This window comes from Acipenser ruthenus, chromosome 4, assembly GCF_902713425.1.
Source record: "Acipenser ruthenus chromosome 4, fAciRut3.2 maternal haplotype, whole genome shotgun sequence".
NCBI lineage: Eukaryota > Metazoa > Chordata > Actinopteri > Acipenseriformes > Acipenseridae > Acipenser > Acipenser ruthenus.
In genome coordinates this window covers 49,273,064-49,345,152 of record NC_081192.1, presented here as the reverse complement: position 1 = coordinate 49,345,152, position 72,089 = coordinate 49,273,064, and the positions used below count along the sequence as shown (strand labels likewise).

Sequence of the window (72,089 nt, the reverse complement as noted above, 5' to 3'; positions counted from 1 at the left end):
GGCCAGCCCTCGGTAGGGTCCAAGTCGATCCTGGTGCAGCACCACTTTCTGCCCGTGATTAGGAAACTACACCTGGTAGATGACTTTTCCTAGTGGCTCCAGCACCTGGCATGGTCCCACCCAAACACTGTCCAACTTGAGGCAGTGACCGTGCTTGCGCTGCGGGTTGTATACCCAGACCAACTCGCCGGCTCAAAACAGCCTTCCTTTTGCCCGAGAGTCATAGTTGCGCTTCTGGCGGCGGCCTGCCATCTGAAGCTGATCCCGGGCAAACTAGTGGGCGAGGTTGAGCTGGTCTTGGAGCCTCCGGGAATCACCTCAGAGTTGGGTGGTCGGCCAAACACCACCCAGGATGTCGACTCCTATCCACTCCATGGGCCCGCCGACTGGGAACTGCTGGAGGGGGGCTCGTGACTGATCTGCCGGTCCTTTCTTGGCTGTGCAGTCGTCGCAGCGGCAGCAGTAGTCTGCCACATCATGGAGGCATCGCCCCCAGTAAAAGCCCTGCCAAAGTCGCTGCAAGGTTTTGGTGATTCCGAAGAGGCCAGTTCCAGGAGTGCCGTGAAGTCCCTTCAACACAGTGTCCTGAAGGTCCCTGGGCACCACCACCTGCCAGCAGCCTTTCTGTCCAGCTGGGGCTTCCCAGCAACGCTGCAGGACTCCCTCCCGCATGGCCAAGTGGGACCACTGTGCCCAGAGTCCCTTCACAACCGGAGACAGCCGTGCAATGGCTTCCCAGGACGAACGCTGCTGCCGTTCCACCCACTCCAGGACAGTGAGGAGGTTGGGGTCTCGCTCCTGCAGCTGTCGGCACTCTGCTGCTTCGGTAGTGGTCAACTGCCTGTAAGCAACCAGCGGGGTGGTGCCACTCGGTCCGGGGGACTGCTCCGAGGGTTCCGGATCCCCTCCATGCTGCTCCGCTTGCAGCTCCTGCTCCCGGTCCTCCTTCATCTGGCAGTGGTCACAACCTTCCTCCGCATACGGCCGCTGCGACCCCAGAAACACCCTCACCTGTCGCTGGTTGGTGCGAATGCCTTGACCCCCAACCTGGTGTCCGAGGAAGGTGACCTCCTTCAACACTTATCCGGATTGAGCTTCAGTCCTGCTGCCTCCAGGAGTTGCAGCACCTGTTGGAGGGATGCGAGGGCTTCTGTTGGAGGGATGCGAGGGCTTCTGGTGTAAGCTGGGGCCATACACCAGCAGGTCGTCCAGATAGACTAGAAAGCACTGTTAGGGGATACCGGCTACGGTTCACTCCGCTCAAATGTGGCCGGAGCATTGCAGAGCCCAAACAGTAGCCACTTAATAAGTCCAGAGACTAGAACCATGATGACCCGGGGAATGAATCCTTCCAAGTCACCTTGTTCAAACGTAGTCAATGCAGAACCTCCACTCTCCATTCTTTTTAGGCACCATGACTACCTGGGCGATCCAGCGGCTCTCAGAAGGCTCCACTGGTCCCGCCTCCAGCATTCCCCGCAAGAATTTATCCACCTCAGGCTGGTGAGCCAGCGGCACCTGGCGGGGTCGCATCTTTATCCCCCGTGTCGATCGTGTGCTGGACAAAGTGGGTTTAGCCGGCCTTCTCAGCCTTCGTGGCGAAACTGTGGCAGTACCTCAGCAACAGCTCACTCGCAATTCTGTCGCCCGATTGTGGTTGCTGCATCGAGAGCCTTTTCCTCAGTTCTTTGTGGCTGAGGAGTAACCATCAGCTGCTGTCCCAGCGACCCCAATGGTGTGGTAATGGTGGCGGCCTGGGAAGGGGGGGGCAGGCCCATTGAGCCCATCCAGCTCAGGGTTTCCTCTTACTCCGGTTGGTGGACACAGGGGTGGGGTCCAGCTGGCCTTGTTTGGCCGCAGGACGACGCACAGACAGGGGCCTGTGTTTCTGAGGAGCCTTTGGAGCTGGCGTTGGTGTCTCTAAACCGGCCAGGACAATGACCGGCTCACCGGGGATTCGCAGCACCCCTCCCAGAGGTCGAGTTGACCGCTGATGCGACGGAGGAAATAGAGCCCAAGAATGCATGCATCCTGGACTGGGGCAATCCACACCGGGTGCTTTAGCACGTGACCCCTGATGAGGATGGTCATTATTCCTTTTCCTCCCATTGGTGACAGCTTCCCTGTCACTGTCCTTAACTTAACACCGGAGAAGTCGCCGGCGGCTGGCTTCCGGGTCTTGGGCCACGACCGCCCTGATAAGCGCGATGAACTCTGGAAGCCATGACATTCACGCCGCACTGGGGCCGGACTCACCCGGGTCGATCTGCACCTCCCGGACCAGGGGATGGCTGCTCCCTGTGGGGCCCTGACGGTCAGACGTCCAGACCATGTCCCTCTCGGAGGCTCTGGGGGTGTAGTAGGCACCCTTGACTCTGCAGCTGTCCAGGCCCCAGGACCTCCACGAATTGGTCCCGAGCCAGCTCCTCCTGCACCAAGGATGGCATGTGCACAAAAGCCCAGCAAGTCAGACCCTCAATCGCTGCAGCCAGTTCGTGGAGGGGTTCCCCTACCTTCTGGGTCCAATCCCAGAGCTCGTTACGCAGCAACCCTGACTGTTGGCTGCGGCCGAACCGATGCCCGAGAGCCTCACTCAAGGTTTCAAAAATCCGACTAGGGGCTAGGGTGAGCAGACAGGGTAGGGCGCCCTCTGCTAACCCCCCGGTGAGTTGAAGAGCCTTCTCCTCCATGATCCACTCTTCCAAACGGGCCACCAGGTTGAACTGGGCAAGGAAGATGTCCTAGTCAACCTTCCCATTGAACTGCAGGGTCTTTACGCCACTCCTCATGCCGCCTCGGGGTAGCCCCCTCCGCCGTCGCTTCTGCCTCCTCGTCCTGAGACTCCCGTTCAGCCGCCGATCTCCATGCCATCAGCGTTCCTTCTTGATCACCCACGACATCCCACCCTGACACCAATGTAGCGGTGTCAAGAAGGACGCAAGGCAAGGTTTCAAGGCTAAACTTTTTATGTGTTTTAGCTTCAATTATTGCTTAACAAAGCTGCTCTCAGCCATAGCTCATGCTTCTACTAGTCGGCTCTTTCTCTCTCTAGCTCTTTCTCTCTTTAGCTCTTTTTCTTCGTTCTGTTCTCCTTCTTTCAGTCCGACCCTGGTATCCAGCACCCACTCCCTTATATAGGGGAGCTGAAGGGAGGCAGCGCCCGCTCCAGCCAATCCGGAGCTAGATACCTCAGCTGGCTGGAAAGTCCCAGGCTGGAAAGTCCCAGGCTAGCAGCTGTGGGGAAATTCCCCAGCCTAGGGATCCATAGAACCTTCTAAAAGGGAAGGGTCGGGGCCTCAGCCTGACTGTGGATAACCTTGCTCGTGGAAAAGTACAGGCTGGGTTCTCCCGTTCACTCCAGCACGCTGACCACACACCCTATCCGCGGGGCACCCACTTCCTGGTTGATGATGATCAGTCAGCACACTGGCCCTGCCCCTATATATATATATATACACACACACACAAAACACATATACACACATTAGGGCTGCTACGATTAAATCGAAAATAGATTTTTCGATCGATTCTATTCCTCATTATATACATCGATTTAAATACTGCATAATCGATTCAATAATGACATTTCTGAACACGCATAGTTAATAACATTATTTAAGTTATCAACGAAACTGCACCGAACGCCCTGCCATGCTATTTACAGTATTTCTGCCACAGACAAGCAGTGGGCGTGCTCTTCTTCTCCTGCTCGGGTTAACTAGCATCCGATTTGCTGGTCCCATCCTACCAGAGAACCAGTTTCAAAATGAACTGTTATATAATGACTATTCTACACTATTCAATAACATTAAAAAAAAATTAATAAACGACCAGTGTGTTAAATGCAATTCTGGAGTAACGATCAGCTTGACCTATAGCGGGTCTGCATGTTGTGGTCAGTAAATCAATTTATTATTATTATTATTATTATTATTATTATTATTATTATTATTATTATGATGATGATGTTTTGGGCAGGGATTTCTGCATTGTTTCACAGATAGTGAAGGTTATGTGGTACAGTATTGACAAGAAGCAATGCATGATGCTGCAGCTGTCACTGAATAAAAAAGGTTTTCATACCCCTCGCATTCAATTGTTGTGCAATCATCGATATTTATTCGAATGATTATATTTTGTGTGTCCAATTAATCGATTGAGGCTTAACTGACAGCCCTAATATATATATAGTATATATATATATATATATAGTAGCATTGCATTTGAAATAAAAGCAGGCAGGACAATTCAAGCCAGAGGTTTATTTAACACTGACAAGTAAACAAATACGGACCATTGTTTGCCGTGGGGACCACGCCAAGGTAAAATGAAATAATCAAAACTTATCTCCCTGTCCCTCTCACTCAGGCAATCTCTGGCTCTGTCTGTCATTCTGTCTGTTTGTCACTCTGTCTGTCACTCACTCTCCAACTCACTCCGTGCACTCAGGCATGCACTCCTATTTATCTTGCCTAACCGCGCCCTCCATCACCAATCCGGGGCATGCCATTTGGACCCCAATCTCCTGGCAGCATTCTGGGGGTGCAAATGCATGTCGAGTACCGGTGAGCTTGGACTGACTGGAAACCAACACTGCCCCCCCCACCCCCCCCCCCACAGCAAAACAGTATGACATGCAACACACAAAGGAGAAACAAACGGGACAGTCAACAAGTCCTTTTGCAGCGCAAATGCCTGGGCTGTTATAATTAATATATATATATATATATATATTAATTATAACAGCAGGGAGGGGGTTAATACCCTCCCAGTTTGTTTAATTGTTCAATTTATTTTATTGTTAATTATCCCCTGCACCTGGAAGTAATTGTAAATTAGAACCAGGTGCAGGGTATTTAAGAGGTGCAGTCAGTCTGCAGTTGATGGCTGAGTAGAAGGAAGCAGGAAGTGTACCCGGCTGCAGAGCCGTCACTGAAAGGTACTGTGTGTTCCTTTTGTGTAATGTAAAGAAAACTGTGTGCTTTGTTTTCAGCCGGTAAACAGCTTCGCTGTCCGGCTTATTTAGGGTAGGTTCCTGCTCATGTTTACTTACGGCTCGTAAGAGGTAGGTGTTTGTTTTCATTTTCGTTTTGTTTTTGTTTTTAAAAATAGCGCGTCAGTGCATAAATTCCATTTTCTGTGTCCTGGGTCTGTGTATTATAGGGGCAAACGAACGACCGTGAGTGCGGCCGGGTTACTATATATATATATATATATATATATATATAGTAAACGTGAAAAAGTGTTTGCCCCCTGTCTGATTTTCTGCATTTGGTCAGATTTTTTTGTGGGTTGTAGTAGTATATAGAGGGAGTCTGAGAGAAAAAATGACACCAAAGTTTGGTGCTTCTTTCATTTGTTTGGTGTGCAAGGTAAGCAAACATGCAGTCTTCAGGTGTGAAAAAATTTAACTCAATCCAATTAAATGGATAATTAGGGTCAGCTGTTTGAGTACTTTGGTTAACAACCAGGCCTGATTTGGGCCAGCCCTGCCCAATATAAATCTGACTAACTTTGGCCCTTACCATCAGAGTGAAGTTGTCAGCACACAGGTTCTAGAGGCACATCATGCCACGAACAAAAGAAATTCCTGAAGACCTCCGGAAAAAAGTTGTTGATGCCTATCAGTCTGGAAAGGGTTACAAAGCCATTTCTAAGGCTCTGGGGCTCCACCGAACCTCAGTCAGAGGTTCATATTGTCCAAATGGAGAAAGTTTGGGACAGTAGTGAATCTTCTCAGGAGTGGCTGTCCTGCCAAAATCTCTCCAAGAGCAAGGCGTAAAATCGTCCAGAAGTCACAAAGAACCCTAGAACAACATCCAGGGATCTGCAGGCCTCTCTCGCCTCGGCTAAGGTCAGTGTTCATGACTCCACCATCAGAAAGATACTGGGCAAAAATGGGATTCATGGCAGAGTAGCAAGGCGGAAACCATTGCTCACTAAGAAGAACATGAATGCTCGTCTCAAGTTTGCCAAAAAGCACCTGGATGATCCGCAAGAGTTCTGGAACAATGTTCTATGGACAGATGAGTCAAAAGTGGAACTTTTTGGCTGACATGGGCCCCGTTATGTCTGGCGAAAACCAAACGCTGCATTCCACTGTAAGAACGTCATATGAACGGTCAAGCATGGTGGTGGTAGTGTCATGGTTTGGGGATGCTTTGCTGCATCAGGACCTGGACCATCGAAAACCCACAAATGTCACTGAGTTGAAGCAGTTCTGCATGGAGGAGTGGGCCAAAATTCCTCCACGGCGCTGTGAGAGACTAATCAGTGACTACAGGAAGCGTTTGGTTGCAGTTATTGCTGCTAAAGGTGGCGTAACCAGTTATTGAGTCTAAGGGGGCGATTACTTTTTCACACAGGGGCATTGGGTGTTGCATAACTTTCTTTAATAAATAAATATGTATCAATTTTTTTTGTTATTTTTTCACTCAGGGTCCCTTTTACCTAATATTAAGTTTTGGCTGAAGATCTGATAACATTCAGTGTCAAAAATATGCAAAAATGCAGAAAATTAGACAGGGGGGGAATACTTTTTCACGGCACTGTATATTTTCAAGCAACTCTGGTTTCCTATTTGGGCAACCACAAGAAATCAGTATTAAAATCAACATCTGCCCTGGCAATAGAAATAATAGAAATATAAGCAGCCATAACCCTTTGGTGTTAGTTACTATTACTTCCTATGAAGACTGCACTAGAAAGTTATAGCAGTACATTTTACAGGAATTCTGGGGGGAGGCAGCCCCTGTAGAACTATGTGTTTTAGGCACTAGTTTCTCTCCATTCACAAAGCTATACCACATATTGTTGGATTGTACCATCTATGGCCCAGACTGTATCAGCAAAGATATATTAACACAGGCCATGTGGCTTGCTAGCAAAGACTAGGGTGCCAGAGTTATTTTCTGCCATGTCCTGTAATAAAAGTGAACCCTATCTGGAATATAGACGCTCAGCTTGATTATCCAAAGATACATACAGCAACCTCTGCACTTCTTAGTACGACTGCTTTAAATAAATGGATTACAAAAGGTGTCTGTGGCACTATTTAATAATCTAGTATGTGCAGTGGCTACGGTATTTGCTTGGTATGTGGATTGACAGTAATGGTAATCATAATAATAATAATAAAAAAAAAAAAAAAAACTCCATGCAATTTTTCTCGTTTTTGTCCACTATATTACCTCATCTCAATCTAGTAGTCTAAATATCTGATGCTCTTTACAGTTCTGTCAAATATATGCCCTCTTTCTTTTCCTGACATGTGGCAAATGAGCTGTATACTCAACCAAAAACAAAAAAAACAAAAAAACAACATGGGTCATACAAAGGCAGCCCTTCAAATCACATCATGTGGAGAAACGTCTTTCATCCATCATCATTGATAGTTGGTTGACAGGTTCTTGATAGACTAAATACTCTGAACATATGCATAGCTTCACCAAAGCAAACTATTTTCTACTTGTGAATCCACCTTTGCACACCTTAACACTATCTTTGAAAGCTTCTCTGCTGTGTGAACAGTGCAGCTGTCAATGCTGATAAGTTGAGAGGACCAAATTGACTTGGTTTCTGCATTTAGCTTTAATTACGTTCAGAAGTTGTTGTTTTTTTATGCCAATTGTCAGCACAACGGAATCCTGGTCCAGGCCGTGTTTTTTTGTTTCTAAAATGAAACTTTTATATTGCAAAGCCGAAGCTCTAGCATTATGACACATTTCCAATCCAGCCTTTTTTTTTCAGGGTGAACATGTAAAAACAAGGAAGACATTTTAGGATCATCAGGAAAGAAAATAATATATTAATAAGGCTCAGTGCTGTATAACAAATCTGCAGTAAGTCTCAATAAATGCAAACATATGTTTATGAATTTTCATTTAATATGCACCAAATTTAAGAAAAGTGGCTGCTTCATCTGGCAAAAGGCAAGTGGAAAAGGGGGGATAATAAACATAGACTTAAAAGAAAACTGGTGAATCCAGCAGTCAAGGCATTATGAGAAAGAGTAGCCTTATATACATTTACATTGTAAACTGAAATGATCATAGATCCACTGTTACTATATCCTTTCCCATCCACAGACACTCTGATATGCATTAACTGGTAATAACCAAGATCAATTGCTTGCTGCTCTCTTTAGAAAGGATGGATTTATGACTGGAGGCTGTTCTATGAAGCCACCGCAAAACCATTTTTTTACTTCCATATTGTCAGACAGGTATCATGTATTGCACTAGGATTAATGGACATTAGAGTTTTATTTAGCCCTCATAATGTCCTTGGTCACAGAAATGACTGCCAGAGCTGAAGCTTACTCAAACCACACCGACAGCCACCACCCCACTAACTAGCATCCCCCAAACAGCTACAGCATAAATAAACCTCAAGTAATCTTAATAGAAAAATAAGTGGTACTAAAGTGGCATTGAAATGGTTCCATATAAGGTGCCAGGTAATAACCGTGTGGCTATAATTAAATGAGCCTTTGGTAGAGTAGTAGCATTTTCATATCACAATTGTATGGATGGTATACTGGTAATCAGTTGCACTAACATGGTAACAAATAATAAAACATAAAATAAGCATATTGCTACATTCCTCTGTCAATCCCCCCAACTTGCAATAGATAGCAGTAAGGCTCTGTGACAGGATGGACCGAGGTTTGAGACTCAGAGACAGTTTTAAGTTCAAAAATAAAGTTTTTAATAAACAAAAATACAAAATAAATAGGCACAAGGGCCAAACAAAAAGGTTTCAAACACAAAATACAACCACAAAACAAAAACTTACAAAATAAAGCTTCCAAAATAAGGCTGGGCGTTGCCTTCACTGGAACAGAAAAAACCAGCACAAACAAAACACACTCCTTCCAGAACTCTCTCTACCACTCTCCAACTCTCTCCCAGCCAGGGCCTCTCCCCTGGCTTTTATCCCCTGTGGCTGGAGCCCAATTATTCAATAATTACTGATTAGTCAATTAGGGCTCCAGCCACATTCTCACATGTTTTTCTGGCAGGGAGGAATTTTAACCCCCTCCCTGCCAGTCCCAACATTGATCATAAAGACGGGCAGTACCCCGTCACATATCCCCCCCCTTGTGCCAAGCACAACATGGCCTAAATGGCCACCTCCCCCCTCAGTCTCAGTCCCGGAAGAGGGGGAAGCACAGTGTCCATGGGGGTGGCCATGGTGGGACGTCCGGCACCACCCAATTCTTCGTGGCCAGCAGCTCCCTCTTCCGGGGCTCCGGCCACACACCATCTTGCCGCGAAAGTGCAGCTGGGGGAGCTGGTCTCCTGACCTCCCTCCCCCTCTTCATGGTCAGCAACTCCCCTCCGTGGGGCTCCGGCCACAGTGTAGCGACCCCAGGCGAAGCAGGATCCCTGGCAACCCCAGGCGACGGCAGCAGCAGCGGACCCTCGGGAGGCGACGGCAGCAGCAGCGGACCCTCGGGAGGCGACGGCAGCAGCAGCGGACCCTCGGGAGGCGGAGGCGGGAACGGCGGCCCGGCTCCCTCTGGTGGCGGAGGCGGGAACGCCGGCCCGGCTCCCTCTGGTGGCGGAGGCGGGAACGGCGGCCCGGCTCCCTCTGGTGGCGGAGGCGGGAACGGCGGCCCGGCTCCCTCTGCTGGCGGAGGCGGGAACGGCGGCCCGGCTCCCTCTGCTGGCGGAGGCGGGAACGGCGGCCCGGCTCCCTCTGCTGGCGGAGGCGGGAACGGCGGCCCGGCTCCCTCTGCTGGCGGAGGCGGGAACGGCGGCCCGGCTCCCTCTGCTGGCGGAGGCGGGAACGGCGGCCCGGCTCCCTCTGCTGGCGGAGGCGGGAACGGCGGCCCGGCTCCCTCTGCTGGCGGAGGCGGGAACGGCGGCTCGTCTCCCTCTGCTGGCGGAGGCGGGAACGGCGGCCCCTCTCCCTCTAGTGGCGGAGGCGGAAACAGCAACTCGTCTCCCTCTGCTGGCGGAGGCGGGAACAGCAACTCGTCTCCCTCTGCTGGCGGAGGCGGAAACGGCAGCTCGTCTCCCTCTGCTGGCGGAGGCGGGAACAGCAACTCGTCTCCCTCTGCTGGCGGAGGCGGGAACAGCAACTCGTCTCCCTCTGCTGGCGGAGGCGGGAACAGCAACTCGTCTCCCTCTGCTGGCGGTGGAGGGAGAAACAGCTCCGGTTGTTCCCCATCTGCTGGCGGTGGAGGGATAGACAGCTCCGACTGTTGCCCCTCTGCTGGCGGTGGAGGTGGGAACAGCCTATATTCTTCCCCTGCGGGTCCCTTCAGCCCTGGGCCTGTGGGCTTCCCCTTCTCGGGCCGTGGACGCACCGACTCCTCCCGCTCGGGCCGTGGACGCACCGACTCCTCCCGCTCGGGCCGTGGACGCACCGACTCCTCCCGCTCGGGCCGTGGACGCACCGACTCCTCCCGCTCGGGCCGTGGACGCACCGACTCCTCCCGCTCGGGCCGTGGACGCACCGACTCCTCCCGCTCGGGCCGTGGACGCACCGACTCCTCCCGCTCGGGCTCCTCCCTCTCGGGCTGTGGACGTTCGGGCTCCTCCCTCTCGGGCTGTGGACGTTCGGGCTCCTCCCTCTCGGGCTGTGGACGTTCGGGCTCCTCCCTCTCGGGCTGTGGACGTTCGGGCTCCTCCCTCTCGGGCTGTGGACGTTCGGGCTCCTCCCTCTCGGGCTGTGGACGTTCGGGCTCCTCCCTCTCGGGCTGTGGACGTTCGGGCTCCTCCCTCTCGGGCTGTGGACGTTCGGGCTCCCCCTCTCTGGGCGAAGGCAGCGGCTCCCCCTCTCTGGGCGACGGCAGCGGCCCCCATTCTGGCTCTCGGGACGGCAGCTCCTCCCCTTCTGGCTCTCGGGACGGCGGCTCCTCCCCTTCTGGCTCTCGGGACGGCGGCTCACCCCTCTCTGGCTCTCGGGACGGCAGCTCCTCCCCTTCTGGCTCTCGGGACGGCAGCTCCTCCCCTTCTGGCTCTCGGGACGGCAGCTCCTCCCCTTCTGGCTCTCGGGACGGCGGCTCACCCCTCTCTGGCTCTCGGGACGACGGCTCCATCCCTTCTGGCTCTCGGGACAGCGGCTCCATCCCTTCTGGCTCTCGGGACAGCGGCTCCTCCCCTTCTGGCTCTCGGGACAGCGGCTCCTCCCCTTCTGGCTCTCGGGACAGCGGCTCCTCCCCTTCTGGCTCTCGGGACAGCGGCTCCTCCCCTTCTGGCTCTCGGGACAGCGGCTCACCCCTCTCTGGCTCTCGGGACAAAGGCTCACCCCTCTCTGGATCTCGGGACGATGGCTCACCCCTCTCTGGCTCTCGGGACGATGGCTCACCCCTCTCTGGCTCTCGGGACGATGGCTCACCCCTCTCTGGCTCTCGGGACGACAGCTCCACCTTCTTTATTGGAATGATTGGGGCGTCTCCCATATCTACCGCCAGGTAATTAATGACCATCAGGGCCAGCTCTGCGAAGGACGCCGGGTGATGCTGTTCCTCCCACTTTTCCCACCTCCCCCCATCTCGACGCCACAGCGTGTTGACAACTATGGGGAGGTCGTGGGAGAGGTCTGCCTCAGGGTGCATCAACCAGTCCCATATTTCCTGGGATGGTGGTGAAGGCGGTGATGTAGGAAGTGGTGGGGTGGCTGCCGATGACGGGGTTTGCAGCTGCTCCTGGTCCCGATTGTGGGGGCATCCTGCCCAGTTGTGGCCATCCACCTCACAGTACCCACACCAGTCAGCTGGTAGCCCGTCTGGACAGGACCTCCACTGATGATCCTCCTTCCCGCACCAGGAGCACCAGGGGAAAAGACTGGCTGGGTCCTCCAGCTGGGGTGGCTGTCGTTGCAGCAGCCTACATTTCTTCGGCTGCTGCTTCTCCTGCCTTTGCCGCTGTCTGCTCTTCTTCCCCATTTAAATCAAGTTTCCAAAAAAAAAAAACTCCCAAAATTCAAGAAAAAAAAAAAAAAATTACTGCTCTGAGCCTCCAGGTGGCGCTATCCCACTTCTGACACCAAATGTGACAGGATGGACCGAGGTTTGAGACTCAGAGACAGTTTTAAGTTCAAAAATAAAGTTTTTAATAAACAAAAATACAAAATAAATAGGCACAAGGGCCAAACAAAAAGGTTTCAAACACAAAATACAACCACAAAACAAAAACTTACAAAATAAAGCTTCCAGGCTGGGCGTTGCCTTCACTGGAACAGAAAAAACCAGCACAAACAAAACACACTCCTTCCAGAACTCTCTCTACCACTCTCCAACTCTCTCCCAGCCAGGGCCTCTCCCCTGGCTTTTATCCCCTGTGGCTGGAGCCCAATTATTCAATAATTACTGATTAGTCAATTAGGGCTCCAGCCACATTCTCACATGTTTTTCTGGCAGGGAGGAATTTTAACCCCCTCCCTGCCAGTCCCAACATTGATCATAAAGACGGGCAGTACCCCGTCACAGGCTCCTATAGCAAAACAATTTGTCTGTCACACCACAATACGCTTTGCAGACCAATGCAAAACACATTGTTAAAATGAACAGTGGGTAACACAAACGATAGCATTGGTCTGGGTTTGGAGATCTCAGGTGATATAATTAAATCTCAAAGATCCATTATATGTGAACAACAAATGGAAATCACAATGTTATACCTAACAGAGGCTGTAAACAACATCCATCTAAGTGAATAGATGTGATGCTAGTAGCCCCGAAGCAATGACAACAGCTAACAAATAAAAAACCTCTGTTTCTAGAATTGAGCTTGTAAAAGTTGCTGGACAGCCATGTAGGAACTCAGTCAGGCAAGCAGACAACACTGCAATAGCACTGCAATTAGAGGTAGGCCGAAACAGATCTGGGACATCTAGGTATCAGCTACACTAGCCAATACTTCTAAATAATAGTCCTAACATTGACAGAGTTCTCACTCACCAAAACAATTGCCACCAAATGCATACACTTAGATTTCAAGTTCAGGTGTTAGTTGTGACTGATTTTTGTGATTTCTGTAAATCTAAGCATTTGTGTGGTTTAGAATGTTGGTGTTTGTTACAGATTTTTTAATTGCTGATTTTTCAGTGATGTATTACCTGTTCAGAGCAAATAAAAACAGCCTGTTAATATAATTGTATTTACAGAATTCACCCACACATATGCAGACACCCACACATACTTAAAACAGAATTATATAACAATTCCCTTATAAAAGTATATGGCAAACATTCACTCTTGCTCAACAGGAAAAGTATAGGTTCTCAGTAAATATTTTATGAAGTTCTGTTGTCCAGCTTGAACTATTTGTGTGATAAACCATCAATCCATATGCCCATTCCATCATGTTTTACGTATAAATATAGCTGTAAGTTGCCTCCACTATGTTACAAATATATTTTTCATAACACTGTATTTCTGCAGCATTTATCATGCATGTATGTAGTGCACTGTGGCAATGTGCCCCGCCCCTGTGTGCATATTATGTGTTGTATGGTGCGTGCGTGTGTAAATGTTGGTGTATAGTCATTGGTACACGGGATATAAACGGGTCTGTGTTTCACGTGTATTTAAAAAGTGTAGATTTGTATTTAGGCGCGAGGAGGGCACAAATCACTTCACCTGCTGGTTAAATGTAATATGTGAGCACGGGGTTGCACGTAATGAATTCACGTGCTGGGATTCAAGTGAATAATTAATTAGTAATTGAATCCCAGCACAACAGTATATATAAACACATTTTCTTTCACTCGGGGTTGGGTGTTCGGTGAGTGGAGAACGGGTGTGGAGAGGAGTTAAAATAAACGAAAAGAATAATAAAATAGTAAGTGTTTTCACTCACCGTGTTTGTTCGTTTGTCTGTTTAAGTGTAGTACGTTTTGTTTGTCTTTTTATTTTGGCGTAAGTGCCGTGCCCTGTGTTTTCTGTTTGTTCAACCCTTTTATTTTCTGTTCTGTGTAATTATTAAATGCTGAGCGAAAGCATTCGCTCAGCTTCACAAACTCCACATCTCTCTCTGTTTATTTTCCTGTTTCTGGTCTGATGCCACCCACTCCGGCTGTCTTTGTGACATGCACAAACACAACTGAATACAAAACCATCAAGCGCTTATTAATGTTTTATGATTTCTCTATCATTGTCATCATCGTCTCTAGTCAGTCCACTGCTGCATCAAAGCTCCTCCAAATTTCTGTCTAGGCTTTTCAGTCAGGTCCCTCATATTCTTAGGTATTTGTCTTATGTCTCCATTTTGTTTGTCACTTGTTTTCCATTCTGTGAGTTTTTATTACTTTAAGTTGTGCAAATCATATTTCCACGTATAGCTCCTCCTACTAGTTTATTTTTTTCCATGCTTGTTATACATGGTCTGCAATAAATACATTGTTGGATTCTACATGGCATCATTCTTTGCTTCAAACAAGTACTTAAAGTCAATCTTATCTACTTTATGGAGTTTAAACTGCTTCAGTAATAAAGTGAAATCTTGTCAAGTACAGTATTATAAAATATCTGGAGAAAGGTCCAAAATGTGACAATCCTGACAAAAAACTGATGTTACTTACAAAAATTAACATTATTAGAAGCTGTGTAAAGTGTCATAAACATTTCACAAAAAAGTTCACAGAATTTATTTGTAACATTGACTATGTCTAGGGTCCTGCGTTTTACGTGACCTGCTTTCTTAGGCTGCACTTCATTCCTCCCACCACAAGGTGGTCATGTAGTCTGCTTAATTAAACCACTTATTGATTAATAATCTCCCGATTCCTTTAATCATCTCAATTAGTCATTCTATTAATGCGTATTGGCGCGTTGATTAGGCGGCAGCAGCAGCCATGGACATTTATTTAGTCATGCATCCCTTTATTACTAATACGTCTTATTCAATATTATTTCTTAGAATGTGTAAATAAATAATTTAAATGTTTCAGTTTACTAGTAGGAACACTTAATTTGTCAACAAAATATTTAAAAAAACAGCACTGATTCCCGGAACAATTTATATAAAATACTGAACTCATAACATCAAAGCTGTAATATATATATTACAAACATAATAATAATAATAATAATAATAATAATAATAATAATAATAATAATAATAATAATAATGCTAAGTTGTTCACAAGCAGCACATTAAGTGTCACTTACAATTTCATGAAAGAAAATATTTCTTTCTATAATAATATTTCTGCATTAAATGTTTCTATTAAACTTAAGCATCCTCAGTTGGTTAATCCTGCCTTCTTTCATAGATTGACGTTGTTTTGTAAAAACTTGGCCATAAGAAGAAACACTTCTTTCAGCATCTACAGAATTGGTAACAACTGACAAATATATTTTAGCCTTTCATGTTAAATTGGGAAATAATTCTTCAGCTTTAATCCAAAATTCATTCAAAGTCATTCTACTGCTTTTTTCTTTTGCATATGGTAGGTATTTGTCCATTTCTGATTTACAGTCAGCATCAAATCCTGACATAGAATATAATGGGAGGGCTTCCAGATCCAAACTACACACTTGTGGGTCAAATATCCTTACTTCCATCAGAAAGTTTAAAAAAACGTGGTTTCTTTTTGCATTGATCCAGGTTGTAGTAATTAGAACGTCATGGAAGGTTTTTACACATAGTTTGTTTATTGCGGAGCCTGTACTGTGTACCTCTTATGCCATTGCTTGGCATGTATTTATTAATTCTGCAACTTTATTATATGTTTGATGGACTCTCACTTCATGGCTTTCAAACCACTGAATCAGATCCACCAGTCCCTTGGCATGCGTCGCAATTAGGGAGAGTTGAGATTTTAAACTTTGCACGAAGCCTGCATGAAAGGGATGTATTTGGAATGATATTCAGCAGCAGAATACTAAGTGCCTCACTGTGTTATGTATGGGTAAAGTACAGCCTTCTTGTTGGATTGCTTCTGTCATGTGGTCTTTAAAACGTAGTTTTCTGCTTGGGCAATGTTTAAACAATTTACTTAACGGTTGCAACCAGCTTGTCTGCTTTTGGAAAATCATTTGCCCAGATATTGCTGGCAAGGGCTATTATGTGGGCATTACAAGTCAAATGTACTAAATTTGGCAGTAAACCTCGAAGAATGTCATTGTATGCCTTGATCATGTAACTGGCATTATTGGAGACAAATCTAGTCACATTATTAAAATGAACTTCAAATGCGTTTAAACATTTCACAACGCCCTGTGCCACGATGATTAATTCACAGAGTGCAGATTAATTGTATCGGCTAATATTACTTTCAGTTCGAAGGTATTCTATAGTCCTTGGAGAATAAACAAAATGTGAAAAACATACTGATCTTTTGCATTTGTAGGCTCATTGGTAACTACAGATACACTGTCAGACATCTTTACCAGTTGTACAATTTTCATCTTCAGGAATTGCTCCTGCATTTATTACTTGTTTGTTCAGAAATGCAAATAGTTTGGGATTATCCATTTTTTCCAGGGGAATATTGGCACAAACAAATGCCTCTGTCAAATTGAAAATAACATCTTGTCGGCGTTCATAATTTCCGTTCCCCTTACGTTTTTTTACTGGAGGACGTCGTCTCATAGCCGTCAATCTCAGCCTTTCGTTTTCTGTGTTTTTCTGATGATAAATGTTGGTCTATTGTTGACTTTCGAGTGTGGTCCTGTGGCAAAGTGCCCGCCCCTGTGTGCATTTGTGTGTTCTGTGTATGTATGTTGCGTGTGTAAATGTTGGTGTATAGATTGGTACACGGGATATAAACGGGTCTGTGTTTCACGTGTATTTAAAAAGTGTAGATTTGTATTTAGGCACGAGGAGAGCACAAATCACTTCACGTGCTGGTTAAATGTAATATGTGAGCACGGGGTTGCACAGAATTAATTCACGTGCTGGGATTCAAGTGAATAATTAATTAGTAATTGAATCCCAGCACAATAGTATATATAGACGCACATTTCTTGCACTCAGGGTTGGGTGTTCGAGAGTGGAGAACGGGTGTGGAGAAGGAGAAACTAAATAGTGAAAGAAAGCGTAACTATAATAGTTGTTTGTACTCACCGTGTTTGTTTGTCTCCGTGCACCGTTTGTTAAGTGTTTAGTCCGTTTTGTTTATATGTTTCTTTTGGCTACCAGTGCCGTGTCCTGTTTTTGTACTGTTAAACCTTTTTATTTGTTAATAAACGCTGAGTGCAGCCATTGCACTCAGCTCATCATCACCACCGTCTCTGTCTGTGTATTCCTGTCTGGTCTGACGCAACCCACTCTGGCCGTCTTTGTGACACGTGGTGTCAGAAGTGGGATAGCCGCGCCTCCAAGCGTCAGACCAGGAGGGGTTTTGTAAAAAAAAAAAAAAAAAAAAAAAAAAAAAAAAATATATATATATAATGGCAGAAGACGCCACAAAATGGCGGGACTGGTTCCTGGAGAATGCTGGGCTGGAGGCCCAGGCTCTGCCCATAGTCGTTCGGGCCCTGTGGATGATGGACAGTGAGAGATGGGAGGCCTATCAGCAGGAACACACCCCAAACACCTTGGAGGAAGGTGTGGAGTTTCTCCTCAGCTACCTGGAGGCAACGATAAACGGAACAGCAGCCCAGGTAGCAGGACCACCAGCAGAGGAGTACCTGCTGTCCCCATCTCCACCAGCAGAGGGTGAATGCCTGCTGGTTTTGCCTCCACAGCCCAAGCGGGAGACAGATAAAGAGGTGAAGGACAGGGAGGAGGAGTGCCGCCTAAGGGCCAGGCATCCACGGCGATGTAACAAGCCATCGTCGGGGTGCCTCCTCTGCGACCAGGATCACCTGTTCGCCCACTGTCCCTTCCGCAGTTATGGGGAGGAGCCTGAGCGTCCACAGCCCAAGCGGGAGGAGCCTGAGCGTCCACAGCCCAAGCGGGAGGAGCCTGAGCGTCCACAGCCCAAGCGGGAGGAGCCTGAGCGTCCACAGCCCAAGCGGGAGGAGCCTGAGCGTCCACAGCCCAAATGGGAGGAGCCTGAGCGTCCACAGCCCAAATAGGAGGAGCCTGAGCGTCCACAGCCCGAGCGGGAGGAGCCTGAGCGTCCACAGCCCAAATGGGAGGAGCCTGAGCGTCCACAGCCCAAGCGGGAGGAGTCGGTGCGTCCACAGCCCAAGCGGGAGGAGCCTGAGCGTCCACAGCCCAAGCGGGAGGAGCCTGAGCGTCCACAGCCCAAATGGGAGGAGCCTGAGCGTCCACAGCCCAAATAGGAGGAGCCTGAGCGTCCACAGCCCGAGCGGGAGGAGCCTGAGCGTCCACAGCCCAAATGGGAGGAGCCTGAGCGTCCACAGCCCAAGCGGGAGGAGTCGGTGCGTCCACAGCCCAAAAGGGAGGAGTCGGTGCGTCCACAGCCCAAAAAGAGGGAAGTCGGGGCTTCCACAGCCGTAGGACCCAAGCTGCCAGCAGAGGGAGAATGCCTGCTGGTCCCACCTCCACCAGCAGAGGGTGAATACCTGCTGGTGCCGTCCCAAGAGCCAGAAGGGGAGGAGTTACAGGCTCAACCCCCTGAAAATTTTTGGGGGGGAGAAGGGCAGGATGCTGGTGTCCCCCAGCAGCCTCTAGCTATGCTGCTGAAGGCAGCACGGCGCGCACATGCCCAGCTGCCACAGCAGAGGGAGCCAGCACCGCCAGGAGCAGAGGAGCTGGAGCTGCCTCTGCCTCCACCACCGCCAGGAGCAGAGGAGCTGGAGCTGCCTCTGCCTCCACCACCGCCAGGAGCAGAGGAGCTGGAGCTGCCTCTGCCTCCGCCACCGCCCGGAGCAGAGGAGCAGGAGCTGCCTCTGCTGCCCGTACCTCCGCAGGGAGTACGGTGGCCGGAGCCCCAGAAAGGGGAGCTGCCGGCCACGAAGAAGGGGGAGGAGGTCTGGAGACCACTTTCCCCAGCAGCAGTTTCGCTGCAGGAGTTCTTGTGGCCGGAGCCCCACAGGAGGGAGCTGCCGGCTACGAAGAAGGGGGAGGTCGGGGGACCACCTGCCCCCGCAGCTTTTTCGCTGCAGGACGGGACCAACAGGCTGTCAGCCGTGCCACTACCGGCAGGGGTGCTGACAGCATGGCCAGCCATGGGCCCACTGAAGCCTCCCTTCCCAGCCCGAGACTTTGTCCTGGACTGCTGGGTTTTTAAAGGGGGAGGTGGCCGTTGAGGCCATGTGTGCTGTGCACAAGGGGGGGTATATGTGGCAAAGTGCCCGCCCCTGTGTGCATTTGTGTGTTCTGTGTATGTATGTTGCGTGTGTAAATGTTGGTGTATAGATTGGTACACGGGATATAAACGGGTCTGTGTTTCACGTGTATTTAAAAAGTGTAGATTTGTATTTAGGCACGAGGAGAGCACAAATCACTTCACGTGCTGGTTAAATGTAATATGTGAGCACGGGGTTGCACAGAATTAATTCACGTGCTGGGATTCAAGTGAATAATTAATTAGTAATTGAATCCCAGCACAATAGTATATATAGACGCACATTTCTTGCACTCAGGGTTGGGTGTTCGAGAGTGGAGAACGGGTGTGGAGAAGGAGAAACTAAATAGTGAAAGAAAGCGTAACTATAATAGTTGTTTGTACTCACCGTGTTTGTTTGTCTCCGTGCACCGTTTGTTAAGTGTTTAGTCCGTTTTGTTTATATGTTTCTTTTGGCTACCAGTGCCGTGTCCTGTTTTTGTACTGTTAAACCTTTTTATTTGTTAATAAACGCTGAGTGCAGCCATTGCACTCAGCTCATCATCACCACCGTCTCTGTCTGTGTATTCCTGTCTGGTCTGACGCAACCCACTCTGGCCGTCTTTGTGACACGTGGTGTCAGAAGTGGGATAGCCGCGCCTCCAAGCGTCAGACCAGGAGGGGTTTTGTAATAAAAAAAAAAAAAAAAAAAAAAAAAAAAAAAATATATATATAATGGCAGAAGACGCCACAAAATGGCGGGACTGGTTCCTGGAGAATGCTGGGCTGGAGGCCCAGGCTCTGCCCATAGTCGTTCGGGCCCTGTGGATGATGGACAGTGAGAGATGGGAGGCCTATCAGCAGGAACACACCCCAAACACCTTGGAGGAAGGTGTGGAGTTTCTCCTCAGCTACCTGGAGGCAACGATAAACGGAACAGCAGCCCAGGTAGCAGGACCACCAGCAGAGGAGTACCTGCTGTCCCCATCTCCACCAGCAGAGGGTGAATGCCTGCTGGTTTTGCCTCCACAGCCCAAGCGGGAGACAGATAAAGAGGTGAAGGACAGGGAGGAGGAGTGCCGCCTAAGGGCCAGGCATCCACGGCGATGTAACAAGCCATCGTCGGGGTGCCTCCTCTGCGACCAGGATCACCTGTTCGCCCACTGTCCCTTCCGCAGTTATGGGGAGGAGCCTGAGCGTCCACAGCCCAAGCGGGAGGAGCCTGAGCGTCCACAGCCCAAGCGGGAGGAGCCTGAGCGTCCACAGCCCAAGCGGGAGGAGCCTGAGCGTCCACAGCCCAAGCGGGAGGAGCCTGAGCGTCCACAGCCCAAATGGGAGGAGCCTGAGCGTCCACAGCCCAAATAGGAGGAGCCTGAGCGTCCACAGCCCGAGCGGGAGGAGCCTGAGCGTCCACAGCCCAAATGGGAGGAGCCTGAGCATCCACAGCCCAAGCGGGAGGAGTCGGTGCGTCCACAGCCCAAGCGGGAGGAGCCTGAGCGTCCACAGCCCAAGCGGGAGGAGCCTGAGCGTCCACAGCCCAAATGGGAGGAGCCTGAGCGTCCACAGCCCAAATAGGAGGAGCCTGAGCGTCCACAGCCCGAGCGGGAGGAGCCTGAGCGTCCACAGCCCAAATGGGAGGAGCCTGAGCGTCCACAGCCCAAGCGGGAGGAGTCGGTGCGTCCACAGCCCAAAAGGGAGGAGTCGGTGCGTCCACAGCCCAAAAAGAGGGAAGTCGGGGCTTCCACAGCCGTAGGACCCAAGCTGCCAGCAGAGGGAGAATGCCTGCTGGTCCCACCTCCACCAGCAGAGGGTGAATACCTGCTGGTGCCGTCCCAAGAGCCAGAAGGGGAGGAGTTACAGGCTCAACCCCCTGAAAATTTTTGGGGGGGAGAAGGGCAGGATGCTGGTGTCCCCCAGCAGCCTCTAGCTATGCTGCTGAAGGCAGCACGGCGCGCACATGCCCAGCTGCCACAGCAGAGGGAGCCAGCACCGCCAGGAGCAGAGGAGCTGGAGCTGCCTCTGCCTCCACCACCGCCAGGAGCAGAGGAGCTGGAGCTGCCTCTGCCTCCACCACCGCCAGGAGCAGAGGAGCTGGAGCTGCCTCTGCCTCCGCCACCGCCCGGAGCAGAGGAGCAGGAGCTGCCTCTGCTGCCCGTACCTCCGCAGGGAGTACGGTGGCCGGAGCCCCAGAAAGGGGAGCTGCCGGCCACGAAGAAGGGGGAGGAGGTCTGGAGACCACTTTCCCCAGCAGCAGTTTCGCTGCAGGAGTTCTTGTGGCCGGAGCCCCACAGGAGGGAGCTGCCGGCTACGAAGAAGGGGGAGGTCGGGGGACCACCTGCCCCCGCAGCTTTTTCGCTGCAGGACGGGACCAACAGGCTGTCAGCCGTGCCACTACCGGCAGGGGTGCTGACAGCATGGCCAGCCATGGGCCCACTGAAGCCTCCCTTCCCAGCCCGAGACTTTGTCCTGGACTGCTGGGTTTTTAAAGGGGGAGGTGGCCGTTGAGGCCATGTGTGCTGTGCACAAGGGGGGGTATATGTGGCAAAGTGCCCGCCCCTGTGTGCATTTGTGTGTTCTGTGTATGTATGTTGCGTGTGTAAATGTTGGTGTATAGATTGGTACACGGGATATAAACGGGTCTGTGTTTCACGTGTATTTAAAAAGTGTAGATTTGTATTTAGGCACGAGGAGAGCACAAATCACTTCACGTGCTGGTTAAATGTAATATGTGAGCACGGGGTTGCACAGAATTAATTCACGTGCTGGGATTCAAGTGAATAATTAATTAGTAATTGAATCCCAGCACAATAGTATATATAGACGCACATTTCTTGCACTCAGGGTTGGGTGTTCGAGAGTGGAGAACGGGTGTGGAGAAGGAGAAACTAAATAGTGAAAGAAAGCGTAACTATAATAGTTGTTTGTACTCACCGTGTTTGTTTGTCTCCGTGCACCGTTTGTTAAGTGTTTAGTCCGTTTTGTTTATATGTTTCTTTTGGCTACCAGTGCCGTGTCCTGTTTTTGTACTGTTAAACCTTTTTATTTGTTAATAAACGCTGAGTGCAGCCATTGCACTCAGCTCATCATCACCACCGTCTCTGTCTGTGTATTCCTGTCTGGTCTGACGCAACCCACTCTGGCCGTCTTTGTGACACGTGGTGTCAGAAGTGGGATAGCCGCGCCTCCAAGCGTCAGACCAGGAGGGGTTTTGTAAAAAAAAAAAAAAAAAAAAAAAAAAAAATATATATATATATAATGGCAGAAGACGCCACAAAATGGCGGGACTGGTTCCTGGAGAATGCTGGGCTGGAGGCCCAGGCTCTGCCCATAGTCGTTCGGGCCCTGTGGATGATGGACAGTGAGAGATGGGAGGCCTATCAGCAGGAACACACCCCAAACACCTTGGAGGAAGGTGTGGAGTTTCTCCTCAGCTACCTGGAGGCAACGATAAACGGAACAGCAGCCCAGGTAGCAGGACCACCAGCAGAGGAGTACCTGCTGTCCCCATCTCCACCAGCAGAGGGTGAATGCCTGCTGGTTTTGCCTCCACAGCCCAAGCGGGAGACAGATAAAGAGGTGAAGGACAGGGAGGAGGAGTGCCGCCTAAGGGCCAGGCATCCACGGCGATGTAACAAGCCATCGTCGGGGTGCCTCCTCTGCGACCAGGATCACCTGTTCGCCCACTGTCCCTTCCGCAGTTATGGGGAGGAGCCTGAGCGTCCACAGCCCAAGCGGGAGGAGCCTGAGCGTCCACAGCCCAAGCGGGAGGAGCCTGAGCGTCCACAGCCCAAGCGGGAGGAGCCTGAGCGTCCACAGCCCAAGCGGGAGGAGCCTGAGCGTCCACAGCCCAAATGGGAGGAGCCTGAGCGTCCACAGCCCAAATAGGAGGAGCCTGAGCGTCCACAGCCCGAGCGGGAGGAGCCTGAGCGTCCACAGCCCAAATGGGAGGAGCCTGAGCGTCCACAGCCCAAGCGGGAGGAGTCGGTGCGTCCACAGCCCAAAAGGGAGGAGTCGGTGCGTCCACAGCCCAAAAAGAGGGAAGTCGGGGCTTCCACAGCCGTAGGACCCAAGCTGCCAGCAGAGGGAGAATGCCTGCTGGTCCCACCTCCACCAGCAGAGGGTGAATACCTGCTGGTGCCGTCCCAAGAGCCAGAAGGGGAGGAGTTACAGGCTCAACCCCCTGAAAATTTTTGGGGGGGAGAAGGGCAGGATGCTGGTGTCCCCCAGCAGCCTCTAGCTATGCTGCTGAAGGCAGCACGGCGCGCACATGCCCAGCTGCCACAGCAGAGGGAGCCAGCACCGCCAGGAGCAGAGGAGCTGGAGCTGCCTCTGCCTCCACCACCGCCAGGAGCAGAGGAGCTGGAGCTGCCTCTGCCTCCACCACCGCCAGGAGCAGAGGAGCTGGAGCTGCCTCTGCCTCCGCCACCGCCCGGAGCAGAGGAGCAGGAGCTGCCTCTGCTGCCCGTACCTCCGCAGGGAGTACGGTGGCCGGAGCCCCAGAAAGGGGAGCTGCCGGCCACGAAGAAGGGGGAGGAGGTCTGGAGACCACTTTCCCCAGCAGCAGTTTCGCTGCAGGAGTTCTTGTGGCCGGAGCCCCACAGGAGGGAGCTGCCGGCTACGAAGAAGGGGGAGGTCGGGGGACCACCTGCCCCCGCAGCTTTTTCGCTGCAGGACGGGACCAACAGGCTGTCAGCCGTGCCACTACCGGCAGGGGTGCTGACAGCATGGCCAGCCATGGGCCCACTGAAGCCTCCCTTCCCAGCCCGAGACTTTGTCCTGGACTGCTGGGTTTTTAAAGGGGGAGGTGGCCGTTGAGGCCATGTGTGCTGTGCACAAGGGGGGGTATATGTGGCAAAGTGCCCGCCCCTGTGTGCATTTGTGTGTTCTGTGTATGTATGTTGCGTGTGTAAATGTTGGTGTATAGATTGGTACACGGGATATAAACGGGTCTGTGTTTCACGTGTATTTAAAAAGTGTAGATTTGTATTTAGGCACGAGGAGAGCACAAATCACTTCACGTGCTGGTTAAATGTAATATGTGAGCACGGGGTTGCACAGAATTAATTCACGTGCTGGGATTCAAGTGAATAATTAATTAGTAATTGAATCCCAGCACAATAGTATATATAGACGCACATTTCTTGCACTCAGGGTTGGGTGTTCGAGAGTGGAGAACGGGTGTGGAGAAGGAGAAACTAAATAGTGAAAGAAAGCGTAACTATAATAGTTGTTTGTACTCACCGTGTTTGTTTGTCTCCGTGCACCGTTTGTTAAGTGTTTAGTCCGTTTTGTTTATATGTTTCTTTTGGCTACCAGTGCCGTGTCCTGTTTTTGTACTGTTAAACCTTTTTATTTGTTAATAAACGCTGAGTGCAGCCATTGCACTCAGCTCATCATCACCACCGTCTCTGTCTGTGTATTCCTGTCTGGTCTGACGCAACCCACTCTGGCCGTCTTTGTGACACGTGGTGTCAGAAGTGGGATAGCCGCGCCTCCAAGCGTCAGACCAGGAGGGGTTTTGTAAAAAAAAAAAAAAAAAAAAAAAAAAAAAAAAATATATATATAATGGCAGAAGACGCCACAAAATGGCGGGACTGGTTCCTGGAGAATGCTGGGCTGGAGGCCCAGGCTCTGCCCATAGTCGTTCGGGCCCTGTGGATGATGGACAGTGAGAGATGGGAGGCCTATCAGCAGGAACACACCCCAAACACCTTGGAGGAAGGTGTGGAGTTTCTCCTCAGCTACCTGGAGGCAACGATAAACGGAACAGCAGCCCAGGTAGCAGGACCACCAGCAGAGGAGTACCTGCTGTCCCCATCTCCACCAGCAGAGGGTGAATGCCTGCTGGTTTTGCCTCCACAGCCCAAGCGGGAGACAGATAAAGAGGTGAAGGACAGGGAGGAGGAGTGCCGCCTAAGGGCCAGGCATCCACGGCGATGTAACAAGCCATCGTCGGGGTGCCTCCTCTGCGACCAGGATCACCTGTTCGCCCACTGTCCCTTCCGCAGTTATGGGGAGGAGCCTGAGCGTCCACAGCCCAAGCGGGAGGAGCCTGAGCGTCCACAGCCCAAGCGGGAGGAGCCTGAGCGTCCACAGCCCAAGCGGGAGGAGCCTGAGCGTCCACAGCCCAAATAGGAGGAGCCTGAGCGTCCACAGCCCGAGCGGGAGGAGCCTGAGCGTCCACAGCCCAAATGGGAGGAGCCTGAGCGTCCACAGCCCAAGCGGGAGGAGTCGGTGCGTCCACAGCCCAAAAGGGAGGAGTCGGTGCGTCCACAGCCCAAAAAGAGGGAAGTCGGGGCTTCCACAGCCGTAGGACCCAAGCTGCCAGCAGAGGGAGAATGCCTGCTGGTCCCACCTCCACCAGCAGAGGGTGAATACCTGCTGGTGCCGTCCCAAGAGCCAGAAGGGGAGGAGTTACAGGCTCAACCCCCTGAAAATTTTTGGGGGGGAGAAGGGCAGGATGCTGGTGTCCCCCAGCAGCCTCTAGCTATGCTGCTGAAGGCAGCACGGCGCGCACATGCCCAGCTGCCACAGCAGAGGGAGCCAGCACCGCCAGGAGCAGAGGAGCTGGAGCTGCCTCTGCCTCCACCACCGCCAGGAGCAGAGGAGCTGGAGCTGCCTCTGCCTCCACCACCGCCAGGAGCAGAGGAGCTGGAGCTGCCTCTGCCTCCGCCACCGCCCGGAGCAGAGGAGCAGGAGCTGCCTCTGCTGCCCGTACCTCCGCAGGGAGTACGGTGGCCGGAGCCCCAGAAAGGGGAGCTGCCGGCCACGAAGAAGGGGGAGGAGGTCTGGAGACCACTTTCCCCAGCAGCAGTTTCGCTGCAGGAGTTCTTGTGGCCGGAGCCCCACAGGAGGGAGCTGCCGGCTACGAAGAAGGGGGAGGTCGGGGGACCACCTGCCCCCGCAGCTTTTTCGCTGCAGGACGGGACCAACAGGCTGTCAGCCGTGCCACTACCGGCAGGGGTGCTGACAGCATGGCCAGCCATGGGCCCACTGAAGCCTCCCTTCCCAGCCCGAGACTTTGTCCTGGACTGCTGGGTTTTTAAAGGGGGAGGTGGCCGTTGAGGCCATGTGTGCTGTGCACAAGGGGGGGTATATGTGGCAAAGTGCCCGCCCCTGTGTGCATTTGTGTGTTCTGTGTATGTATGTTGCGTGTGTAAATGTTGGTGTATAGATTGGTACACGGGATATAAACGGGTCTGTGTTTCACGTGTATTTAAAAAGTGTAGATTTGTATTTAGGCACGAGGAGAGCACAAATCACTTCACGTGCTGGTTAAATGTAATATGTGAGCACGGGGTTGCACAGAATTAATTCACGTGCTGGGATTCAAGTGAATAATTAATTAGTAATTGAATCCCAGCACAATAGTATATATAGACGCACATTTCTTGCACTCAGGGTTGGGTGTTCGAGAGTGGAGAACGGGTGTGGAGAAGGAGAAACTAAATAGTGAAAGAAAGCGTAACTATAATAGTTGTTTGTACTCACCGTGTTTGTTTGTCTCCGTGCACCGTTTGTTAAGTGTTTAGTCCGTTTTGTTTATATGTTTCTTTTGGCTACCAGTGCCGTGTCCTGTTTTTGTACTGTTAAACCTTTTTATTTGTTAATAAACGCTGAGTGCAGCCATTGCACTCAGCTCATCATCACCACCGTCTCTGTCTGTGTATTCCTGTCTGGTCTGACGCAACCCACTCTGGCCGTCTTTGTGACACGTGGTGTCAGAAGTGGGATAGCCGCGCCTCCAAGCGTCAGACCAGGAGGGGTTTTGTAAAAAAAAAAAAAAAAAAAAAAAAAAAAATATATATATATATAATGGCAGAAGACGCCACAAAATGGCGGGACTGGTTCCTGGAGAATGCTGGGCTGGAGGCCCAGGCTCTGCCCATAGTCGTTCGGGCCCTGTGGATGATGGACAGTGAGAGATGGGAGGCCTATCAGCAGGAACACACCCCAAACACCTTGGAGGAAGGTGTGGAGTTTCTCCTCAGCTACCTGGAGGCAACGATAAACGGAACAGCAGCCCAGGTAGCAGGACCACCAGCAGAGGAGTACCTGCTGTCCCCATCTCCACCAGCAGAGGGTGAATGCCTGCTGGTTTTGCCTCCACAGCCCAAGCGGGAGACAGATAAAGAGGTGAAGGACAGGGAGGAGGAGTGCCGCCTAAGGGCCAGGCATCCACGGCGATGTAACAAGCCATCGTCGGGGTGCCTCCTCTGCGACCAGGATCACCTGTTCGCCCACTGTCCCTTCCGCAGTTATGGGGAGGAGCCTGAGCGTCCACAGCCCAAGCGGGAGGAGCCTGAGCGTCCACAGCCCAAGCGGGAGGAGCCTGAGCGTCCACAGCCCAAGCGGGAGGAGCCTGAGCGTCCACAGCCCAAGCGGGAGGAGCCTGAGCGTCCACAGCCCAAATGGGAGGAGCCTGAGCGTCCACAGCCCAAATAGGAGGAGCCTGAGCGTCCACAGCCCGAGCGGGAGGAGCCTGAGCGTCCACAGCCCAAATGGGAGGAGCCTGAGCATCCACAGCCCAAGCGGGAGGAGTCGGTGCGTCCACAGCCCAAGCGGGAGGAGCCTGAGCGTCCACAGCCCAAGCGGGAGGAGCCTGAGCGTCCACAGCCCAAATGGGAGGAGCCTGAGCGTCCACAGCCCAAATAGGAGGAGCCTGAGCGTCCACAGCCCGAGCGGGAGGAGCCTGAGCGTCCACAGCCCAAATGGGAGGAGCCTGAGCGTCCACAGCCCAAGCGGGAGGAGTCGGTGCGTCCACAGCCCAAAAGGGAGGAGTCGGTGCGTCCACAGCCCAAAAAGAGGGAAGTCGGGGCTTCCACAGCCGTAGGACCCAAGCTGCCAGCAGAGGGAGAATGCCTGCTGGTCCCACCTCCACCAGCAGAGGGTGAATACCTGCTGGTGCCGTCCCAAGAGCCAGAAGGGGAGGAGTTACAGGCTCAACCCCCTGAAAATTTTTGGGGGGGAGAAGGGCAGGATGCTGGTGTCCCCCAGCAGCCTCTAGCTATGCTGCTGAAGGCAGCACGGCGCGCACATGCCCAGCTGCCACAGCAGAGGGAGCCAGCACCGCCAGGAGCAGAGGAGCTGGAGCTGCCTCTGCCTCCACCACCGCCAGGAGCAGAGGAGCTGGAGCTGCCTCTGCCTCCACCACCGCCAGGAGCAGAGGAGCTGGAGCTGCCTCTGCCTCCGCCACCGCCCGGAGCAGAGGAGCAGGAGCTGCCTCTGCTGCCCGTACCTCCGCAGGGAGTACGGTGGCCGGAGCCCCAGAAAGGGGAGCTGCCGGCCACGAAGAAGGGGGAGGAGGTCTGGAGACCACTTTCCCCAGCAGCAGTTTCGCTGCAGGAGTTCTTGTGGCCGGAGCCCCACAGGAGGGAGCTGCCGGCTACGAAGAAGGGGGAGGTCGGGGGACCACCTGCCCCCGCAGCTTTTTCGCTGCAGGACGGGACCAACAGGCTGTCAGCCGTGCCACTACCGGCAGGGGTGCTGACAGCATGGCCAGCCATGGGCCCACTGAAGCCTCCCTTCCCAGCCCGAGACTTTGTCCTGGACTGCTGGGTTTTTAAAGGGGGAGGTGGCCGTTGAGGCCATGTGTGCTGTGCACAAGGGGGGGTATATGTGGCAAAGTGCCCGCCCCTGTGTGCATTTGTGTGTTCTGTGTATGTATGTTGCGTGTGTAAATGTTGGTGTATAGATTGGTACACGGGATATAAACGGGTCTGTGTTTCACGTGTATTTAAAAAGTGTAGATTTGTATTTAGGCACGAGGAGAGCACAAATCACTTCACGTGCTGGTTAAATGTAATATGTGAGCACGGGGTTGCACAGAATTAATTCACGTGCTGGGATTCAAGTGAATAATTAATTAGTAATTGAATCCCAGCACAATAGTATATATAGACGCACATTTCTTGCACTCAGGGTTGGGTGTTCGAGAGTGGAGAACGGGTGTGGAGAAGGAGAAACTAAATAGTGAAAGAAAGCGTAACTATAATAGTTGTTTGTACTCACCGTGTTTGTTTGTCTCCGTGCACCGTTTGTTAAGTGTTTAGTCCGTTTTGTTTATATGTTTCTTTTGGCTACCAGTGCCGTGTCCTGTTTTTGTACTGTTAAACCTTTTTATTTGTTAATAAACGCTGAGTGCAGCCATTGCACTCAGCTCATCATCACCACCGTCTCTGTCTGTGTATTCCTGTCTGGTCTGACGCAACCCACTCTGGCCGTCTTTGTGACACGTGGTGTCAGAAGTGGGATAGCCGCGCCTCCAAGCGTCAGACCAGGAGGGGTTTTGTAAAAAAAAAAAAAAAAAAAAAAAAAAAAAAAATATATATATATAATGGCAGAAGACGCCACAAAATGGCGGGACTGGTTCCTGGAGAATGCTGGGCTGGAGGCCCAGGCTCTGCCCATAGTCGTTCGGGCCCTGTGGATGATGGACAGTGAGAGATGGGAGGCCTATCAGCAGGAACACACCCCAAACACCTTGGAGGAAGGTGTGGAGTTTCTCCTCAGCTACCTGGAGGCAACGATAAACGGAACAGCAGCCCAGGTAGCAGGACCACCAGCAGAGGAGTACCTGCTGTCCCCATCTCCACCAGCAGAGGGTGAATGCCTGCTGGTTTTGCCTCCACAGCCCAAGCGGGAGACAGATAAAGAGGTGAAGGACAGGGAGGAGGAGTGCCGCCTAAGGGCCAGGCATCCACGGCGATGTAACAAGCCATCGTCGGGGTGCCTCCTCTGCGACCAGGATCACCTGTTCGCCCACTGTCCCTTCCGCAGTTATGGGGAGGAGCCTGAGCGTCCACAGCCCAAGCGGGAGGAGCCTGAGCGTCCACAGCCCAAGCGGGAGGAGCCTGAGCGTCCACAGCCCAAGCGGGAGGAGCCTGAGCGTCCACAGCCCAAGCGGGAGGAGCCTGAGCGTCCACAGCCCAAATGGGAGGAGCCTGAGCGTCCACAGCCCAAATAGGAGGAGCCTGAGCGTCCACAGCCCGAGCGGGAGGAGCCTGAGCGTCCACAGCCCAAATGGGAGGAGCCTGAGCGTCCACAGCCCAAGCGGGAGGAGTCGGTGCGTCCACAGCCCAAAAGGGAGGAGTCGGTGCGTCCACAGCCCAAAAAGAGGGAAGTCGGGGCTTCCACAGCCGTAGGACCCAAGCTGCCAGCAGAGGGAGAATGCCTGCTGGTCCCACCTCCACCAGCAGAGGGTGAATACCTGCTGGTGCCGTCCCAAGAGCCAGAAGGGGAGGAGTTACAGGCTCAACCCCCTGAAAATTTTTGGGGGGGAGAAGGGCAGGATGCTGGTGTCCCCCAGCAGCCTCTAGCTATGCTGCTGAAGGCAGCACGGCGCGCACATGCCCAGCTGCCACAGCAGAGGGAGCCAGCACCGCCAGGAGCAGAGGAGCTGGAGCTGCCTCTGCCTCCACCACCGCCAGGAGCAGAGGAGCTGGAGCTGCCTCTGCCTCCACCACCGCCAGGAGCAGAGGAGCTGGAGCTGCCTCTGCCTCCGCCACCGCCCGGAGCAGAGGAGCAGGAGCTGCCTCTGCTGCCCGTACCTCCGCAGGGAGTACGGTGGCCGGAGCCCCAGAAAGGGGAGCTGCCGGCCACGAAGAAGGGGGAGGAGGTCTGGAGACCACTTTCCCCAGCAGCAGTTTCGCTGCAGGAGTTCTTGTGGCCGGAGCCCCACAGGAGGGAGCTGCCGGCTACGAAGAAGGGGGAGGTCGGGGGACCACCTGCCCCCGCAGCTTTTTCGCTGCAGGACGGGACCAACAGGCTGTCAGCCGTGCCACTACCGGCAGGGGTGCTGACAGCATGGCCAGCCATGGGCCCACTGAAGCCTCCCTTCCCAGCCCGAGACTTTGTCCTGGACTGCTGGGTTTTTAAAGGGGGAGGTGGCCGTTGAGGCCATGTGTGCTGTGCACAAGGGGGGGTATATGTGGCAAAGTGCCCGCCCCTGTGTGCATTTGTGTGTTCTGTGTATGTATGTTGCGTGTGTAAATGTTGGTGTATAGATTGGTACACGGGATATAAACGGGTCTGTGTTTCACGTGTATTTAAAAAGTGTAGATTTGTATTTAGGCACGAGGAGAGCACAAATCACTTCACGTGCTGGTTAAATGTAATATGTGAGCACGGGGTTGCACAGAATTAATTCACGTGCTGGGATTCAAGTGAATAATTAATTAGTAATTGAATCCCAGCACAATAGTATATATAGACGCACATTTCTTGCACTCAGGGTTGGGTGTTCGAGAGTGGAGAACGGGTGTGGAGAAGGAGAAACTAAATAGTGAAAGAAAGCGTAACTATAATAGTTGTTTGTACTCACCGTGTTTGTTTGTCTCCGTGCACCGTTTGTTAAGTGTTTAGTCCGTTTTGTTTATATGTTTCTTTTGGCTACCAGTGCCGTGTCCTGTTTTTGTACTGTTAAACCTTTTTATTTGTTAATAAACGCTGAGTGCAGCCATTGCACTCAGCTCATCATCACCACCGTCTCTGTCTGTGTATTCCTGTCTGGTCTGACGCAACCCACTCTGGCCGTCTTTGTGACACGTGGTGTCAGAAGTGGGATAGCCGCGCCTCCAAGCGTCAGACCAGGAGGGGTTTTGTAAAAAAAAAAAAAAAAAAAAAAAAAAAAAAAAATATATATATAATGGCAGAAGACGCCACAAAATGGCGGGACTGGTTCCTGGAGAATGCTGGGCTGGAGGCCCAGGCTCTGCCCATAGTCGTTCGGGCCCTGTGGATGATGGACAGTGAGAGATGGGAGGCCTATCAGCAGGAACACACCCCAAACACCTTGGAGGAAGGTGTGGAGTTTCTCCTCAGCTACCTGGAGGCAACGATAAACGGAACAGCAGCCCAGGTAGCAGGACCACCAGCAGAGGAGTACCTGCTGTCCCCATCTCCACCAGCAGAGGGTGAATGCCTGCTGGTTTTGCCTCCACAGCCCAAGCGGGAGACAGATAAAGAGGTGAAGGACAGGGAGGAGGAGTGCCGCCTAAGGGCCAGGCATCCACGGCGATGTAACAAGCCATCGTCGGGGTGCCTCCTCTGCGACCAGGATCACCTGTTCGCCCACTGTCCCTTCCGCAGTTATGGGGAGGAGCCTGAGCGTCCACAGCCCAAGCGGGAGGAGCCTGAGCGTCCACAGCCCAAGCGGGAGGAGCCTGAGCGTCCACAGCCCAAGCGGGAGGAGCCTGAGCGTCCACAGCCCAAGCGGGAGGAGCCTGAGCGTCCACAGCCCAAATGGGAGGAGCCTGAGCGTCCACAGCCCAAATAGGAGGAGCCTGAGCGTCCACAGCCCGAGCGGGAGGAGCCTGAGCGTCCACAGCCCAAATGGGAGGAGCCTGAGCGTCCACAGCCCAAGCGGGAGGAGTCGGTGCGTCCACAGCCCAAGCGGGAGGAGCCTGAGCGTCCACAGCCCAAGCGGGAGGAGCCTGAGCGTCCACAGCCCAAATGGGAGGAGCCTGAGCGTCCACAGCCCGAGCGGGAGGAGCCTGAGCGTCCACAGCCCAAATGGGAGGAGCCTGAGCGTCCACAGCCCAAGCGGGAGGAGTCGGTGCGTCCACAGCCCAAGCGGGAGGAGCCTGAGCGTCCACAGCCCAAGCGGGAGGAGCCTGAGCGTCCACAGCCCAAATGGGAGGAGCCTGAGCGTCCACAGCCCAAATAGGAGGAGCCTGAGCGTCCACAGCCCGAGCGGGAGGAGCCTGAGCGTCCACAGCCCAAATGGGAGGAGCCTGAGCGTCCACAGCCCAAGCGGGAGGAGTCGGTGCGTCCACAGCCCAAAAGGGAGGAGTCGGTGCGTCCACAGCCCAAAAAGAGGGAAGTCGGGGCTTCCACAGCCGTAGGACCCAAGCTGCCAGCAGAGGGAGAATGCCTGCTGGTCCCACCTCCACCAGCAGAGGGTGAATACCTGCTGGTGCCGTCCCAAGAGCCAGAAGGGGAGGAGTTACAGGCTCAACCCCCTGAAAATTTTTGGGGGGGAGAAGGGCAGGATGCTGGTGTCCCCCAGCAGCCTCTAGCTATGCTGCTGAAGGCAGCACGGCGCGCACATGCCCAGCTGCCACAGCAGAGGGAGCCAGCACCGCCAGGAGCAGAGGAGCTGGAGCTGCCTCTGCCTCCACCACCGCCAGGAGCAGAGGAGCTGGAGCTGCCTCTGCCTCCACCACCGCCAGGAGCAGAGGAGCTGGAGCTGCCTCTGCCTCCGCCACCGCCCGGAGCAGAGGAGCAGGAGCTGCCTCTGCTGCCCGTACCTCCGCAGGGAGTACGGTGGCCGGAGCCCCAGAAAGGGGAGCTGCCGGCCACGAAGAAGGGGGAGGAGGTCTGGAGACCACTTTCCCCAGCAGCAGTTTCGCTGCAGGAGTTCTTGTGGCCGGAGCCCCACAGGAGGGAGCTGCCGGCTACGAAGAAGGGGGAGGTCGGGGGACCACCTGCCCCCGCAGCTTTTTCGCTGCAGGACGGGACCAACAGGCTGTCAGCCGTGCCACTACCGGCAGGGGTGCTGACAGCATGGCCAGCCATGGGCCCACTGAAGCCTCCCTTCCCAGCCCGAGACTTTGTCCTGGACTGCTGGGTTTTTAAAGGGGGAGGTGGCCGTTGAGGCCATGTGTGCTGTGCACAAGGGGGGGTATATGTGGCAAAGTGCCCGCCCCTGTGTGCATTTGTGTGTTCTGTGTATGTATGTTGCGTGTGTAAATGTTGGTGTATAGATTGGTACACGGGATATAAACGGGTCTGTGTTTCACGTGTATTTAAAAAGTGTAGATTTGTATTTAGGCACGAGGAGAGCACAAATCACTTCACGTGCTGGTTAAATGTAATATGTGAGCACGGGGTTGCACAGAATTAATTCACGTGCTGGGATTCAAGTGAATAATTAATTAGTAATTGAATCCCAGCACAATAGTATATATAGACGCACATTTCTTGCACTCAGGGTTGGGTGTTCGAGAGTGGAGAACGGGTGTGGAGAAGGAGAAACTAAATAGTGAAAGAAAGCGTAACTATAATAGTTGTTTGTACTCACCGTGTTTGTTTGTCTCCGTGCACCGTTTGTTAAGTGTTTAGTCCGTTTTGTTTATATGTTTCTTTTGGCTACCAGTGCCGTGTCCTGTTTTTGTACTGTTAAACCTTTTTATTTGTTAATAAACGCTGAGTGCAGCCATTGCACTCAGCTCATCATCACCACCGTCTCTGTCTGTGTATTCCTGTCTGGTCTGACGCAACCCACTCTGGCCGTCTTTGTGACAGGTCCAAAGAGAAATTGCAAGTTGTGCAAAACAGATTATACCCATCGGTGTACATAACACCAGGTGGATATTGTTGTGTGCGTTCGCTAAATGAAATGCTTTTTGATTGCGATGTCTTTGACTCCATGTTTAGGTCTCTCGATTTTTCTTTTAACGCATCCATTTATTCAATTACCATTTACACTCATCATAATTAGCTTTTATTTTTCTAATTAGTCAAAGCATAATGTATTGATTTCTCAATTGTGAATTCGATTACTATTACTGGAGTGGCTGCAGGGACATCTAGGGGATAGCAGTTGAATTACAATTGAAAAAAAAGCAGGTTGCGTAAAATGCAGGACCCTAGCTATGTCTAGAACAAAAATAGAAGTAGCACGCTATGATAGTAGCAATATCATTTTATCAGCGACTGTCTGGAGGTGTGCATATTTTGACTTTATCAAAATATAAGGAAGTGCACTTCTGTTCAGCAAGATGATGATGCTCCAATTTGTCCCTTGAATTGGACACTTTTTGACCAATGGATCACTAATTGTACCAAACTGGTACTGGCATATCCTCGCCAAGTGTTCCACGCTTAGAAAGTGCAGTTCCAAAATCTAGAAAAGTATTGTACGATGATGGTATGATGACATCAAACTTCTAGTAAAAGAACATGGGAATTGAATCAATCTTGTTATGGCTGGAATAACCATAGATGCAGAGAATATTACAAAAAGAAGCTACCATTCATGACTGATGACCAAACTGTTCACGTGCAACTTCAGTGATACTGGACTGTTTGAACTTAGTTGAGATTGTTACATTTCCAGATGAACTGCTGTTTTCAGAAGGCAAAGCGCTAAGAGGAATGAAAGGAAATAAATAACATTGAAAAGCTATGTAAGGAGACCACCTTGAAAACAATTTACTGTAAGTATTTGAAACTAGAATTGAAATGTGATGCTTCCACCGCTAAAGAAGAATGAAGAAGGAAACCATGGCACTTGGGAAAGCAATCTGTATTCAAGATTAGGCTGTAACTGCAGCTAAAGCTGTTGTGACTCTTTTTAAAGCATCTCTAAGGGAAAGAAAGACACTGAAAGACAAAAATAAATAATATGTACGTAACAGTAGAAGCGTGTGTACGCCAGAAAGAAAGCTATTGTCCACAATGCCGGGGAGATTTAAATTATGAAATTTATTCAGCAAGCAGGCACAAATAGAACAGTTTCAGTAATCAAAGCCTGCCTAACATAAAATAAAATGCTTCAGCACAGATCTCTGGTTATCCCAGTGGAACAGTGACCAAGTGTACAGCATTTAGATAAGTGTCTGACTGCTTGTTTGTTGAGGGAATAGAGACTATTTAGCAATGTTCGCAAACCCCTAAGGCAATCGCAAAACACTTTTGCGAAGAGTTAGCGCACCAGAATCAGGCGGACGTGTGGGAAAACAGTTTTTACCCATATATGTGATTTAGCAACTGTGTTTTAGTGCCCACCCGGCAAGTCAGCATTAGCTATGGACATGGGCTGAACTTTAGTAGAGTGTCGTCATTTACATACAAATGTAGCGATTTAGCAAACCATCAACAGTGTTAGCATTTGTGTTTCAGTTGACATGTGAAAACCAGGTCTAAACTGTGTGCAAATTACATGGTCGACTGTAAATACTGCTGAAACTACCAGGGAAGCAGACAAAGAAAAGAGAGAGAAAAAAGAGAAAGAAAAGAAATATGGAGTGCGCACTGGATTAATGTGATCCTTTGTAATGTGATACTTTGTTCTGTGATTTTGTAACAATTATAAGTTACCCTGGATAAGGGCATCTGCTAAGAAATAAATAATAATAATAATAATTTCTACGTGGCCAGACAAAGAGAGGAGGAGGAGACGTCCCCAAATATTTAGAAGTAATCTGTCTTTTCTGAGCCTGTCTGACACACAATGTATGCAGCAATTTTGCCTCAACAGACAAACAATCACTGACATCTGCCAACTGCTTCAGGCTGACCTGGAAGGAGACATGTGGAGAGCACACTGTTTGCTTCTAGTGCACCAACACAGAATAGGCACCTCTACGTAAATCGTAATGGTCCAGTGGTTAAAGAAAAGGGCTTGTAACCAGGAGGTCCCCGGTTCAAATCCCACCTCAGTCACTGACTCATTCTGTGACCCTGAGCAAGTCACAACCTCCTTGTGCCCCGTCTTTCGGGTGAGACATAGTTGTAAGTGACTCTGCAGCTGATGCATAGTTCACACACCCTAGTCTCTGTAAGTCACCTTGGATAAAGGTGTCTGCTAAATAAACAAATAATAATAATAATAATAATAATAAATAATAATAATAATAGGACCTATTCTGTCAATGTGCAAGTAGTGTGTGATCTGTGATGCCAACAACTACATCACAAATGTGTATGCAAACTATCGTTGCTCAGCTCATGACTTGTTTATCCTCACTAATTCGCAGGGGGCAGCTGCATTTCAGCGGGATGAGAGTCTGGTTGATAGGGGACAATGGGTATGCACTGAAGTGGTAGCTACTGACAACGCTGCTCAACCACACGACTCATGTCGAACAGAGGTATAACCGTACCTTGAAATGTGCTTGTACTGTAATTGAGCGAACATTTATAATCCTCAAAATGTGATTCCAATGTTTGGATGTCTCTGGTGGAACACTACAGTACACTCCTCAGAACATTAGCAATACCATCCTGGCTTGTTGTGTTTTACACAACATATCTCTCCAATGGTGAAACTGCAATCCCCTCATCAGTATCTTCCACTTCACAACAGAATGGAATAATTTTGCAACATTCCACTGAGTTTCTTTACAACCTATAAAAGCTTTAGGACCACAACAACAACAACAACAGCTGTTCTATCTGGAAAGTGGACTTAATGCCAGTAATGAAAGCAAATCTTCCATGGAAACATAATGCATAATTTGCCTTTCTTGCCTGCCTTGCAAAGCTCACTGATGAATAATATACATCACATAGATTCAATCTGTCATACTCTTCTAAAGTATTTCTGGATAAATACAGTTCAAGAATGATTCAGCCGCTATCCAATGAGAAATGGGAACAGGGTTAAGTCGACCAACACATTTAATTTGTGTAAAATGTGTCAAATTGTGCTTAGGAATTAAATATTTCATTACCTTGTGCACAAATCTGGCACTGTTGGTTGGCACTTCGAAAATAAAAGTGACTATTATATTGCACATCTCTCAACAGGCAAACATTTTTAAATATTTGCATAGACACTCCCTGACACTTCAACAAATATGCAACAAAAGGTGCACATTAAAGGACATGTGTTCCTTTCCATACAACATCTGAAATAATTTTACAAAAGACTGGAGATTTTGCTGGTCCACATCTAGTTCTGAAAATGGAATTTCCATTTGAAGCAGGGCATAAATAGAATGAACCAATATCGGCTAATGAAAATAATACTTCCATTCTAATTTACAACGTAAAAAAATTAAAGAAATTTCTCCACTCATTTGCCTTCCAGTGTCTTCTAACTTTTAGTCCTTGTGTATCTGGATTGTTCGTCTGGAGGTGTAAAACTTTGTAGCAAATCATCCACATCTGCTATCTTACTAATAATATACCATGATTTCCCTTGATAACATGAGACAAGCCACAAAGATGCTATTTGTTTAACACCTAGTAACACTGCATGCATGTAATCTGGAACAAAGCCTTCAACCATATCAAAACAAGGAACAAGCATTGAAAGCAACAGAGATTTAATTCCCTTCACTGGCTGATCAAAATGCAAAGCATCCAACACATTTTGAATAAGAAACTGATGAGTGATTTTCAAGAATATCTGGACCTTGACCAGATTTATAATCACTTGAAAGGGTAGAATTATACAAATCACTTTCACCACTAAGGTCAATGTTTGTGTCTGAATCTGACACAATTACTTTTGTGTCAGAGAAAGCATTCGGAGTCCTTATGAGCGGTGAACCTCAAATGTGCATCCTCCAAATCATTAATAAATTCCTTGAAAAAAAGATAGATACTCATTTTCCTTTATATTAAAATATATATTTTTTATGTAAAATATGTTTTGTGGATGTCAACAAGATGTGCATACTTTATAATTGAAACACATTATATATATATACACTGACAGAAGACGTCAGTTTTAAAACAAAAACGAGGCAAACCTGCCTGGGGAAAACAGCCAGCCTTAAAATAATTTAAAGAGAAAATAAATAACAGAAATAATCACGTACCCGAGGGGACGTGTTTAGTTGTACAGGGAACTCCGGCCATCCCAGTGTATAGGGTAAATGAGTGTAGGACAGAGACCCGTTCTGGCCGGCTTAGCGGCAGTGGGGGCACTGCGTAAGCAGCACTTTTGTTTGTAGTTTTATTACTGTGTTTTATTTTCCCTTTTTCTTTCGCCTTTGGTTTTCATTATTATTTACGAGCACTTGTTGTGCCTTTGTCTATGTACCTGTATTGGTAACACCGTGGTTCTGGTTACTGTTGTCAGTATCCAGTCCACGGACAACAGTGCCCTCTACTGGTCGAAATAAATCAGTGCGCCTGAGCGGCGTTACAAGTAAAGTACTCTCTCCTTGTGTCAGTGAATTGCCCACCACCCTTCCACACGTGGTGTACAGCGAGGGATCACCAGCGCCTCCTGGACTCAGGTCAGAGTAGAGTACTGCAGTTTTTTTTTTATTATTACTTGTGGAGTGAAAAGGAGAGTGAGGAAGAAGGATGGGAGGAAAAAGGAGGAAGAGCTGCCAGGAGAAGCAGCAGCAGAGCAAGAGGTGGTGGTCTCGGGTGCCAACTAAGTTTGGGCCCCCGGACAGGGCAGCCGAACAGGAGCAGTGGAGGATGGAAGGGGCTCCCATGTGCGGTGCCTGTGGAGAGTTTGGGCACATCCGGGAGGACTGCCCTTACGGGGACCCCCAGTATGAAGAGGCGTGGAACCAGGGTCTGGTGGGGGTAATAGAGGTGTCCCAAAGTGACTGGAACAGTCCGATTGTTTTAGTGGATAAGCCGGATGGGTCAACTCGATTTTGCATTGATTTCAGGCAAAATCGAAGTTTGACGCTTATCCCATGCCCCGGGTAGATGAGTTGCTGGAGCGTCTTGGCATGGCTCATTTTATGACGACACTGGATTTAACGAAGGGGTACTGGCAGATACCCCTGACCACAGAATCCAGAGAGAGGACGGCGTTTTCGACTCCCTTCGGGTTGTACCAATTTAGGACCATGCCCTTTGGGTTGCACGGAACACCAGCCACTTTCCAGCGGATGATGGATCGCATTTTGCGGCCCCATCAGCAGTACGCCGCCGCTTACATAGATGACGTGGTTATCCACAGTGAGGACTGGCCGAGTCATCTGGGTAAGGTGGCGGCGGTACTGCAATCCTTGCGGGAGGCTGGGCTCACTGCTAACCCAAAGAAATGTGCCATTGGGAAGAGTGAGTCGGAGTATTTGGGGTATCGAGTAGGGAGTGGCCAGATCAGACCGCTGATTGCTAAGGTGAAAGCCTTGGCTAACTGGCCGGTCCCTACAACCAAAACCCAGGTGCGCTCTTTCTTGGGACTAGCGGGCTATTATAGGAATTTCATCCCGAGCTTCACCACCCTGCTGCTCCTTAGACAGACCTCACCAGGAAGGCTGCCCCAAATACGGTTCAGTGGACGGAGCCGTGCCAGAGAGCCTTTCTCGCTTTGAAGAGTAGGTTGTGCAGCAAGCCAGTGCTATGCAGTCCTGATTTTAGTAGGAGGTTCACCCTGCAGACGGATGCATCAGAGACAGGTCTCGGGGCAGTGTTGTCTCAGGAGGTGCGGTGAAGCGAGCACCCGGTCCTGTATATCAGCAGGAAGCTCCTTCCCTGCGAGAAAAACTATAGTACCATCGAGAAGGAGTGTCTCGCAGTAAAATGGGCAGTCGAGTCACTCCGGTACTACCTCCTGGGGCAACACTTCACCCTGGTGACAGATCATGCCCCCTTAGCATGGCTTCACTGGATGAAGGATAACAACGCCAGAATCACACGGTGGTACTTGGTCCTGCAGCCCTATGCCTTGTGGGTAGTCCGCTGAGCAGGGAAACTGCATCAAAACGCAGATTTTTTCTCTCGGGAAGGCATGGGGTTGTAGGATTTTCGAATGGACCGGTGGTGCCATTCTGAGGGGAAGGATGTGTAACTGGGGAGATCTGGACTGACTGTCTGGCACATGAGTATTACTGCAGGTAGAGGGCAGCAATCTCGTAGGATCTGCCTGTCAGTCATGGCGATGACACGGAGAGGTGGAGAAGAGGGTGTGTGTGCTTTCCCTCTCTCTGAATGGCTGAGAGGCGGGCCTTTGGAGATTGCTCGGCCCTTAAGAACTGCGCTTGGTTGTGCATTCGGGTGACCGTGTTTGGGAACACACAGTGACACTGACAGAAGACGTCAGTTTTAAAACAAAAACGAGGCAATAAAGAGAAAATAAATAACAGAAATAATCACGTACCCGAGGGGACGTGCTTAGTTGTACAGGGTACTCCGGCCATCCCAGTGTATAGGGTAAATGAGCGTAGGACGGAGGCCCGTTCTGACCGGCTTAGCGGCAGTGGGGGCACTGCGTAAGCAGCACTTTTGTTTGTAGTTTTATTACTGTGTTTTATTTTCCCTTTTTCTTTCGCCTTTGGTTTTCATTATTATTTACGAGCACTTGTTGTGCCTTTGCCTATGTACCTGTATAGGTAACACCGTGGTTCTGGTTACTGTTGTCAGTATCCAGTCTTGATTGGATTTTTTTGAAGTTATTTTTAAACAGTATTTGCAGGGGCGTAGGCAGGAATTAAGGGGGATGCTACTTTTGGAAAGAAAGAAATGAGTGGTAAAGCCACAAACGCAAGTGCTGAAGGGGTGGAGGCATAACGGGTGGGGTAAGAGGGTATTTCACTGAAAAGGGTTCATTTTGATGGTATCTGAAGCTGTTTTTACACCTTTAAAATCTATTGAAGCATTCACAGTCTAGTGAAGCTTTATTTAAAAGTGCTACTTTATAAACATATTTTATTACAATTACTTTATAAACACATTTTATTACAATTAATGTATCTAAATACAACTTTTGTGAGGGGGGGGGGGGCTGATAGGGTGACAGAAAGTAAATTGTGAGGACCCTGGTTCGAGTCTCGCCGTGGTCAAGTTTTATTTAGATACATTAATTGTAATATATGTTCCATACACATATGGATGCAGCTTAGGGAGTGTGAATGCTCGAACAAGCCCAGATGGAAAAACGTATTCAACTTAAATAAAACATATCATATGAAGTATGTTATTTAAGTTGAATTAACTGCCCTGGCCAGTCCAGAGGGTAGCTAATACTTGACTGCCATTGCGTCTGCTTTAATATTATTATTATTATTATTATTACTACTACTACGACTAGAACGATTACTTGAGGGGCGCAAAGACAGTAAAGCTTCCTTATCTTACCTTACTCGAGTTCTTTCCTATTTCGTATCTGCCGGCTCGTCTAACATTTTACTGTTACAGGGAGCTGTTCTTTCAGCACCAAGACACAGAGCTTGGGTAACTGATAATTAGTAGGCTGTTGTTTTGGGTCGGAAGCATTACAATTTATTTTTTTAAACAGGGAAACTGCTATAACAATGATTCTTTTTGATATGTGGAATATGGGGAGGGAGAAACAATTAAATGTAGGTTTTATGAAAATCACACCCCTTTTAATGTCTATAATGATGATTCCTGTTGATATGTAAGCTGATATGCCATCCACACAAAGGTGAGGGAAGGGCCTTTATAGCCATATATTATTTTGTGTGTTGATCACGTTTTCCTGGTTCAATTAATGGTAAGTTGTTCAACTACAATAGCGTGAGTTGTGGGTTTGAATCCAGATAAACCTGTAATAGTGATCGGAATATGTACGATTTGAAATGTGTGTACATACAGCATAAATTTGCAATATGATATTGTAATAACCAAATACAAATGCCGTTTACACACAATGGGTGTTAAATCTGTGTTATTTAAAATATAAACACAACGGGTGATTTGTTTTATAAATTGTAATAATGTTTAGTTTTTAATCACATAGAAATATGTTGCCTTTTGATTTAAAATGTAATTAGAATTCTATGAATAATGTGATTACTGAAATTATAATGCATTAACATGCTAATAAAATTGCAATATAAGTGTAATACCATTTTGTTTATATGGAATTGCTATTTGATTTATAATATATTTTGAAGTATATTAATAATGTGATTACTGAAATTAAAATGCACTGACATCCTCCAGTTCTGATCTGATGTCCACTCTACCCCCTAGTATTGTCGAGGATTAATGGTTGAGAGTCAGAGATTACCATGGAAACAAAGTTAGCAGTCCTGTCGTGTCGCTATAATGTTTAACTTTGAATTTCTATCTGTAGCGAGGAATGCATGTCACTAGCATAGTTGTTTGACAATGAAATGCTAGGGGTGGAAATTAAAGCATGGACCTACGTGTTTAATTACATCTCACAATAAAAGGAACCTTTATAAAGAAAGAACAAATACAAAAATCAGGTTCTGCAATTTTAAAATAACTGAAACAACAAAAAGCAAACACAAGTTAATTAAACAATAAGATTTATATTTTTCTTTTGTTTAAAATTAATTCATTTTTGTAATTGGGTTTAAATAGAAAGCCCCAAGGAATATTTGCTTAATGAGTCTCAATAGTACCAGAAGTACAAATACAGCAGTATTATAATTCTGGAAGATGGGGTGTATTTTTAATACTACCCTGTGTACTATTATTAAAGATGACGGGAGTCAGAGTATAAACAGAACAAACCTTGTTTTATTAAGGCGCCTCCATTACAGTTACCCCCGCCATCCCCTAGATGGCGGTGTTGTAACATAACACAGTAATCCTATGTTAACTCAAAACATCCTAACACTACACCCCCCTTTCTCGGATTTGTTATAAAAGTTTCTAGTTCAATCTATATTTTCTTTCTTCTTTCTTTTTCATATGTTCAGTCTCTTTGGTGGGACTGAAAGTCTACCACTTCTGGTTCTCACAGCAGACTCCACACTTGACGAACTGGTATCCTCAGATGTAGGAGGTGCCGCTTGTTCTGGTGAGATTTCTGTGAAGTTATCAGCAGCCTGCTCCTGTCTCATTGGGCAAGCAGGTGTGACCACTAGCTGGCATCGATTTCTCCGGACCACTCCCTTGTTTGTTTCAACCACATAGGAACGTGGGGTGTCTGCTTGTTCAATGACAGTCCCCTTTGATAGAGGTTGCTTTATCCAGACATGGTCTCCAATATATAATTCTGGTAACTCTTTTACTCCATGCCGACGATTAAAGTCACTTATCTGTCGATTCTTGATTTTTTCATCTTTGTCTCTGAATTCTTTAAGGTTTGGCCACTGTGGTTCCAACTGGGCTGAAGACATTGGTAGTGTAGATCTTATTTTTCTGCCCATAAGAAGCTCTGCTGGGCTATATCCCTGTCCCAGGGGTGTTGACCTATATGCTAACAGTGCTAAATAGGGGTCTTTCATCTTTTTAAGCATGTTTTTGATTGTTCTGACTGTACGCTCAGCTCCCCCATTGCTTTGAGGGTATTTTGGGCTGCTTGTATTGTGCCTAAAGCCATACTCCCTAGCAAACAAGGAGAAAGTTTCGGCTGAGTACTGGGGTCCATTATCCGACATAACTTCCTCTGGAATTCCATGTCTCGCGAAAATGGATTTGAGATGTTGTATCACCTCTGGAGAAGTTGCATTGGTCAGTTTTGCTATTTCCACATATCGTGAATAGTAGTCCACTACTAAGAGATAGGTGTGGTTCTTCCATTCAAACAGGTCTGTGGCAACTTTTTGCCATGGCCTTTTGGGAAGTTGTGAGGCAATCACTGGCTCTGGACGGTTATCTCTCTCTCTCTACAACAAATGTCACATCCCTTCACTAAGTCTTGTAGCTGTCGACTAACCCCCGGCCACCAAGCAGACTGTTTTGCACGCTCTCTGCACTTGGAAATCCTGTGGTGTCCTTCGTGGATCTTATCCAGTATCTCCTGTCTAAGAGAGGGTGGAATTACAATTCGGCCCCCCTTCATAAGCAGCTCTTCACTGACAGTTCGCCTCTCTCTGCCCAATAGGGTTTTAAGAAAGAAGGTGTTTTATGTTTTTCAGGCCATCCTTTTATGCAGTAATCAGTAACCTGTTGGCAAACTACATCTTTGGCTTGTTGAGTTTTGATTTGCTCCAAGCGGTCTGTGCTGGCCGGAAGGGCTCCTATTAACATATCAACATAGATATCGATTTCCTCCTCCTGTGTATTCTGTTCAGGGGACAGTGGCTGTCTCAGGGGTGCCCATGACAAAGTATCTGCGGTGATTAAGTCTTTTCCAGGAACGTGCGCAATCGTATACATGAATCTGAACATTCTCATTCGGAATCTCTGGATCCGGGGTGGGAGCTCGTCCAGATTCTTTGAACCAAGCAACGCAATTAAAGGCTTATGGTCTGTTTGTATGTGAAATTCCATCCCCACTATGTATTCGCTCAGTCTCTCACATGCCCAGGTCACTGCCAGAGCTTCCTTTTCTACTTGAGCATACCACTGCCCTGTGTTTGTGAGAGCTCTGGATACATAGGCAATGGGTCTCCAATATCCATCTGGCTGTTTTTGTGTTAAAACAGCTCCAAGCCCATATGACGACGCGTCAGCTGCCACTGTTGTTTCTCTGTTAGGGTCATATTGTGAAAGGACAGCAGGTGAGCTCAGGTCTTTTTTGATCTCCTCGAATGCTTGCTGTTGAAAATGGTTCCAAGTCCAGGTATTCTTTTTGCTTAGCAAGTCTCTCAGTGGTTTTGTCTTTCCGGCCAGGTGAGGCAGAAATTTTCCAAGATAGTTGGCCATTCCAAGGAAACGTCGTAAGTCTCCTGTATTGTTGGGTTGTGGCATCTCTTGGATAGCACGCACTTTCTCTCTGTCCGGTTCAATTCCTTTTGAACTTATTTTGTGGCCCACAAATAGAAGAGTCTCTTTGGCAAACTCACATTTTTCATTGAGAGTGAGACCTGCCTCCTGCAGTCTCTGAAGTGCGTTGTTCAAATTTACGTCATGTTCTTCTCGACTCCTCCCATGAATTAGGATGTCATCCGCATGGCAGAGTACTCCCTCCAGACCCTCTAATATTTGAGAAATACGTTTCTGGAAGTGCTCAAGAGCTGAAGATATACCGAAGGGACGTCTCTTAAAACAAAATCTCCCCGATGGAGTAATGAAAGTTGTCAGTAATGCTGATTCTTTAGCGAGTTTAATCTGCCAAAACCCAGAATTAGCATCCAACTTTGAAAATATTTTTGCTCCTGACAGCTGAGCGATGGTCTGGTCCACTGACGGAAGAATGTGTCTTTCTCTGCGAACATTCTCGTTCAGGCGTGTGAGGTCCACGCAGATGCGGATCTTTCCATTAGGTTTGGGAACTACCACCATTCCTGCGCACCAGTTTGTAGATTCCCGTATTCACAGTGTTTAGCTAAACCATGTAGAGCAGTAATGAAGTTATCAACAGTTTCCCCTTGCTCCTGCCGTCTCTGGTTAAACTTGGCTCTTTCAAAAATTGTGTTGCACCTTACAACAAAGTGTGTTTCTAGTGCTCTTTTAACCTTGTCGTAGTCTTTCTTATCGTCTTCTGATAAATGCAGTGAGCCCAAGATATCGTCTGCTTCATCTCCCATTGGCGTAAATCAATGTGTTTACTTGAATCTGTGAATCTTTTTCACGTAAACCCGAAGCTTCTCTAAATCGCTCAAATCGGCGAATCCATTTCGGCCATTCTTCAGTTTTATTGAAAGGAAACTTTTCTGGTGGCACTATCTGAAAAAGCACCGCCATTTTAGCCGTGCGTCTACTGCAAGCCTGTGTGTTTACTTAATATGAAAGTCTATTTTCAGGACTCACCCAGCGGTTTCTTCTCTCTCTCTCAGTTTATTTTTTTCACGCTGGAATCGCTTTTCTGTTCTTTTCCGCCCACTTCTGTCACCATGTACTATTATTAAAGATGACGGGAGTCAGAGTATAAACAGAACAAACCTTGTTTTATTAAGGCGCCTCCATTACAGTTACCCCCGCCATCCCCTAGATCCTAACACTACACCCTGGTGTATAGCGGCTCAAATTCGGTGAACTATAAATAAAATAGTTTTTGGACTTGTCATTTCAGAAATACACAAATGTTTTACTTACATTATATTTGTTTACAATTTTAAAAAGATTAAGTAAAATATTGAAAATCAGAATAATGGTACTGCGAGTTCATGCGCTACAGGTACTTGGCTCAATATAATAAAATTGACATGAACTGCCTTTTCTTGGATATGCTTGGAGAAAACCTAATTGCTGCTCTCAGCGCAACTCAGACAACACCAGATAACCTGTGAACAGCCATATGTGACAAATCTTGTATAGCAAATGGCACTTGAAAAGAAAACCATGAAGGATTGTTGTCATGATGGTGAATACATAGTCTGGAACTGGAACGGAATTAATATTGCAACATAACTTGTAATCATCTTAGAACAGATCATATATGATGGACAGTTGCAGTTTATTTCAACCTACAAAAACACATATTCAAGACATGTACACAGAGGCTTTCAGCTAGAAACGCAGGAAAGGATTAATACATCAGCACCTATAAATTATTACAGCTTGTTCTGAAATGGATCATTAAAGTGAACACTGGCTGATCACATGTTTATAGAACAGCATTAACTATACATAAAACAAAATGTATTAAAACAAACCATTAGGAGGTAATGATATCAGTAGTGTGTAGTGTTCACATTTTTTCCCTAAAGGTTAATGTCTAACACTGTGGCAGATGTGGTTAATGACAATAATAAAATATTAAAAAAATGAAAGATCATGCAATAAAACTGAAACATTTATTTGTGATAAAATGGCTCTAGTTTTTTTTTTTCCCCACTCAGAGTTTTCATTACATAACTCAAAAATTACTCCAAAGTCAAAATTTCTTAAATTGTTTTTCAAAAGGTAAAAACAACTGTTGCTTAAAATGGTAGAAAAAAAAAGTATAAAAAAGTGGTAAACATGAAGAAAATACTTCAGTTCTGTTGTAAAAAGAATAAATGAATGTCTAAAAAGGTAAGGGAAAATACAGTACCAGTAAATAAATTAGAACTTCTGCTTTGGTCTATTAAACAAAAAACAAATGCAAAGACAACAAACATGGCCATTAATTAGGGTCCCATTTTCACCTGTTTTTTATTTATTTATTTATTTTTATTGTTGTTAGATTTGTGCCTATAACTCTTTAACTATAAAGGTTACAGGTACATGTCATACATGAAATTAATGTGCACACACTAGGCTTTCATAAAAAACCCATCAAAAAGTAAGGTATACTACTGCAATTCAAACATGTTTATCAGTATCAGTTTCATTTTATTTACAGTTGTCGTGGTAGACAAGGACATGTCAGACGGCTCCAATGGTTAACTTGCCCTCCGGAATGGAGGGAATGGAGATCAAAACGCGTCCAGAATGTCACTGTGTTCGTGTGTTTTTAGTATTGCTTCACAAAGCAGCACCCTGAGTTAGCAGCATTTGTGACTAGCTGATTTTAGCATGTGGTGTGGCTGAGAATTTACAAAAAAACTGTTCTACTGTATACGCTTGTAATGCATTTCAACTACTAACTGACTCAAGATTGCAGCTGTGCGATTTATAAAATATCCCGCCCCTGTTGTGACAATCAGCACTGATTGGTCTATTAGCGTTTGTGTTCAAAAGCAATGTAAAAGGGCTCAATGCACTGCACGCACAGCTCATAAGATTCACACAACTAGCAGGATGTATCACTGCACCAGCAGGTACACGTGTAACCTTTAGAATATTGAAGTTGCCCCCTTTATTGAAATCTGAAATGTCGCCCCTGCTGAGTTACAAATCTGCACGTTACACATCTTAAAATGTAATTTCTTGAAACACCAAATGTCTAAAGAAATTGTTTTTGAGCCTCAAACTGTCAGAACAGCATGTTAATCAATCTATCTATCAAGCATTGCCTTATGGCAACTAACTTGCAAGGCTGGTTGTGATGTTTGTGGGTGGTTCAACGGGAATGTAGTGGGAATTGGACCCCTAGAGATTTTCATGTTAATCTAATATTATATTTTAAAATATACAAAAATATAAAAAGCCTGCGTAAATATAATGTAAATACTTCATTAGTGTAGTCTATGGCTAGATTACTACTGTTTGTGATAAGATGAATACTGTACTTTTGTTTGTATTTTAATATGAAAAGGGTAGCATACATTAAATAATCAAGCAGTATCATTATTTATGGGTTTATGTTAGAAAGGATGCCAATCATAATGAGTAATGCTGGAAATAATAAAGATTTCAGAAAAATATACTATACATGATTAATTTAAATGAATAAGTATAAATCAGATGTGTTTGCCTTAAATGCAACATATTTAAACAGTTAAAAGTACTCAAATGTATTGATGCAGATCATGTACTTCCAAATTCCCAAACCACTAAGAGTATTTTGGCAAAATTATTTGCAGGCAGACGATGACGTACATGATGGATTGTGTACTAATGTACTGTATGATAATATTTAAAGTCAGAAGCTTCAGTGTTCCTGTTTTTATGTATCCATGGCTAATTATAGTCTATAGACATTAATTCAAATTAAAACCTACAAATAGCTCCACTGCTAACATGATTTCTTTTTTGTTTACTCCTTTTTGTATTCACTTCAAAATATTCACATTGCTGACTAACAGAAATAACGATACAGAATTAAAAACATGTCAGAAGTGCATTACTGAAAAGCTACACAAATTGCAAATAGAAGTAGAGAACAAAAAAAAAAGTTATCTAGCTTATTACACTTAAAGGGGATAAGAAACACTTCAGTTTGTTTGTAAATGATAAGATAGATGGGAAAGCAATATAATCTCAGGTTTGTTTTGATTTTTTTGCTCGGTATGTCAAACGAGCTGTCTAAATTCCACAGTCTATCAAACTGTAATCCGCCATTGCTGGAAATCCCTCCTTTGACGTCACTGGTTGGAGAAGGCAGCGGGAGAAGTGTGTGAAGCAAGTGATTTCTCTCATGCAAATTGTTTGGAAAATGTTACATTTTACCATGAGATTCAGAGCTTTGTAATTGTGACTAACTGATGATGATTTTGTATAATATCATTATAACAAAGTAATTTATATACGATTTACATTTAGCTTTTACATGAGTTGTCCAGTTTCCAAATGCCCATAGTACTTAGTAGTAAAGTAAATGCACTTGGAATCAGTGACCTGGGGAAGAGTGTACTATGGGATAAAAAAAAAAAGGATTGAATCCCGGCTCATTTTTAGCCAGATTGTGTACAAACCAGATTTTTTGATCAGATCTTTGAACAGCACTTGCGGTAACTATGGAAAATGAGTATGCACGCATATGTACGGTGCTTTAGGCTTCCGCATCCAGAGTGACAATAAAGATTCAATGGTAGACAAGAGATGGCTTTAGCGGTGTCGTTTTGTGAAAAAGAAACTATACCGATGAGGAAATAATGATAAAACCTTAAAAATAATAATCATAAATAAAATAATAATAATACGTTAACAACTTATCGTTTAATTTAAAACATTAAAGCTGTTATATGCATTTCTTAATACCTATGAAGGGGTATTATTATTATTATAGTAATAATAATGTAAACGTACGAGAATTATGAAACACATAAATACAAACACAGGATACCTGCGGCCGATAGGTCGTACAGAGTCAGCTCGGATGCCTGTAAAAAGCAGCAGTGCAGTATCCAGGACCTCTCTATCCAGACACACAATTTGAAACCTGGCATTTTACAGGAATTCTGTGCTGTATGCCAGGAATTTCAAAACAACAAACACATTCCTCACGAGTCGGCATTACTGTGCAGGTACAGCAGCTGCACCAGAAATTGTGTGCTGTTCTGTCAGGATCCGGATCTTCTCACTATTTGGATCAGATTCCCAGGAATCTGAATCCTTTCTTTCAGTTTCAATGCAGACTATTTGGCGCTCTATGATTGGCTCAAATTCATATAGCACTGGAAAGTTTTTACCCATAGATTCTAACTCTTCAAAGTCACTTAGCTCCAGTGCGCTTGTGAGATTTGCCATCTTTGTTTACAAACCTGTCGGTCAAGCGCTCCAACCAGTGACGTCACGGGAAAACTGTCAATATGGCGGAACTCATCACAATTTAAGTGCCGGTTGCTGTAGTTTTAAAAGTCTTTTTATTGTGTTATATGAGAAATACAAGGGTGTCTTGAGTGGAAAATATTATCTTTAGCACTTGATGAATAATTGCAAACACAAAGTCCCACTGTTTCTCTTCCCCTTTAATAGAGTAACAATATTTTAAAACTGTCACTTAACGGCTCCAAAAAGGTTGTGGTTTCCACTGTGCTTCTAAACATGTACTTCAGTCAGGGTAAAAGTACAAATTCATGACAATATTTCCACATGACAGTGGTAACAAGGCAGATATCATACATTTATAAAACAAGGGGTTGCCCACTTGTATCGTGTGGAACATGTACCGATTTCCTTTCCCAGCCTTGTCTAATCCTTGTGATGACTCTGTCCACACACGGAGTTATAAGGATGAGCTTGAGGACCAACACAATGCAGGGAACAATGAGTGAAAGCACATAGGCAGGGGGGAGATACCATTTGTAGCGAGACACATAAAGGAACTTATTCCAGCCATAGACAAGAGTATGAGCTGTGCACAGCAGGAGAGTGATGTGGCCAAGTTTGGACTGTGAAGAAAGAGCAGTTTAGTAAGTCAAAAGTTACACCCACTGATTATTTAATTCAATGAATGAAAAAAACATCAATTTTGTACTCTTATGTGCAGTAGTCTACAAAACACTGTCCTTTAAGACGCAAATAAGAAGCCATCAGTCAGTTACTACTGGCTTTTTTTTTTATAGTGTCCAGTTATTTGACATCCATCTTTCTCCCCAATGTAGAATATCCAATTATGTTCTATCACTGCAGGATTTTTATAATCAAGATATTGAATAAAATGCTCATATACCAAAAAAACATTTTTTCAAACCATACCCTGATCCAGGTGTGGTGTTAAATTTATAGTAAAGTTAATGAAAACGATCAAGACAGAACAATATTAGGTGACAAAAATAACAGGAAACAAGTACTCAATCTTGCTATGCTTAGAGGAAATCTGCATGTTAGTAGTAGTACCTGAACAAAACGAAATTCCCTCCAGTTGACCATGTTACTGACTGAAGGAAGAGATGTTATTCCCAACAGGATATAGAGACTGAATCCCAGAATCCCCAGGGAATAGAATGAATCACTACGCCAGGACATGGTACTGTCAAATGTCAATGTCTTATTATCCTTGACCTGAAAAAAATAACAGTATTTTAACTAAATGTGTGTGTATATAAATATCCGCAAGGGTTTAAATAATGTATATAAGAAACAAGTTATTTAAAATAAATAGGTCAGCAAGCGATACATTATTTATATTCTATATTGTACAATGCTTAAGGTCATTTCAGCCAATCTCACAGCCAGCTATTCATTTATTAAGCAGCAACAGCACATGTAAATATACAGTACCCTCAACCAGGCAGTTATATTACTAAACATGTATTTTTTGCTATAGTTATACTATAGCCCTGGGTAAAACCTGCATCACGATTTAATTGGATTCTATTTATGTGCCATTGCCATGGTTCAGTTTAAACACAGCATATCTTGGTTTCATTACTAAAGTTACAAGTCAGCCTTCAGCCTGAGCTCGCAACATCTCTCCTTTATAAAAATCGCAGATAGGAACTTTAATATCCACAGGGTTGAATAAATGAAATAATCAAACAGCATCTCCCAGTAACTTCAGGAATAATTACACCTGACCAGCACAAGCACTCACCTTGCTGATGTTTACTAATGCTAGCCACGTGTAAATATTCCCAGGATAACCAGGTGCTGCTACTTTATTATCCCCTTGTGTATTGAAGTTGAATTATTTACATGATTAAGATGATTACACTAGTATATGACAATATTACAGCAAAACAGATCAATTCACTTTCCTTATAAAGCAGTGTACTTACCTGGGAAATTATGTAAATGTTTTGGCGCTGTCTAACGTAGTATCTTATTGGAATTACCAATGAGTACAGGACATGCAGAAAAGCAAAAGCCAAGGCCACCAGCCCGAGCTGCTTTCTGCAGAGCATCCACTTGTCTAGCCAGTCAGGGAAACGCTTGTATTTTGTGCCATTGTAAAGCTGCAAGATGGCTGCAATCACACCTGGCAAGTAGCACAAACTCAGCATAATCAGAGACACAATTGGGCAAACACGGTTGGCAATAGAAATCACGATCCGGTAAGAATTATCTTTTCCCTCAGTGACGAAGGTGTAGACTATATCGGTGAGCACACAGTAGATAAAGACAGCTGCAGTCAGCCCCGTGGCAATGTATATGGGCAGTCTCCACAGAGGAAAGAGCTGCAGGGGGTAGTTTTCCAGTTCCTTGGCTGCCAGAAGAGACCCTTGGTCTAGAGCTGTGAGCCCGAGACTCCGTGCAATGTCCATGACCATCTGCTTCGATTCAGAATTGTCTCCACAAACAAAAACCTGTAGAAGAAAGGGAATGTTGTACTATGATTAACAACAACAATAAAAATAAATAGAGCATATGTGGGGGCAGAGGGCAGCACTGTGGCAAGCGTGGCTGCCTCACAGCTCCAGGGTTCTGGGTTCGATTCTGGCCTCAGGGGTCTGTCTGTGTGGTTTGCATGTTCTCTCCGTGTTCGCGTGGGTTTTCTCCGGGTACTCCGGTTTCCTCCCACAGTCCAAAGACATGCTGGCTAGGTGGATTGGCCTCTCTAACTTGCCACTTAGTTACCCTGTGATGGACTGGCATTCTATCCAAGGTGTAATCCTACCTTGCGCCCTGTGTCTGCCGGGTTAGGCTCCGGCTGTAGGATTGAGCAGTTACAGATAATGGATGGATGGATGGATGGATGGATATGTGGGGGCACCTGTCTATAGTTATACAGTGATCTTAAGTATTGTAACAGAATGATTGGAGTTTGTGTATTGTGAAAGAAATATAATGAGTTTTGGTTGTAAATATCCCTCCCGACCTGTGAGGGCACTAAGCAGCAAAAGGGAAAGTCTTTGGACGGGCTGGCCTGACAGTTCTTTTCCTGGGATGGGAAATCGGTCAGTCTGGAAGAAGGCGAGACTCTGTTGCAGGAACGTATTGACCCGGAAAGAAAACGATGTAGCAGCTGCAGACAGTAAAGGCAGTTGTAATCATTTACCAAGGGGTCATGCGTAATGGCATAAAGGGGCCGGAGAATCGTAAATCTTTTCCTTTGCTTGGTTTCAGAGCAGATACAAAACTGGAAGGACTGGGAGAGATCCCCTGTGAATTATTGTGAGCTGTATTCGTGAGTGTTTTGTTTGTTTTTGTCACTGTTAGTAATGGTCTTTTGTTTGTAAATTCACTAGATGGCTAACACGTCTCCGGAGCTGTTGCCTTGGGCCAGCACTACCCGGAACAACACTGTGTATTGTATTGTATTGTGGAGCGGATAACGTGTACTATTTGGTTTGCAAACCCAGTTATTATTGTTTCCTGCCGTGCTCTACATCCATTGCCAGGGGGTCACCAGACCTAGATACAATTAAAAATTGTTCCAAACTGTATTATAACTCTGTGTTTCATTACTGCACTTACTCACTGTGTTTCATCACCCCTGCACCTGCACATACCACTTCCCACTTTGCCACAGTATTTGTTGCCCATTTTAAGTCAGTACATTTGGAATAAATTTTGAATAATAATAAAAAGGATGAAAACACAAACTGATGTGAGAGATAAAAAGAAAACAACCGCTGCAATATTTATAGAAGAGTTTGCTCTTTTTCACATGAAAACCCATGAAAAATAAACTGAATCAGAATTTGAACTGAAACTTTTCTTAATAAAGTGGATTTACACCTCTGAAAATGAAAACAGATGGTGGTGTCACCTTTTGTGAATTAGGAATCCTCAGTTGAGGCTCTGACAAATTCAGTGTTCAAAACTGTGACCAACGCACCAGTTGCTAGGGGCTTTTCAGTTGTTGCCAGGAAATTCTAGATAATTAACTGAAAAGCAAATATACAACCAACACTTCAGCAGGGTGAAAATAAACACATGAAAAATACTACTGCTGCAGTTTGTAATCATTCAGAACTGCTTTCATTATTTATTATCTTCATATAAAGCCAAAAAAAAAAATCTGTACAAGTTCAGTACGACATGTAGAGAGAAAAGCATGGGTTAACTTCTGGTGGTAGCTTATCTAAGAAATGTGAATGAGCTGAAGGTCACGAACACTGGAGTGAAGGATATTTCTTCAACAGGTTATTGGTATAACAAATAAACTGTTTACCATTTTGCTCTTTAATGATCAGTTATGCATGTACTTATTTCTAAATCAAATTTTATTTAAAAAAAAAGAACATATTCTAGTATGCTCATAATGTATCTAATGTTCATCAACAGGTCAAAAACAGTACTGTATTTATTTTCTGTGAATGATAAATGACAACAGTGAAACAGGCTGCTCACCAAATATATTGATATCCCTGAACAGATAATTGTACCATCTTCAAATATAGGCAAAATATTTTAATAAACAAAATCTGTACAGGGAACCTTTGAAACACACATGTGTGTTGCTAGTATGCAGGACATTAATTAATTTATAGCCATACAGTAGCTTGAGATAGAAGGGCCTCGTACAATCTTTTTGTAGTATGCCCAATTATTCCCCCCCCGATTTTCCCCTCACCGCAGTGATTCCCCACAGCTCAGGAGAACTGAAGGTTCAGTGGGTGTCCTCCGATCCCACGACCAAGCCAGCTTCCTCTTTTACACCCAGGAACTCGAGGGTGGATGTCAGCGAGCTACCAGCCTTGGGAGGACAAAGGCCAGTCCTGCTGGTGTCCGCTTGAGCTCATTAGGCACCTGGCCAGCAGGGTTTGCTGTAGGGCAATGAGGAGAAAAATTCCCTGACTGTTTTGCCTCCCTATCCCACAGGAGCGCCAGAGCCAATGCAACTCTCCCTGTGGAGTCCCCAGCGACTTCGCACAGCCAGGACACCAACCTGCGCTCCCCTGAATGTATGACACCATGCACACCACACGGCTGTGCTTTTACCGGATGAGCCACTTGGGACCTCTAGGCCTCATATAACTTGACAGTAAGGGCTTGTGACAGGGTTGATGTGCGGTGACGTCAGGCCAGAGTCAGGAAGCAAAAACACCAAGGCAGTACTGCAGGCAAAAAGACGCGGGGCGTGCCGTTTATTTAAATACAAAAATAAAATATTTAAAACGCAAAACACTTGCTGACAGAGCGAAATAAAACAGATAAAGAAAACAAATCTCAAACACAAAATAAACAATACAGTTCACGCTGGGCGATCGCCTTCACTGAACCTATACGTGTTTTAATTCAATTTCTCTCCTCTCGCTCTCCCGTACGCTCCTCTGTACAACCCACCCCAAACATGGAGAGCTGCAGGCTTTTTATACCATGGCCGAGGGGTTTAACTAGCTGGCAATTATTCTATTACCCCTCGGCCACAATCTGCATGAGTTTTTTTTTTTTTCTATTACTGTGGATGGAGCTACCCATCCACGCTACTATACAATAACAAAAACCTGCGGCGTTTCGCTGTCACGTATACATAAATACAATAATAAATCATAAAACAAAACAAATACAAAATAATACACTGCACAGGGGCGGAGGGGGAGACCCCGTTCTAAAAATAAACAAACAATAACTGTACAGGGCTCTATTCTGATTAAATGAGTGCGATTGCAAACGCAGTGGTTAAAGTCAATCGCGTCTGCCCCACAGGGAGTGGCTTCTCCAAAGGTGCGATTCTGATGAAATTAAAAACCCAGTACAAGCGCGTTTAGTGGTGCACTGATAGCACCCAGCCAATCAATGCTGAGTAGGTTGGGGAATCTGCTATCCAATCAGGGCCAGGCAACAATCCCTTTAAGAGACAGAATGCACTTGCATCATCGCAAAGGCTCCGATTTTAAATTTGAAGTGGCGATCATGTTGAGTGCAACAGCAAGTGATAGGTCACTTGCCGAGAGAATACAAAACCAAGCTTCACAACACAGGAGATATTGCTTTATTAATAGAAGAGGTAGAAGCACATAGGGCAATAATTTATTATTTATAATAATTATACAAGGTATATTATTTCATGGCATTGATATTACTACATGTAAAGTGTAAAATAATTACTACCCTCCCTGATCTGTCTACCAGTAGCAGCAGCGGATTCATTTTCTAGTGGGACATGAAGTGCCGCATCCCTCTGAGTTTGTAATGTACTAGAGTTTCAATATAACCAGGGCTTAAATTCTCATAGAATGTTTCCCGGTGGAATCATTTCCCACCCCCACACCCCCCTGGGGGTTTGTGAAAAGCAAACATGTTTGTGAACTGTTTGTAAAACATACAAATAATAAAAAGTACAGGTAACCTGTAGTTGTTTTATTTGGATTTGAGTGCATGTTTGTGTATTTGTGTATGTTTCAGTTTTTAAGATACTGTTAGGTCTGCACATTTAATCAGTGAAATAAATAAATAAAAAGTTTTGGTAATTAAAAATAACCTAGTTATCTGCAGTATGTGTTAATCGTGCTGTTTATTCAGTAACTTGTTCACAGTGTGTGTTGATAAAGTCAAAGCCTCCTTCTCCTGGCTTTAGAAAGAAGAGATGCGATATCCGGTGTTGTTACTGTGATATGCTTAAATAAAGTTGCTGAAACTAATCCGACTTTGTACAGTTGTTTGATTTCAATTCGTCATTCAAACACGAGACTAGTTGCTATAGTATTGTGGTTACTGTCTTGCTGCTGACAGCAAACACTTTAGATTTATTAATTTTTTTACTTTATGTGTTATACTAAATTTAAATAAATAGATAGGAGAGCGAGGAAGCAGAATATTTTACATTGACAGACAACATTCATAGGGTGTGTGCACTACAAGAACGGAGACTTTCTTTCAACAAGCAGGCAAAAGGTAAAATACACGAATACTATATTTACGTATTTTCGGGTGGATTGATTTGGAACAGTGATTAAACATAGTTTGAAAGATAACATTCAAGGTTTATCAAATATTTAAGACCTTGTATTGACCAATCAGGTTAAAGGAAATCTCTGATCCATTTTCTAATGCGTTATAATGTTTCAAACTAGTTAAGCTCATACATTATCAGGCAACCAAACTAATATCTTGTTTCAGGTCTGCCGATAGTAGTGACTAATTTCAATCACGGAAAAAAAGCAAATACATTGTTTCAAGTTTACACAGCAGTTAACTCGTTTACAGTTGCACATGATACACACATGCACCACAGCACTAGCAACAACCAGTGAAAGGAAGGACAGACATACAAATACAGATACAGAAGTGGCACTCCTGTTATGCTGCATGTTAATATTTCCACTTGTAATAATTGCCATGAAAAAAAATTGCTACAGTCCTCGTTAAAAATAAATGTAGTACCCCATTTTTTAATTCATATAATTGTTTATTATTAATTTACAAATAATAGTGTTAGTTTCTTACATTTTGTCATTTTTTTGTCTTAGGTTCTTTTTTCTCTTTTACTTTTCTTTCTTTGATTTCCTCTTTCTATGTCAGTCCAAACCCACGGAGTTGCTACTTAGGACTACTTTGCTTTTTATAATGTGTTCAATTGTTAAAGTTCCTGATTGCGCCACTAAATAAACCTGGTGCTCACTTGCCACTTTGGAATCCCATTGCGCTGTCATCAGAATCACTTCAGCGAATATGTTAATGATACCACACCCCGAAATTTATGCTGACCCGTGGCGATGGGGCAGGCGCTCTATAACGGCGCAAGTCATGTCTTCAGAATACCATTTCTGTGCTGTGGGTTATTTTATGTCTTCACTCCATTTATCGTTCACGCTTGCACTCGCGTTTGTGCTGTGATCAGAATACAGCCCTAAGTGTGTAAGTAGTAAGAATGTGCACAATCTGAGTGCTAGTTCATTTCCTCTTTATTGTAAAATCTAGCTTCACCTAATTCATATGCATTGAATCCAGTACTTTTCACGGTTTCAGGCTAACTGAGAATCCAGGGAAGTTGTGTGTGTCTCTGGATTCTCAATACCATGTCAAGGATTGTATAGTTGTTATGGTATTCAGTTTCTGGCTTCATGCACACCCACAGTATGTATGACGTCACACCATCACATTATGGTTTGACATGAGATACTGTAACAGCTTGTTTAGTTATTTTCCAAAACGTAAGCTGACACAATGATTTCTATTTTCTTGGCTGAGCACTGTCAGTCAGTATTGTACTTTTACTAGTGGAATTCAATTTGTTATTGATAAGGTAATTTATGCAGCCAAGTATTGTACTGTAATCACCGCATACAGATCATTATATTATTGAAAATATAAAGAAATGACTTCATGTACAGTTGCATGACATGAGCCTGAATAACATGTGTATCAAAAACTGGCCAATGTACTTACACTCTTAAAAGTCTGGTTACGAAACAGTTTGAGAAAATAAATGTATTATTGTGCTACTAGCAACTAAGATTTTTTTTACATACCTTTTCTCACATCTTCATTAACACATCAAGAATCACTGTTGTAAAGCACATATGGCCATATTTTCAACTCCTATTTTCTAAAAGATTTAAATTGAACAATTATGTATAAAACTGAGAAAAAAAAAACTTTAAATAGCACCAATTACCTTACTGAGATGTTTTATACTAGTTGTAAATCAATAGGTGTTTTTATATTTAGTTAAACATTAAGCACTTAATTACAGACTTAAGTAAACGATCCTTACCTGCCTGCTTGCATCCAGGCTACCGGACTGCAGTGCCCATGCAGAGACTGTGTTAAAGGCCTTCACTACATTGGCTTGTGGTAGCAGCTTGGCCAGGTACTCTGCATTGGACTCTGGGTACTGGTTCTTCATCAGGTTATTGCTGATGTCCACCAGCACTTTTCCTGCCAGTTCTTGGGAAAATGCAGACAGGAATTCATAGTTTTCTCGGTGCACTGCTATGAAAATAACTCTAGAAGTCTGTGCAGCTTCCACATGGCTAAGCACCTGTGCTCCTTTGGGAAGCAGGCTTGAGTTCTGGGGATTTCGACTCCCAAATACTACTGAATAGCCAGCCTGCAGCAATCTTAGCCCCAGTGACCGGCCAAAGTCACCAGTACCAAAAATACACACTGTACCCAATGTGTTGTCAGCGTCGGGGCAGAGCTTTGTCATATTAAAGCAATTATTCTCCATGTCTGCAAAACAGAAATATTAAATTACTGCTATAAAACCGTTACAGGTATAGATTACATTTGCATTAATCAATGTTTTGGAAACAGTGGTTACATGGGAGGCAATATATTTCCTGATAAAAAAAAAAAAAGAAATCCAGGGAAAATCCCAGAGGCATTTCAACAGTTTCTAAATAGTCTGCGACACTGAAATGTTGCATAATACCCAAAACCTCACATGCTGTGCACTAGCCAAAAAGCTCATTTATTTCTTTTATTTTAGTTTAATAGCAAATGCTAGTGTCACAGGATGGCTGGGCGGTGATGTCAGGCCAGAGGCAGTAAGAAACTGAATATGTGGTTGTTAGGGATTCTGCAAGTAAACAATAAAAACAACTGTTTAAGAGTTGTTTCTGTCATGACAACAACCACCTAGTGCATCCTGTTTAATAACATACTACTAAAAATGCAATGGCTGGCAAACACAAAACATTATGCACGATACTTCTTGGTCTACAAAATACCCATTAACATGATGAGCCACACCCAAAGTTCATGTTCAAACAGGTAAAACAAGGACACCTCCCGCCTTAACTCAGTTAGGGAAAAGTGGTTACATGCATATTACATGTTTGGCAAACATCTGACAAAGCTTTATTTAACATTAACATTTAATTAGATTGCAACTACTCACCAATTACAATTTAAGTATTAAGTACCCATTAATTAATCATACATTCCAAAAAACTAATAATAGTTTCTTTACCAGTGACAAATTTACTACAGTAATCATTTTCAGTAATCATTTTCAGTTCGATTTACAGTTTTGTCAACATTCAAAATGCACACCACATACATAGCATACATTCATTAAATAAGTACAATAAAACCATAATAAAATGAATACAATTTCCAGCCATGTGGTACTAAGACTGATATTACTCTGAACTCTAACATACAATAAGTTGCATTTAAATATAAATGGTATTTTAGAATGTATAACACAAAACAAGGACACTTACAGCCAATCAGCAGAAGTTGGGTTATTGAAAGAATCAGTGAATGCTAAAAGACCCTTGTAGTAAAGCACTGACAACACTCCCACTACTTGAAGCAACCACTTCTGTTTCTTCACCACTTTCTCTAATTTATACTCAGGTTTCAAAATGTTGTACCTCCCCACATAGGACACAAACTCCCCGCCCAGGGAAAATCCCAGCAGCTGCTTACTGTGCCAGTATCATTTTGTTTCTCAGAAACGTTTGGAGACATTTCAACAGAAATGTTGCGCAATATCCAAAACTCCACATGCTGTGCTCTAGCCAAAAAACATAACTCATTTATTTGTGTAGTTTTGTAACAATAGCACATTGTGCAAATGCTAGTTAAAAATGGAACATGTGGTTTTATTAGGGATTCTGCAAGTATTAAACAACTTGTAATGAGGTGTTTCTGTCAAAGATGTTGCATGACAACCACCTCTTATTTTATCCTATATAATAACATACTACTAAAAAGCCAGCGGCTGGCAAACAAAAGTATTATGTCAAGATCATAGACTTAGTAAGACAGCTGCATAATACTTCCTGGTTGGCATCCACCCATAAATTATAATTTGCATAAGTTAAGAGATGTAACACAAGCATTCAATGAGACAAAGTTTAAATGTGCAGTAGGCTGCATAATCTGTTCAATACATTAATTTCTCATTTGCTCATGTTTTTGTGGGTAATTCTGAACTACTGATAAAGGGTTGTGAAGCCTTTTACATACAAAAGATTATACTAAGTGGTGCCATTATTAGGTTCCGCACAAAGATTTAAGATACTAAAATAGCGTTGAACATCGTTCATTTTTTTGTAAATAGGTATGGGACTAACTTGTAAAATCTTGCTGTAATTTGCACCAGAAATCAGTTTCCAAGCTTCACAGCACGTTGCTTGTAATGTTTGATAGCCTGGATGTGAGGTCAGTTTGTTAATTCTGGGAATCATTTGCACAAGAGATATGAATCCCTCTGTCAATATTGGATTTGTGCTTTGTAGTTTTTATGTAGAAGAGTTTTCAGATAAAGATTTTTGGTAGTTCACGTGACATTTGCTAAGGCTACTAAATGTCTGTACTAAAAGAGCAGCCACATGACCTTAACACTGACCTATTGCCAGAGCGCTTGTTCTGCGTCCCCACCTCCAGATAGACAACCTGTTAGCTCTGATTTGTGAATTTGTACTACCTTGCTACGGTTTATTTTTCTAATTCTAGTACATTAGATGGTGCCTATATATTTTTTATTTAGTCAATAAAGTGGGATAAAAAAAAATTAAAAAAAGAAATGAACAAGGTTCGCTCCCCCAAAAGGCGGGTCAGGGTGCTGTTGCATCCCTTGTACCCGCCCTGAGTATAGGCTATGATACTTCAGCGTAGGATCTGCTTTTGTGCCCTCTAAATGACCCCTCTTTCTTCTCACTCTATAGCTCTCTGTAGTATACTCAGTAAAGTCACCAGCTTCATTAAATAGCACTTGGAAAGTATTTTCCATTTTCATGTTGGTAGATTAACTTATGTGCGTATCCAGTAACGTCATATTTTGGTAATAACAGTTCTTGATAATTCCCTTTATTCAATGATTCTTCATGCCCAAATGAAATGGTAACTCCCGCCTTGCTAAACAGGCTAAACATCTATTAGTCGCTTTACCACATCGATGTTCCTCTTAACAAGAGCGTTGTGTTTAGCAATTTTCGTACCATGAGCAATTAAAAATGCGATTTTGTTTTGGTCCTCCCTGTCGAAGAATGTCCAGTTTAGGCTTTGGACCACCTTCGTTTTTTATTCTTATTTTTTCCTCAATTGAAAGCGAGGAAAATGGCATATGAATTAAAAAAAATGTATGCTTTTGATGGCAGTCACCGTTCACTGAAAAAATATACAACTACTTACTGCATATGGATTTCGAAAGGGAGTTAACACACTTGACCTATACCCTGCCTGGCAACAGACATGTCAAGATTAAATATAATTATGAGTAGTGGAGGTTAGCCACAAACAAACAAATTACAAATACAGTAAAACTTGACAGACACAGGATGATTGAAGACACACAGGGGTAGATATACTGAAGTGTTGTGGTTGTCGCAATAGTCGCAAACGAGCTGGGCGTTTAGGGTGAAATGCACTAAAGCATGTGCAATGCTGTTAGCGACTTTTTAGAGAATGCTTTGTGGCAGAATGGTTTTTCTTTTGTGGCTCAGCCTCAAATTAATATGTAATTTGGGCGTTCCTGCATAAATTCACAAAAATACGGTTGAGAAGAAAATGAGCTTTAGTACATCTCATATTATAATGAGATGTACTAAAGCTGCTGATATTTGCGACACTTACAATTGCATCAATTTGTTTAGAACTTTTGAAAGCATGTTTTAAACAGTCACAGTTGTTACTGGCATTTCCCAGTCTGATTTTTCTTGTGTCTTGCCAGTTGTGCTCAATGCATTTGAGACTAACACCCAAATACCTATTTTTCCCAAAAAGCAGGGTGTACTTATAACCCTTGAAAACAAATTTCTATGACATTTCTGGTTTCCAAAACGTGTTTGGCGCAATAGACTGCACACACGTGCCACTAACCCCTCCAGCTCATTCTGAACATCTGTATAGGAATAGGAAACACACCTATTCTATTAATGTGCAGGTGGTTTGTAATTGTGCACAATTTAGCACTGCACCACTGACTAACTTAAATAAAAACAGACAGTATACATCTGTCTTATAGGCTACTAATGATAATACAAATTAGCAGTATAATGCAACAATGTAATTGTATGTAAAAATAATGTGATATCTTGTAACAATTGTAAGTCGCCCTGGATAAGGGCGTCTGCTAAGAAATAAATAATAATAATAATAATTAATAACATTTGTTGCTGGTCCCTTGAAATTCATATTAACGAGAATTGACTCTTCTCCTGTAAGTATCATAACTTGTCACCATGATCTATTTTGTGTTAATTGTCTAGGCTACTAAGTAGGCCAAGTTAATAATAATAATAATAATAATAATAATAATAATAATAATAATAATAATAATAAATGAAAATAGTCTTTTAGTCTCATTGTGTACAATGCAGCAGCATGGTTTATTTTGTGTTACCGGTAGCATACAAGCTAAAGTAAAGAGAAAATGCGCTAGGTATTCATTTGATTTTACTACTGTACTGTATAGGCGTACTGTAGAGATTAAGGGGCTACTGTATGATTATGAAAAGCGTTTTGATAGAAACACGTTTATTTGGGGGTGAAGGTGGGGGACCCCCACTATATAAAATCTGATGGGATTAAACTGCCATCCGACAAAATGTATACTTTGCGAATTGTTGTAACAGAAATGCAAATTGTGGTATGTTTATGCTGCAACTGGCCCATCTTAGTACACCTACCCGACAGAATCCCACCCAATTTGAGGCTAGAGAAAACTCACAATGGGTGGGATTCGGTCATGTTAGCCAATATCAATACAGTAGACCTAGGAAAGCATGATGTAAGGATTGAAAATGTATGGAACAGACGCTAGATGCTAAACGAAACCCACCCGTGATACACAGCTACCACAGATCAGTATGGTTATTGCACTGCAATTATTTTTAAAATTAAAATTTTTTACAAAATGACACGTAGGCTTAGCCTCTGTAGCCTCTAATGACGAGCCACCACTACTGATTTCACTATTTTTAAGGTTCGTTTGCCCCTTTTACACAGACCCAGAAATTGAAGTTGTTAAGCACTTGTGTCATTTTATTTTACAGAAATAAAATAAAAATAAAGTCCCCTTGGAGTACTAACTAAACTGTTCCAGTTCTTAAACTAATACACTGGACAGCTAAGATGTTTACCAGTCACAAAACATTTATTTTCACGTTACAAACACAAACAAAAAAGGTTTACACACTATCTTTTTCTTAACCATACAGGTTTCTCCACACAGACTGCCCTGAACAAACATTTTTCTCTGTTTAAATACCTGCTTGCTAATCCCAGTCAGATGACACTAATTAAATTATAAAACAGTTAAACAGGTAATCAAATTAAATTAAATAAACTAATTACACCTGTGTCTGTGCAAACACAGCCACACACACGTATCTGGCAGGGACAGAAATTAACCCTATCCCTGGCAACCACCAACACATATATATATATATATATTTGAAAGTTTGGCTGTGCAACAAACAGCTTCAAACAAACAAACAAAGTCTCAAGGTCAAGAATTTAATTTCCAAGATTTGGGTCATAACAAAAAGTACAAAGATCCCCTGCTTATATAATTTAAATAGTCCATCAAACATTCTTTGGCACAGCTACAGATTTCCATTGGTTCGCCAGGCTGTCACTTATGATTGATGCATACTGTTAGGCTATAACTCCCTCTCTGGGGCTGATTCAATGGGAAATTCCTAGCACTTTATTATCATACAGCTCTGATTGTTTGTCAGTTTGTTGAGGAAAGGCAGGAGTGTGGAGGCTAATCAGTCAAGTGAAAGAAAGATGTATTATTGTATTAAAAAAATAAAATAAAATCCAAGATCGATCCCGAATCCCCAAGGGACGCTGCCAAGCCTTATGGCAATCACAATCAGCCTAAATGCACGACCACTCCACATACAGTATGTGGAGAACAAAAAGGAAACATTTTATTGCAATTAAGAAAAATGTAGCTTTGGTTTATTGTTGTTGTTTTCTTCAGACCCACTAAGCTTATTTTGTATTGACAGTAGAGCAATGTGATCATGTAGGATTATGGTGAAGGTTATAATGGTAATTCTTTGATACATTTCATGTGTGAGGTGCGGCAAAAAAAAAAAAAAAAAAAAAAAATGAATTCACAGAAAGTTCAAATAATGTAGTTTAAGCTACATCAAGGGTCTGTGCGAAAAGTCGGAATTACGGTATCTACAATCTTGCAACGTGTATCTTTTTTGGAAAAAGAGTACAGCCTTAACAGATCGTCAAACCTTTCATCTGTCATTCTAAAATATCTCTCACTGTCACATACCTGCATCTCTCTGAATAATGTTTCAAATTCTCCTTTTTGGGTTCAATGTGGGTTGAGAGGACGGATGTACCAACGACTTTCTTTTTTTGAGATACAAACTCAGCACATGTACTTAATTGTACATTTATCCAATTTCGCGAATGCAGTTGTCAGAGAGACAACCAGGTGACTATAGCTTTCACAACTTGACTACTCAATGTAAACCGTGTCCTTCTCTCTCTCCACAGGAACTTTGGATTCTGTGTCACCAACTCCCAGGATAAATGGACATGAACCACAAACCAAGTGAGCAAGTTGAGATATTTTATTACACATATGCACAGCACTTCAAATCATTCTACAAATCTATTAGCATGCATCATAAGACAGAATCAATATTTAACAGGTGCTGAAGTTTCCCCTACAGATAAGTATATGCAATACTAGCACATCTTTACAAGTCTGTCAAGCAAACAATGATTCAGAGTCAATATTCAACTGTTAATGCAAGCATTACTAATACAATACAACACAGGTAAGTACCTGCAATAATACTTAATAAAAGTAGCAAAACTGCACCACTAGCGGCAGTACTAAATTCCAGCTCTTTATATCAGTGGAGGATCCTTAGAAGAGGCAAGGGAGGCAGAGCCTCCTCAACTTTTCAAAGGAAATATATATATATATATATATTTTGTAGCATTAGAATATAATAATGTTCAATAAAATACTTATTGGCTAAAATATAAGAAAATAAAATAGTTTAACCTAATCTCTAGATTCAACATTCCTAAATTAACAGCTGGCTGCTGAGAGACAGGTGCTTACAGTACTAGCAGTGGCAGATGGTAAAGGGAGGCAAGCCTCCCTTCTCCCGTTAAACGCAATGCTAGCAGTGGCAGATCGTGTGATATGAGCATGGGTTTTAATTGGAGGAGACCAGAGGTTTTTTTTTTGTTTGTTTTTTGTTTTACCAGAGGAGGCTTTGCCTTCGATGACAAATTCCTGTCTGTTATTGAACATGCCTGCCCATTGGGTAGGTATTGCTGAGCTCTCTATACCAGAGCTGCCGATAGGCCCCTTCCTGGGATGATGCACTCGGTCCCGCCCACCAAGGGGACAAAACTATCATCCAAAGGAAGCCATTTCTCTTTTTCCTTCTCTGTGTTGAGCTGTGTGTCGATAGAAAAGAACTTGGAGTCAAATCGAGTCAATTGTATTTCCCTTGTATTCATGCTGAAAGCTGGCTTGCCGCTTTCCCGGAATCAACGACTTTGAAAAAGAGCGAGCCTTTTGCCTTTCTGTCTTTCAGCAGCCTCCTCGCTTGCGTGGTAGGCCGCTCTTTGTATCTGTCTGTCATGTGTGAGTGACTGCCTGTGCAGTCATCTGCGAGTGGTTGTCTATTCTTCCTGAAAATACACAGTTCCTCCACGGGGCTAGGCCTTGCCATATGCCCACTGTCGAGTTGACCCTGCCGGCTGCATAGCTGCCCACCTCGGTGAGTCGGGCCTTGTAAACTCCTTGGTGAGCTCCTCAGACGTGGACTGTCACTAGAACAATTCCAGTCCCCACGGCTCCGCTGGGTTACCTAAGGCATCGCCTGCAGGGCACACCAGCAGCAAGCAACCGGGCCCAACCGGCAGGCAGAGGGAACGCACGACGTGGTCAGTCCACACACCATCGTCACCGGAGGCGTTTTCAGGGCCAGCGCCTTACACAGCCACCCCAAATTCCCACGCCTCAGCCTCAGAAGCCCGAGCAGGGCACCTGAAGGCTGGCAGCTTGCAGTACTGGCGCACTTGCACCTCAGACTCCTGGGTGCTCGTCGTGCTTCAATTCTGCTTGGGACCTCCTCCATTTCGAGGCATGTGGCAAAGTGGCTGCTGATTATAAACAGGTGCAGAGGTGATGCAGTGCAGGAATAAACAGACAGATGTGTAATCCGGTTTGGAAAGATTTATTTTGTTTTATAATCTGGGTCTGGTGACCAAATAAGATCCGGTAATAGACATCAATATGTAAAACTCGAAGTACAGAAAACAGGGATTGTAGCCCTAAATAATAAAGACATGTTATCTGCCCCACAATAATACTTGCCATGATCACCCGTCCAGGTGCGTGCAGTAGTGCTCGTGGTGGGTGATAACAATTTATTACAGTTTGTGACAGTTTTAGTGCAATGGTGATCTGGTTTGGTGCTGGCCCAAGGCGACAGTTCCGGATTCGTGTTAGCTGTCTGGTGGTTCAAAAACACGGACAGTTACTAACAAATTACAAACAAAACCCTCAAGTGAAGGAAAAGATTTACGATTCTCTGGCCCCTTTATGCCATTACACATGACCCCTTGGTAAACGATTGCAGGTTTCTTTTTACTGTCTGCAGCTGCTACATAGTTTACCTTCTGGGTCAATACGTTCCTGCAACAGAGTCTCACCTTCTTCCAGACTGACCGACTTCCTGTCCCAGGAAAATAACTGTCAAGCCAGCCTGTCCAAAGCCTTCCCCTTTCGCTGCTTAGCGCCCTCACAGGTCGGGAGGGAGATTTACAACCAAAACTCATATTTCTGTCACAAGGCATCACGAATACTTTCATGACAGACCCTCTCCAGGCCTCGGTACTTCAGAAGGAAGTGGCCGCCTTGCTGTGCAAGCGATTCATTCGTCTCATAGACTCCACCTCCCACGTAGAGAGGTATTACTCAAGGTATTATCAATTATCAATATCTCTTTACACACACTACCTTGGACATACGTCTAAAGCACTCCCTATGTATTACATTGGACGTAGAAGCACCCCCTTAATTTCTAAATACCAGGCAAATATTTTGTGTCGAAAAGCTAAACAGTATACACAATTATATTTGTGTGTCCCAGTTATTTAAAAATATTTGCTTTTACTATGAATTAGTGCATATATGGAGAATTAATTAATTAAATGTCGTTGAACCAGATAAAAGCTTTCACTCCGGCATTAAAGCGATTAATGTAAACTGGACTAATACAAACTGTGATAAACTGAAAATCTTTAATACCTAAAACTTCTTCACACCCCGACGACAATTTGAGACTCATTTATTACGTATTACGTACAGGGATTCAAATAACTGGTCCTACTGTCTATTGCAACCACAATGCAAATAGTGTGTTCGATAACAAAATATAACTAAAATTTTAAAAAAAACTAATTTCAGCACTGCAACAAGTAACCCTGTATCTGGTCACATTTAGTCAGCATTACAGGCAGTCTCCAGGAAAATCAAGCTAATGAAAGACCCACGTTCGTTATTACCGTATATAAATGCAGCAAAAAAAAAAAAAAAAAAAAAAAGCTAGTTATCAGCATAATCAAGAGGTTGCCTGTTATAGAATCCGGGAGACATTTTTAATCAATAATATATTTCTAAGTAAATAAACCAGAAAGTGCATAAATTATACACCGAGCTCTTTACCAACACTTTATACAATTCTCTAAAATATTTAAAATTGAGTTTGTCTTTGTTTAACCATCTTGAAATTATTGACTTGATCACTTGTACCGTTATTCTCTGTTGTCAGTATTTTGCCCTGCCTATATGCTACTCATTGCATGCCACATATGGTATCATTTGAGGGATAATTGCAAATTAACTAAATATTTGTTTAACAGGGCCAATTTAACATTTTTTATTTAAAGAGACCTATAAAACAGTGGTCTGTGGCCTTCAAGGACCGCTATGTTACAGTTAACCACTTCTACGTTCTGCTCCTTAATAAAACCCTTTGTTAATTATATACATTGTAATCAATTACTAAAACATTTTGATATTATATATATATATATATATATATATTATATATATATATATAAAAAGAAATAACCCACGACAGGGTGTGCGGTAAGACCCTGGGTGCGTTGTGAGGCCACCCAGGAAGTGTGGTAAGAATTGTCTGGCCGCACACCCTGTCGTGGGTTATTTCGCTTATAAAATGGCTACATTTATTTATTTATTTTTAATAATTACACAAACCGACTTTAAGGAAAAAAAAAAGAAATATATTATGATTCCTTCCACAGAGAAAAAATAGTCCCTGAAGACTGTTTGATTGTAACATATTTTGTACTTTATTTGCCATAAACATTACATTGAACATTGCCATTTATACTAAAATTACGAGATGAAATGACATTTGTGAATTGAAAGCAGACTGATTTCCCACATCTGAGGGAGGATTCATGGAACAGCCAAACACTTTTTTGTAGGAAATGCTCCTACTCAGGCTTTGCGTTCTTCAAGAGAAGCTGACCAATAATTTCTGAGACTGTTTTCACACCGATGCTGGTAACCGGCATAATTTCCCTAGATTGTAAACCAGCATTAGATGATATGTGGACTAAATGACTTCCGTGTCAGTTGGCTTTTTATCTCCTTTTACTATTTGTGTAAGAGGATTGGACTAGGATGAAGAACTGCCACCAGACTTGTCTGGCAGATGGCAACAATGGTGTCTAGAGCTGCCACATTTACTCCACTTGTCCATACCAAGATGGTATTGTACAGGAACAAAGGGAAGAATCTGTCCCATCTGGCAGTTGCACATGTTCTGTCTAGCAAGTGAAAAAACATACAGTGCAGTGGCCTATTTACAGTATAAAGCCAGCGATGGGAAGGTGATTACAAGCCTGTTTGCATCGAAATCCAGAGTGGCCCCTCTGAAGAAAATCACACTTTCTCGCCTTGAACTGTTAGGAGCACTAAGAAGCCAGACTGAGGAGCTCTTTGACCAAATCTCTACAGATGGAGCAGACGCAAGTGCATATGTGGACAGACTCGATGACAGTTTTGCACTGGATTTTTGCAGTACAGCACAGAATTGGAAGCCGTTTGTAGCTAACAGAGTGACATAAATTCAGTTACTGACTGAACCATCTTCCTGGTCCCATTGCAGCAGGAAGCAATCCTGCAGATCTCCCCACTCGAGGACAAACGATAGCCAGCTTGAAGGAAAGCACACTTTGGTGGAAGGGACCAACGTGGTTGACTTCTTTAGACAAATGTATGCAACATCTTCAAGACGAAGAAGCTCCTGCTGAAAGAATAAATGCAGAGCTCAAGGCGCAGTACAACTCTGTAGCAGTGATGAAGATTCAATAACACCGATACTGGAGTTGGAGAAATATATCGTATCACAGCGTGGATGAATGAGATTCATCCACAATATACGCACAAGGAAAAAAAAACAAAAAAAAAACAAGGAGCCGTCTACAGAAGAACTGTTTGAAGCTGAAAATTATTGGATTCAAGTAACACAACACCAGGGCTTTAGTAAAGAGCTGAAGCTACTAAAGGCAGGGCAGTCTATAAACAAGAACTCCAAGATCAGAGCGTTGAAGCCATTCTTAAATGAACATGGACTACTGAGTATAGGAGGACAACTACAGAAATCAGATTTCAGTGTTAGACAACATCCATAGATATTACCACCAAAACACAGATTTAGTGCAGCTGAAAGAGAGATTCTGGATCATAAGAGCAAGACAACTGACTAAATCTATCATCTCCAAATGCTTAATATGCAGAAGACTCAGTGTTAAACCCAGACAGCAGGTGACGGCTCCCTTACCGAGAGAATTACAGAAGCACCACCATTTGAGGTTACAGGCCTGGACCACTGTACATGAAAGTGAATGCATCCACAAGAAAGGCGTACGCTGCTTTGTTCACTTGTGCTGTGACTAGGGCAATACATCTAAAGCTTGTTTCTTACCAGACTACAGAAAATGTCCTGTTGGCTTTGAGAAGATTTATAGTTAAAACCCTTTGATGGGGACTGTGTAAGAATATACTCGGATAATGAAGACTTTTAAGAGAGCTGATCTAGATCGGAGAGAGCTATGGAAGACAATGAAAGATCCTAATCTTCAGAATTTTTTTTCTGAGAAAGGCATTGGAAGTTCATTGTGGAGCGTGCAGTGTGGTGGGGTTGATTCTGGGAGAGACTAGTCAGATCTGTGAAGATCTGCTTAAAGATCCTGGGGAAGGCCTCTCTGAACTTTGAAGAGCTGGTTTCCTCTGGTACAACAAAAAAAAAAAGGTAAACAAGAACTTTCTAAGGTCATCAACTTAATATGTTGTGTGGGTTCTGTGGCAAGGGCATCTGTACAGAATATAAAACAATATAATGGAGAGTAGGGTGCAGTTTTTGCTTTCACTCAAGAAAGAGTTGAGAAAGGGGGCGGGGACA

At 45.5% G+C, this 72,089-nt stretch overlaps 1 protein-coding gene across 1 annotated transcript; it reads right to left on the bottom strand.

The window, feature by feature from the left end:
- Nucleotides 1–50,701: 50,701 nt before the first annotated feature.
- Nucleotides 50,702–60,985, bottom strand: LOC117400631 (metalloreductase STEAP4). Its single transcript, XM_034000845.3, has 5 exons — nucleotides 60,861–60,985; nucleotides 59,405–59,862; nucleotides 52,578–53,105; nucleotides 51,697–51,861; nucleotides 50,702–51,248 (listed from the first exon to the last, which is right to left on the bottom strand). Exons 2-5 carry the CDS (start codon nucleotides 59,858–59,860, stop codon nucleotides 50,982–50,984), a joined length of 1,416 nt encoding a protein of 471 aa, XP_033856736.1. The 5' UTR covers nucleotides 59,861–59,862; nucleotides 60,861–60,985; the 3' UTR covers nucleotides 50,702–50,981.
- Between the last annotated feature and the right edge of the window lie 11,104 nt (nucleotides 60,986–72,089).

Coding starts and splice junctions, on each gene's coding strand:
- LOC117400631 (XM_034000845.3), bottom strand. CDS start 59,860: ATGGAGAATAATTGCTTTAATATGACAAAGCTCTGCCCCGACGCTGAC. Junction 53,106..59,404: donor GCCTGGATGCAAGCAGGCAG/GTAAGGATCGTT, acceptor TTTCTTCTACAG/GTTTTTGTTTGTGGAGACAA. Junction 51,862..52,577: donor ACATTTACATAATTTCCCAG/GTAAGTACACTG, acceptor TATTTTTTTCAG/GTCAAGGATAATAAGACATT.